This window comes from Nothobranchius furzeri, chromosome 14 (assembly GCF_043380555.1).
Source record: "Nothobranchius furzeri strain GRZ-AD chromosome 14, NfurGRZ-RIMD1, whole genome shotgun sequence".
Taxonomy (NCBI): Eukaryota; Metazoa; Chordata; class Actinopteri; order Cyprinodontiformes; family Nothobranchiidae; genus Nothobranchius; species Nothobranchius furzeri.
In genome coordinates this window covers 61568379-61640467 of record NC_091754.1, presented here as the reverse complement: position 1 = coordinate 61640467, position 72089 = coordinate 61568379, and the positions used below count along the sequence as shown (strand labels likewise).

Sequence of the window (72089 nt, the reverse complement as noted above, 5' to 3'; positions counted from 1 at the left end):
TGATTTCCACGGCACCACTCTTCTCGCTGGTGTTTCACTTAGCTGCTGCTTACTTTAGCAAAACTCACCCAAACCTATGATTTTGTAGCATTTTCATCTGCTAACTGCAGAGAAGTGTTGTTTTGTCATAATGTGACTTGGGATCAGTCATGTGACCCGCGGTAGCACTTTTGGACACTTTAATACTTTTTTTTCTGATATCAGTACCTACTGACTGTTTCCACTCAGTCCCAAAGAGGTCCAGCGTTCTGGCACCCAGCCCTACGCGTCAGTCGACCTTTCTCATGGTCTGCTAAGATGCTCTGCATTTCTCCTCTGCTGGAGGTCTGTGTGGTCTGTGTAATGTTCACAGTTTTGTATCGCTGCTGTAGCGCTGTAGCCAGAGTATTTTGTCCCAAGGCTGCGTTCTCAGTTATTGGTTCCACCACTCTTTATTTATGCTACGTTATTTAATAAAAAAGATTGTGTTTGACAAACAAAACTTAAGAGGACAAATACAGTACGGAGGTTTTACACACGGCACAAGTTTTAAAGAGACAATGTGTAATTTTTACCAGAGGTGGAAAGAGTACGAAAATTTCCTACTTAAGGACAAGTAAAAGTACTTGCCTAAATTTTTACTCAAGTACAAGTAAAAGTACTTGCCTAAATTTTTACTCAAGTACAAGTAAAAGTACTTGCCAAACATTTTACTCAAGTAAAAAGTATCGTAAATAAAATGTAATCAAAGTAAAAGTTACTTGGTTACATTTCTGTCAGCGTAAGGATGGCAACATCTAAGTAGTGCAAAATCACAACGCCGGTTCGCGATTCGCTCGTGCGTGCATACACGTACACACACACACACACACACACACACACACACACACACACACACACACACACTGCAGCATGTTAGAATCTTTTGAATGACTAATTTAACTACAGTGAACTGCTTTTGTAATAATTTAATATCTTATTCTAGAGTAAAATAAAGTAACAAGCTAAATCATCACATATCTGTGGCATCAAGAAGCATTTTGTGAGTTCAAACACAGGGATGGAGCACAATGTTTACACCTGAACAGTATCAGGATCCTTTAACTCACAGAGGCCTGCAGGTCTTCTGTTTTATGAGCAGAGCGCTGATAATCCGCTTGTTATGAGCGCTGAACGTTATTTTGCCGCGTCCGTGCGGAGCGGTAGGAAAACACATTTCAAACACGGAACTGAATCCGGCTACCGAACCGAGCGGAATTCTGATGACGTCACACCGGTGCGCGAAGGTGCGGGATCCAACCCACAGGAGAGGAGGGAGAGAGGAGGTAAACAACGAGTGGATCACAGGGACGTAACTGATGTTTTGGAGAAAAACTGCAGTAAAAATGGTTGATTGTCCTCATTATCAAGTGTACCCCCCCACCCCGGTGTAGACTCGGCGCTCATGCAGGTGTCTCTTTCTGTTCCGACGCTGCAACACGCAATATTTTTAATTTAGTAAGTCTACAATTTATTTTTACTCAGTAATGGATATGATTTAAAATTACAGAATTACAATTCTTTTTAGAAACGTACTCAAGTAAACGTTAACGTACAGATTTTCAAAACTACTTCAAAAGTATGAATACACAAAAAAGCTACTCAATTACAGTAACGTGAGTAAATGTAATTTGTTACTTTCCACCGCTGGTTTTTACCATTCATTTCTGGAAATATCCATTAAAATATTGTTGAAAATGAATGAAATGATGCCCGGTTGCTGAAAAATGTTGGCGGCTTTGTAACATATAACCACAAAAATCAAGTCTAAAATACATGGGAGTGGGTGTAAGTCTCTGGGCGACGCCATATTAGATGCCATGTTTTCCTCTACGGGAGCCCATGAGGACAAAATACATTTACTAATTTGTAACAAATCGTTACAAAACTTTCATCATTCTTAAATGTCGTTGTTTTACATTTTTATCTCTTCACTTGCTGTCAGTGATAAAAGGGATTCTGATGCGCTTGTTATTTTGCTAAAGTTTGCACTCCCCAGGGCTTTTTGACCCTAATGGGCATCCGTCTGTAAGGTCTTACTCCAACACAAAAATACTGCTTGCTTGCGACGATTTAGGTATGTACTGCCCCCTATTGCCGGGAAAAATACACACTGTGACTTTAAGACCCAGTCAGTGGCGGAGCTTGATATGTGCAACATGTGCAGCCGAACAGGGCGGCAGTCTGGAGGAGGCGGCATTTAATTATTATTTTTTTTTATTTTTTTTATTCCATCAACCGATACATCAGCAAAACATAGAAATCACATGTTCTTCATAATAATAATAGTGATGAGTGATGATAATAATAATATTTCTGTAATAAAAGCGCAACAAAGTCATTGTTTGCATTTATATTGTGATTTTATTGCGCCCCCTTGTGTCCGCCGCGCCTCTGTAGTGCACTCTATAGCGCCCTTCATCAGGTGGGGGGCGGAGGGATCTCGGAGAGTGATGATGGAGGGATACAGGTACCGTTTCACATATCACCGCTCACTAACATAATGGAGAAGAAGCGGTCGAAGCCATCTGGTGCCCAATTTCGGAAAAAAAGAAAAGAAGAGGAGGAGAAACGAGGAAAAGATGCAGGTATGCATCTCTTTATTATTTAGTTGGTATTTTTCCTGCCTGTCCCCCAACTTATTGATTAACTAACCTCTCTAATCTGAACGTTTTGCATGGTGCTATGATGATCCCTTCAAATGTCTTTTGCTAGCTTCTTACGTTGCATGTATTTAGAACTACTTCCAACCGCTAGCTTTTTCTTTGTCAAATGAGCTTTTATGAAAAGCTAAGAGTGGGAAAACCGAAAGGCTGATAACCAAACGCTATCAAATTAAAATGAGTCTTTGAGAATTTTGCTGAAATACATTGACAGCGGGCGGCAGGTCTCGCGCCGGCGCCATTTGCCTTTCTTTTTGGACTCGGGAAATGAGCTACGTATTATTTACCCCACGGAAAACGGAGCAGCAGCGGGCCGCTGGAGGTGCCCTGCTAGTAAGATCCCGTTTATACTGTAAACTGCCATAACATAAAAACTATAATAGCTAGAGCGGTCTTTTTTTAGCTGAAAGTTGAGACTGTCTCGCCTTTCAGCACTGTACAAGTCGATGATGTCATCGTGTTGTGTTGTGTGCTGCACACCGCGGCTATGTTAACTCAGAGTGACCTTGAAGCAGCGTGGGAGAGTTGAAGATTTTAACCAGTTAAAATGGATTCATGGATATTTAATCAATAGTTGTGGCTCCTCTGGTCATTTAGTTCTTTGTGTGCCGGAGACATTTGCTGAATAAGGAAATAAAAACTTAAAATGACAAAAAAATTAGGGAAAAACACTTGTTTTGTATTTTATCAATTATTAATGATTAATAGATTGTTGGTATTTTAACTTTTGGTAAAGGAAAACACAATTTCCAGGCAGCCCCAGTCTGGAGAAGTGATGGTGACATCAGCCGTTAAAAATAAATAATACTCTGAGGTTTTTATGAATAATTTGTACTTTTACTTGAGTATTTCTCTAACACCAGTACTTTTACTTGTAAATGAGTAATATTTTAGCAATGTAACAGTACTTGTACTCGAGTACAGAATTCTTTCCACCACTGCTGAAAACTGTAAATGCTCATTGTAACATGTTAATTAAAATGCTAAAGCAACAGACGTGACATGAAGATTGTATTGTTTGTTTTATGCAACATCAGGAGCCCTACGCAGATATTTTGGGATGACATCAGCTGCCACTGAGGACCAGCCATCTACCTCCACTGCTCATACCAGTAGGCCAGTATTTGAACTTGAGGAGGGACAGTCTGCTGGCACCACATCTCCCCAGGAAGACACTTTAGGTGGGTTTTGCACACGTGTGTGTGTCCAGCAAACATTTAGCTATAGACATTTAAATAGTATTTTCACAGAATATGGGAATTGTTCCATATAGCAATGTGGTGAGTTATGCTTCCATTTTCTGTCAATAGAGAGACCTACCAGTATATGTGAACTTGATGAGGGACAGCCAGCTGCCACGTCTCCCCAACAAGATATGTCAGGTAAGTTTTGCACAAGTGTGTGTGTGTGTGTGTGTGTGTGTGTGTGTGTGTGTGTGTGTGTGTGTGTGTGTGTGTCCTGCAAACATTAGAGAAATTTGAATGTCACATATTGTATTTTAATAGAATATGTGAAATGGTCCACATAGCAATGTGTTGAGTTACGCTTCTGTTTTCTGTCAATAGAGAAGCCTGAACGATCAACCAATGGGTCCCATTGAAGGTGATGATGAGCCTCTTTCTTCAGACCCAGCCAAGTGGCCATCACCAATTACCGACAGCATACGCACAGAGCTAGTTCCAAGAGGACCTACCAAGGTGCCAACTACTTTCATATTTCCCAGGAATGAAGGCGATGGCAGGTGTTGTCATCATCACTATTTCAGTAGAACTTTGACAAGTGGTGAGAAGGTGGCCAGGAGCTGGATGTTGTATTCAGTTAGCAAACGTCGTTATATATAATACACTCCACGCCATTTGAAACAAAGTTGTAGGTGTAATTTTTTTTCTTGTGTGTGTGTGTATGTGGGGGTGGGGGTGGGGGTGGGGGGTCACGGGGGATCTCGCACAGGGCGCCATTTAGGCCAGCTCCGCCTCTGGACCCAGTTGTCAAAAATCAATACTTTTTAAAGACTTTTTAAGGTAATTTTTCCAAATTCCTAAACACCAATTGACGTGTCCAAAGAGCCGGCTCTAAGAGCCATTTTCAGTCGCAACCGACACATTTATGCAGTTCATATGCGGAGTGTGAGCATGACGCAAAGCTCTGGAGATGACTTTTTGACCAGTAATAGGTCTAGTAGCTCTGAAGTTAACTGAGCAAGGATGAAATTAGTGGCAATGGAGATGTTCTGCACCAGAATGGTCACACCACCATCTCCAGTTTTCTTTGTTCGTCTCTATTCCAATTAGGGCTGCAACTAACGATTATTTTCATAATCGATTAATCTGTCGATTATTTTTTCGATTAATCGATTAATCGGTTCATTATTGTTTAGCTATTTAACCTATACAAGTGATGGATGCATTTCAGTTAAGAAAAAATATATAAGAAAAGTGTGCAGTTGACTGCAATCTATTTTATTGCACATGAACAGTCAGCAGTATAAAATGAGCTAAACAGTGCAAAATATCAGTCCAGAATAATTTTTTAGCATTAGCTGGAAGCCTGCTCCTTCCACCATGGGTAGTGGCCTCATGTCTTTTACCAGCATGTTTAGAATAGAGTTTGTAAGTGGTATGAATTGCTGGGGGGTGAGTGTCTTGTTCCCCATGTAGTTGTCCATCGTTGCTTGTTTTTTTCTGCATAAGAAACACAAATAGACTGAAATAAGTACACATATAAAATAAAGCAGCACACACACTACAACACTAAATCAATATTATATTATTTGAATTAATTAACAATATACAGTGATCATTCATTTCGAGGGTTACGTTCTACAAAATAGCCCGCAACAGGAGATATTCAGAAAAAAAATAAAAAAATTTTTTACTATTAAAAAGCTCTAAGAAGCTCATGAGGTTTTTACTTTGAGTTGGGAGTGTTTAAATTAGCTAGAAAATGTGAAAAATGTTTATTTTGTGTAATACTGTTTAAGAAACATGATAAAAATGTGTTGTGAGGCGTTTTACAGCGTTAGACAGTAAAACAGCCTTTTAATAGTAAAAAATGACTTTTTCTGAATTTCTCCTGTATTTATAAATTGAAAGCGTACAACTATGCCGCGTTATATTCACCTGGACACAGCTCGTCCGTATATTTTTCTCCGCGGAGTTGTCCTTTTTTGAATGAGGAACATGGTTATGGGTTTGTGCCGTTTTTCTCTTAACGAGAACATTCTTATAAACAGACGTGCTAAATTTGGCAAGCGCATGACACACAACACGGAGGAGATTCACGATTGCATTTAGTCAATCAGAAGTAGAACACCGTAGACTGACGCGGCAAAAAACATGTTTAACATCCACTATAACGAACTCAGCTAAAACACTAAGTCCAGCTTGTTTATTTTCTGTTACTTACCGGGCTGGCTCTTCCAAATGACGGCTCACTTGACCGTGGTGCTCTTCCTATGCTGCATCAGCTCCCACATGTTTTCGTCTCAAATGTTCACTTAGGGACGTCGTGCTTCCGTGCCATGCTAGATGGTTTTTGCATATTTTGCAGGTCACCCGTCTTTTCAAGGCATCTAGAGTGAAGTCCGTGGTTTCTCTTCAGTTTTGTCGCTTCTATTTTTCTTCCGTATTTCTTCTTGTTCCGCCATCTCTCACAGCAAGATGAGCGTCAGTAACGTGATACGTCATGAAAACCGAGGGCACTCATTGGCTCATTTCTTCTTCTACGGCTCCACTGGTAGATCAGTGGCTCATTACTGCCACACACTGGCGGCAAATTTAACAGCTTGTAACCGATGTCAGATTGTGGTAAAAATAGACTTTATGCAGTAAAATATGATTATTAAACAACTAATCGATGACTAAAAAAGTTGTTAACTATTTTAATAATCGATTATAATCGATTAAATCGATTAGTTGTTTCAGCTCTAATTCCAATCCTCACTTATGATCACAATTATGGTCATGAGATCTGACCTCAGGTAAGCAGAAGTAAATGGCTAGATGAAGGATTACTTGTTTGGCAAAATAAACACATCAATAACAATGTGTTGGATGTTGTTGATATAAACACTTACGTTTGACTGACATCCAGCTCTTTGGTGACTCTTTCCCTGAGTGTTCACACTTGTAGAACCCCTCATCTGAGAAGGACACTGCACCAATATGCAGCTGCACTCTGGTGTCATTTTGGATGACTTTGTTATTTTGATAAAAAATCACGGTGGAATCAGAAGTTCTGTTCTTCATTTTGCATCCAAGAGTAACAGCTTGTCCTTCAGTCACTGGTTGAGCTGGGCTAACAAGAATCATTTTTTTTCCTGTAAAAAATTGAGACAAGAAAAAGGGTTTAGTCACGGATTTCAGACTTTTTATCAGACTGTTCTTAACACCATGATGCTCTTCCAACAAATTGTGTTCTTCCAGACATTGATATATCCATCCATCCATCCATCCATCCGCTTATCCGGAGTCGGGTCGCGGGGGCAGCAGCCTAAGGCGAGAGGCCCAGACTTCCCTCTCCCCAGCCACTTGGGCCAGCTCCTCTGGGGGAATCCCAAGGCGTTCCCTGGCCAGCTGAGAGACATAGTCCCTCCACCGTGTCCTGGGTCTACCTTTAGGCACCGTCCCGGTTGGACGTGCCCGGAAAACCTCACCAGGGAGGCGTCCAGGAGGCATCCTGACCAGATGCCCGAGCCACCTCAACTGGCTCCTCTCGATGTGGAGGAACAGCGAATCTACTCCAAGCCACTCCTGAATGACCGAGCTTCTCACCCTATCTGTAAGGGAGAGTCCAGCCACTCTTCGGAGAAAACTCATTTTGGCCGCTTGTATCCGTGATCTCGTTCTTTCGGTCGCTACCCAAAGCTCGTGACCATAGGTGAGGGTAGGAACATAGATCGACCGGTAAATCGAGAGCTTCGCCTTCTGACTCAGCTCTCTCTTCACCACGACAGACCGGTACAACGCCCGCATCACTGCAGATGCAGCACCAATCCATCTATCGATCTCACGCTCCAGCGTTCCCTCACTCGTGAACAAGACCCCGAGATACTTAAACTCCTCCACTTGGGGCAGGACCTCATCCCTGACCCGGAGAAGGCATTCTACCCTTTTCCGAATCAAGACCTTGATAAACTCAGACATTGATATACTAACATATAAATCTTCGTCCACCTCTATTACAACTTCCATTCGGATTTAAATAAATCCCAGGATAGGCTTTGCCAGTGAGGACACACCCACCTGGCCTTGTCTCCTATGAGGAGGCATTTTAATTATCCTTTGAATTTGTACTTTGCTTTCTTGCTTTGCCAACATAATCGTTCTTGAAACACGTATTCAGAAGGATGCAGCCCTGATTTGGACGCAATCAGCGCTAGTTTCTAACACAGCCTAACTCTGCCTCTGAGCCGATAATTCAAACTCTTACTTTTACGACTCATTTGTTACTGGAAACTCATACAAGCTATTCTTCTCCGATTCATTTTCGACAAGCTCTCTCCTACATCCCTGAATACAACGTAACCCTGGCCACAGCAGAGTGTTGGGCTCAAACTTACAGCATGCACTAGGTGGCTGTGTCATTGGGAATAAACACCTTAGAGAGAGGGACACATTGAGAACGGTACAGAGACCACCTCCTTCAACAGCTCTAACTGTGGCTGTGTTGTTCCACAACTAACTAATAAAAGGTGTGAAAATGCTCTAACCCAACTGACACCAAACCTACTGAAGAGACCAACTATAGTAGTTGAGCTTTTACTCCATTCACAGATGACATGGCACTAAAACGGTGTAAGAAAAAAAGAAGTGTACCATTGAACACCTACTTGTCACAGTGATGTTTACTGGATTAGTGAAACCAGATGCAGACTCACACCAGTACATCGCTGTATTGTTGGAGGGCTTTGTGATCAGACAGGTGGATCCAGTCATTGACCCCCATTTGGAACAGCTTGCCAGGCGATCTGCTGCAGTCAGCCTCATCACTGTCCACTCAGAGGAGGTTCCCTCACAGTGCAGGGACACGGACTCTTTGTCGAAGTGCTGCACTTGGTCAGGAACCACTTTGATAGACCCACATGATGAATGAGAACCTGAAAACAATGTCACTGCACTTTTGAGTGTATCCGGTAACTTTTAGGCAAATTTATCAGCCGCAGTCACTGAAACTCAAATTTGACTTGGATCTCGAGCCTTAAAGGTCAACTTTACTCATATCTCTAAAACATTTGCTGTGGTCTCTAGCAGGCCTTTCCCAAGCGTACTACTCAGAGTTACTTGGATTAGTGCAGCTCGGTCCAGCCACCTTTTCCAGCACCACAGTTTGGTATTTTCCTTCTACTTTCCCCCAATGTTTAGGCCCTGCTTCCTTGAGGTCTCAAGTGCCCTGAGTCGGGCCAGAATCGTGACTAGCTCATCACCTCATGTTAGTTTTGTCTCAAGTAAAGATCCTCGCCTTCCTCCCCTGCCCCTACGAGGGGCACACCTACTCACAGAGCTGGCAGGGGAAACCAACTACACTGAGGTGAGCTGAGTTAACCCATGCTGAGTAGTGCCCTTGGAAAAGGCCCATCGTAGAAAAGAATGCCTTGCAAGCTGTACTCAGGGGGAGAAAAGCTCCGGTGCACCTGTTTGGGGATGGAGAATTCAGCTGGAGGAGAAAGTGGCTTCAGACAACAGATTTTAGAGTCTTATTTCCTGATATTTGATACAAGTTGCTTGTCCGGATGGAACTGTTAGGTGGATCAGAAAGGATATTTTCCACGAGATGCTTGAAGTTGTCAGAGGTGGTTTTTAAACCAATCAGTGGTCCAGATATTTTGTATAGGTCCGTCAGCCATATTTTTAAAACATTTGCAGTGGTCTTTAGTAGGAATGAACGCCTTGTACATTGTAATCTGTGGAAAACATGCTCCGGTCTTTCTGTTTCAGAATGGAGATCTAAGCCAGAGGCGAAAGCAGCTTCAGACAGCAGGATACGGAGTCTTAGTTGGACATCCTGCCTCTAACTGGCTAAAGCAACACAGCTCTGCCACTGACTCTGTTCTGCAACGTTGATGTTTTACCTTCACAAATACCTCACGCCTGGGGGAGTTCTGCTGCTAACGCTAACGGTTCATTTCTACTAGCAGAGACGTTCTCTGCTGTTTCCTGGACGTTCAACCTTCCCCGTCGTGAGTCAAGATGGGTGAGTCCATGAATGTTAAGTGACAGAGTGACGTAGATCTGTCAAGATTTTCAAATCCTAGAGTTTCACCATCTACCTAGCTAATGCAGGAGATAGACGTAGGAGACTATTTTCATGTTCAGCATGAATGGAAAACTTGACTATAATCAGAAATAACAATAAAAACATGGCTTCTCAGTGAAGGACTTCTTCAAACATGATCAGTGTCGTTACATGCACAATGACCATCATCTAATCTGATCCAGATCCATCTTGTGGTAATAAGCTGGGAGTCTTTATCCTAGTTTACATGCACATAACAAAAACAGCCTCTCAAACAACGTTTGTTCCACTCCAGTACAGTAGGTGGCGACATGCATCCTTTCATATCTGCATTCTTCCAGTTAGCTTACAGCAACACAAATAGTAAACAGAGGCTGGTGGGTTACACACAATCGCTGAAGGAATGGGCAACAACAATGCTGCAGCACAGATTATTTGGTACATACTGTCCTGTTTTATGGTGTTGGATGTGTTACTGAGTGGTGATGATATTGTAAGAAGACTGCTTCCACGGTCTTACTTCCATAACACAAGCGTCCGATCCTGTTTACATGCAGAATGTAATCGGATTGCTACCGCATTATCTGGGTGCTTCAGCTCGATTAGAACCAGTTCACCTTCAGCAGGACTAACACGTTTACCTGCAATTTAAAAACTGTCTTTTTAGGGAAATACTTTGGTTTTCTGATGTGCATGTAAACAAACTGATGGTAAGCGCTACTTACTAAATAAAATGGGGAAAAAAATAGCTTTTTGAATTTAAAGAGCAAGTCACCCCCAAATCAACTTTTTTTCCTGGAAAACTATATAAATGTGTGTCTAATCGTGCTGCAGACACGTGTCGTCAATACTTTTGCACTTTAGTGCATTTTAGTTAAAATTTTAATGTTCTGCCTAACACTGTCAGTGTTGGGCCGTTGTCAGGTAAAAACTCCGCACTGCATTTGAATTAATCTGCCATCGCTATTGGCTAAGAGGTACCCTAGAACGTTAGCTGGTACCATATGATGTCACAATGTCGCTGTGAGCCCGTGTGTGTGTGTGTATTTGTTAGCAGCTCCGACCTCTCGGTCTGCTAGCAAACAGCATTTGTTGCATTTTTCAAACAGGAAGTGGGAGCGGAGTAATACTCTGGTAGGGGGTGACTTGCTCTTTAACGGCTTAATTTTTCTTTGTAGTTTGTTTTTCTTCTGCATAAGGAGACGGTTTCTTGACGTTTTACTGACAATAAAGATCTTCCTATCTTACTGGTCGAGATGGTTTTAGATCAATCACACATTTTAAAACTTACTAACAGGGCGTATTTCTCTAGAATTAGATTTAAATTGTTTCAGTTCAAAATGTTTTTCTTTTGCCTTTTCATACAAATTTTCTTCATCACAGCGATGCATATTTCTTATATTACTGTGAATTAAACCATTGTTCAATATATTATTCACACCATGAAAGTAAAAAAACAATCTCCTAACTCCAAACTCTGGAGAAATAAACCCAAACTGAAGATAATCTCTAAAACGGTGGATTGGTTCGACACGACTGAAGAACAAACTTACTTCCAGACGGCATGAATATGATGTTGCTGTACTGAGTGTAAAACATAGGGTTTCCTCTCGCTGCTCGGCACACATATCGTGATGCACATCTCTCTGGATCTACAACCAGCAGGCCCTGAGAAGCGTCTTTAGTCAGGCCAGACAGCTGCTCTATACGATAGGTGTTTGACATGTTAACAGCTTTGTACCAGAAGATCATCCATTCTGCTGACAGATCTACGCTACAATTCAGGGTCAGTGATCCAGACGTCAGCCATGAGGACACAGTGAGCTTGGGTTTGGGTTTATCTGTTGGAACAAAAACACATTATAACACCCAGGTGTTTGTTAGTTGCTCAATAAAAAAAAGTGTTTGAGAAAATCATTTGAGAAATGAACAAAAAGGGTTTTCTATCCTTGAGTCAAACATTCCATTTTCTGTTTCTCTTTCTGTCTTTGCCCACAGCCCTGCTCCTGACCAACAGGACAATGATGTCCTGTCTCATTACAAAGTAACTAGAAATAGTAACTAAAAGAGTATACATCATATTGTCATCAGTTTTAACTGTTAAGTCCTAAAAATCCTGATATGGGTCACATGTGAGGAAAAAGACTTGGGCATCGTGTAGCCCGGCCTTAATTGAAGCACCTGTGTTTGTGGTCTTAAATAGAACTGTGGTACATTTCTTCTTTCTCACATTTTGACTCAAAGCAAATCATCACTTCCTGCAGTCTAGCACATTCATGAAGCCTTTAATTGATTTGATCTTAACTCATTCACTGCCATTGACGACTAAAGTCGTCATTTGCATTTTTTTACTGTTTGAGCATTGGAACGAGCCCCCGCGCTGAGAGAACAAACATCTCAGCCCTGAAGCCGATCTTCATCCGCATACGTCACAGATCACATGATCAGGAAGCAGACCATCCATGTGTTTGGAGATCGTTTTGGGCCGTTCCTGTAAAAAAAGTGAGACGCGAACCGGAAAAGCGTCTGCCGATCACAATTCGACAACGGATTATGAAAGAGCGGATAACGCTCGAAACACGCGGCTTCTTGCTGATGTAAGAGGTGAGTCTCCTCTTTGTTTAGGTTGTTTTGGCATCGACATCATGCTAGCGCGCAACGTTCTGTGACTCTTAAAAAAACAGTAAAAACGGTGAGAAACGCTGGCAGCGAAGGCCGTTAGTGATCAGGAAACAACTGGCAGTGAATGAGTTAATGGAAATCCTCTATCCCTAGGGGGCGAGTCACAGACTACGTTTACATGCAGCCAATATCCGGGTTATGATCGGGTTAAGGTCGGTATTCGGGTTTCTGAGTTGATCAGAATAACCTGTTTACAAGCATAAATAGAAAGAGTTACCCCTAACTTGCATAACCCGATTTAAATGCGGACGTTGGGGTAGCGTCAGGACGTATGGACTACGGCCAGACGCAATATGCCTCATTTCCGGTTCTTCTTGTTCCGGTATCCGTGAAAACAACAACACGTTTCCCAGTTCGGAAGAGATAGCGACCGCGTTTGTTTGTGCTTTAGTTTCCTCGTCACTCCAAAAGTGTGGTGCTGTGCCGCGACTCGCCATGTTGCTCCCAACTTGTTTACTTCCGGTGTTCTGGCGCATACAAGACGTCTCGCTACTCAAAAGACCAAGATTCCTTACGAACAGAGCATGCGCAGAACACACGCTTTGATGGGGATATCCCGGTATGCGTTTACACGACCAAACATTCGGGTTAGAAAAGGGTTACCCCAGGTGTAGTAACCGGGTTTTTAAAAACCCGGTTATGAGCATATCCGGGTTTTTGGCGGTGTTTACATGGCCGTGCGGAACCGGGTTATTGTGAATATTCGGGTTTTAAAAGGATTACTGGCTGCATGTAAACGCACTGACAGGTACATGCCTACAAGCAGAAAAATAGGCAAACACCGACATAGACATTCTTTCCCCGGTTTTACAAAAAGTACTCCAAGAATCTTTATAAAGAGGCCAACTCCCTCCTACATTTAATGAAGCGCTGATTTCTTTGATTCCAAAAAAAGACAGGGATAGCACAGATCCGTCAAATCACAGGCCAGTTAGTTTGTTGAACTCAGATTGTACGATACTTACTAAGGTGTTAGCCCAACAGTACTGGGTATCAATCACGCAAGCTTTATCGAAGATTGTTGGAGCAAGTATACCTGTTGAAGCAAAATTGTGTATGTTGGGTATATATCCAAAGAACTGTGACTTTAGCATCAGACAGATAAAGTTAATTGATTTTAGACTCCTGCAAGCGAGGCGCTTAATATCTTTGTATTGGAAGAAAATGGATGTACCCTCAAGCCATATGTGGGTCAAGGAGATGGCATCATGTATTGCATTGGAACGACTTACTTATATTGTCAGGGGAAAGGGGGTAGATTTAGAAGAAATATGGTTACCTCTAATCGAGTTTCTGAGACATTATGAAGTGAATTAATCTGGAAAGTGATACTTGGTGCTGATTATATATATTTTTTTTCCCTTTTCTTTCTTCTGTTGTTTATTATTACTGTTGTTTTTTTTTATTTATAGTTATTTATTTTGGGGACTATGTTCTTTAATATAAATCCCATGTTAACTGTACTATTATTCTTGAGTGTTCTGTATTATAAACTTCAATAAACATAATGTTAAATAAAAGGTGTTAGCCCTGCGCTTACAAGTCCTTCCTAATATCATACACCTGAACCAGACAGCATTTATGACAAACCGTTCTTCAGTGGATAATGTCAGGAAACTGCTGCATTTAATGTGGTTGAGTCAGTCAAAAGATGAGCCTGTAGCCGCCTTCTTCTTAGATGCAGAGAAGGCGTTTGATAAAGCTGAATGGGGTTTTCTTTTTTCTGCTTTATCAAATTTTGGATTTGGGTCTTATGGGGTGCCATTTGTAAAGTCAAACAGTCCTAATCTAACAGCAATATTTTTGGTTATTTAGCATATCATAAGAGAAAAAATTGGGAGTTCACTTTTTCAAAGTCATATTTTCACCATGTTATTCATACATTTACAAATGTTAAAGTTTCCAAATATATATTTAGTTAGCAAGCTAAATATTTAATTTATAGTCAAATATTTATTTTGCAAACTAAATATTTAGGTCTGATCTAAATATTTAGTTTGTAAAATAAATATTTAATTCACTAACTAAATATTTAATTTACTAATTAAATATTTATTTTGGAACTATATATTTTATTTGTAAATTAAATATTTACTTTCCGAAAAAAATATTTAGATCCCAGCTAAATAATTATTTTGGAGCTAAACATTTAGTTAGCAAAATCAGTATTTGGAATATGAATATTTAAGTCTGACCCAAAAATATAAAATATAGTGTGGAGCTAAATAACATCGTGGGAAATAAATATTTAGCTGGTACTTAAACATTTAGCTAATATGCAAATTCGCTTGCCAATAAGCGGAAGTTGTTACCAAAATAAAAGCTGGATCTCGCTAACCTCTTTATAAACTCTTGCTCCGAACTAGAACTTGTTTTATCTCCGGTTCTATTCTTCTTCAGCCAATACGTTGGACATGTTCAGAAGAATAGAACCGGAGATAAATCCAATATACACGATTATAACCAATGGACTTAATTCACCTTTTTAGGTATGTTCTTGCTGTGTATTAGTTCTAATTCGATGCTGTCGTTCTTTTTTTAAAACACAGAAACGGTTTCGTTACCTGTTTTGTCGCTACGTTTCGCCGCCGAACGACAGCATGTTAATTCACCTTTGTTCGGTTTGTCGCGTGGGACCCGACAGGGGTGTTCTCTCAGCCCTCTATTATTCATTATATTTATAGAAACAGTAGCTGTGAGTATTAGGTCAAATAGTGATGTTAAAAGTATAATAACGGGCCAAGTTGAACACAAATTACTTCTTTGTGCAGACGATATTCTAGCAACGATAACTGATCCACTTACATCTTTACCACATTTAATGGACACTCTAGAATCCTATTCAAAAGTTTCTGGATATACAATTATTTGGTCCAAGTCTGAGGCTACGCCATTGTCGGGTCTGTGCTATTCACATATGGTGGAGAAATTTAAATTTAAATGGACAGATGAAGGCATGAAATATATGGGGATTAAGCACAAGCCGGTGTGTTTTCTTTTGTTTTTGTACGTTATAAATAATCTGAAAATGATAAAAACTTTAATTATAAAAAAAAAGGAAAACACATACGTGTCAATTCAATTCAATTCAAAAATACTTTATTACAGTAATCCCTCGCTACTTCGTGGTTTGTTCATCGCGGATTCGCTGCTTTGCGGATTTTTTCTTTGGAGCATTTTTCAGGGGGAATTCGCAGATTTGCGGTATTTTTCACTGATTCGCGGTATTTTTCTATGCGAAATATCAAGAAATTCTTGGTTTTTTTTCATCAATTACATCATAAAATGCACTTTTTGTAATAAAACTAAAAACAACCAAGTAAAAAAAATTTTTTTCTTGAATTTTACCCACAAAAAGAGAATGTGATCATACGATAATTCAATAGGGAGCGTGGTTTCACAGACGCGGAAGTGATAGCGTCGGTGAAACGCCGGCTGATCTAGGAAACCCCCGAGCGTTCGAGCGTCAACGAAGTGACACGGAAATGCCGGGCTTTCCAGAAGTAAGTAAGATAACTTACTATGAGCTGATAGTTCGTTGGATTGATCGGTAGGTTGGAAACTCTGATCATGAATCTGAAGAAACGATGACTGAGTGGTGAGCTGGAAAGGCGACTTCCGTTTATAGCCGCGGTTTGTGACGTAGGTGCGACGTGGAGGGAATCCCCGCGAGGGGCATGCTGGGAGTCCCTACTTTGCGGATTTTCACCTATCGCGGCCAGGTCTGGAACGCATCTACCGCAATAAACGAGGGATTACTGTAATCCCAGAGGGAAATTGATTGGTCACTTACCAAGAAGCACGGTGAGACTGATGCTTTTACCCTCAACAATCGTGCTCCTGTGATACCTGGTGCATTGGTATTCACCACTAGAGCTGCTCATCAGCTGAAAGGAGCAGGACTTTGTGTTCCTGCAGGAGCTGATTAGTTCACCATTATGGCTGAAGTTATGATTCGGATCCAGCTGTGTTTCCTGTTGATCGTCACATGTGAACGTGAGAGTCTCTCCGATGTAGAAAGGGGTCGATTTTGGCGTAAGATTCAGTACAGCTGCTTAAACACACACACATCATTTTCATTAGCGCTGTTTTATTTGTCACGATGACCATCGGTTGAATGTGAGGCAGGGAAACAGAGGAACGGAAACCCACCCTGATGAGCTTGACAGCAGAAGAATTTCAGAACTGAAACAAATATAAAATTTGTCAGAGAAATATTTGCTGTTTTAAAAAGAACACATTTATTTATTAGAGACGTTACTGATGAAGAGCATCTGCTGTCTTCAGTTCACATTTTAACTGTTGACTCTGTGCTGAACATACACATCTGTACATGCGTTTCCACGTGTTACACCGATAAAGTCAAAGATGTACTCACAGAAAAGCAGCATCACACTAACCAAACTCTGTTCCATGTTCACGTCCAGACCACCACTCAGCTTCTGAAAGAAGCGTCCTCCTCCACCCTTGCAGGCAGCTGAGCCAGGTGGAAATAAAACACGACCAGAAGAGGGAACATCTATGAGCTCATGAGCTGTTTTTCCTGTTTTAAATCATCTTTAGAATTCTAACTTCCTCCCGAGAAACCACAGACACTTCTGTCACATCCATGTTGACTTAACACCATGAAATCTCTATTCCTGTCCACCTTTTAGTGTTTAACTCACTGTAGACTGTTGTCATACACGTGTTTAGATTTTAATGTGTAATTAAACAAATGTCAGGGAGTCATATTTGCCACCGTGTTTATATGATTATCTGTGTTTTAGTGTAACTCAGCAGAATGTGTCCAGTAAACATGTGAAAGATTTGAACTATTTTATGTGAAATTGACCAGAAACACTGGATTATTCTTCAAACTTTAACACGAAAACAGCAGAATTATTCCTTTTTGTTTCATTATAGTTGTTTTAAACACACTGTCTGAATTTTCCTTTGATAAAGATTTCAATATTAAGAAAGTAAACTTTTCTAAATGATCAAAAAGGTTTAGTTTTACTTTTTTTTTGTCAGGCTTCAGACCAGAAAACCAAAAGTTTTTCTCCAACCTGTATCAAAGACAAGGTGAATAACATGCTGATATCAGTCAGCCCAGAAAAAGCCCCAAGATGGCGACGTACTTCAGTCGTGCTAACCAGCTTCCTGGTGTCGCAGACCAAAAGGCCAAGTGTTTCATCAAAATGACCAAAAGTTCACTTTTAACTTCTAGGCCCTAACTACTTCTTCATACAGGTCAATCTGACACAGTGGGGCAGATACGACTAGATGAACCGGTGTGCCACATGTTATCCGTCTGGTCTCCAAACCAGGAAAGCACTGCTCAACCACCTTGGTACCGAATAAGGGAGCCATAATAAGTCCTTCTCCTAGCTCCCTTATCTTAGCTGGAAAGCCAAGGTCTCATTCAATTCAATTCAATCCAATTCAAAAATACTTTATTAATCCCAGAGGGAAATTGATTGCTGTAGTAGCTCAGAATAATAATAATAATCAAGTCATCAAAGAGTTGTTGTATATTACAATGGCTGTTGGCAGGAAGGATCTCCAGTAGCGGTCAGTGTTGCAGCCAAACTGAAGAAGCCTCTGACTGAAGACACTCTTCCGTTGTCGGACAGTCTTGTGAAGAGAATGCTCAGGGTTGTCCATCATTTTCTTGATTCTCTGGAGAATCCTTCTTTGCATTATCTCCTCCAGCGGTTCCGAAACTGCCGAAACTCTGGCTGAGTCCTTGAAAGGGCTTGGAGTTCCTCCATCTTGTTGGCCAGTGATCTCACATTGCCCATTATGATCGATGGAAGAGATGGTTTGAATTTCCTCTTTCTCCGTCTCCGTTTTGCTCCCGCTCTGCACCCACGCTTCTTGCGTTTTTAGCTCATTTGGGATTTGTGGCTTTAGTTGAGGTGTTATTTCAGCCTTCCCAATGTTAATCAGCTGCTCCCGATTGTAAACCAGCTTGTTGTCATGGTTACGCATCATAACAAATGCTCAAAAAGTAAAAAAAGCTACAAAAACAGCAGTAAACATCCTCCAAGCTTCACAGCACCAGAAACAGAAAAGTAAAGTGTCCAAAAAATACAGTTTTTCTTGAGAAACTAGAAGAAAAAATGCCCAAGAAAAGGCTAAACTTACATATAGTCAACAGAGCTACTCCAACATGCAGCCACCCAGAGCAGCGCAGTTCTGAAAGAACTCATGTAGAAGATGAGACTTTTACTGTCTGAGTAAAACGTATCTTTCATGTCATGAATAACTTTTTAAAAACTTCATTCTGCTGAACGAATAATTTGTTTAATCAAAAGTGGTTGATCAATAAGTCCTGTACTTTACATTAATATTGTCAGGTTTTGCGGCTGAGCTGAAGCGTAGCGGAGATGGTTTGTGGCGTAACTGTGTGACCCAGACGCGGAGTGGCTAGCATTGGGTTAGACAGAGCACGCAGCTTTAATCTGGGAACGGCGACACAGCGCTCGGAGAGAGCCAAGACTGAGTAGCAGTTCCGGAAGGATAAGGAAGCTGGCTTACTGGCAGTAGACAGCGTGGATAGATCCTTTTGCTGGGTTTGAGGGCTGGTAAGCCTGAGAACTCGATTCAAAGTCTGGTAGGAACGATGACTGAGTGATGAATGAGCGCCGGTGCTTCCGTAAATAGTGTCGGCAAGCCACGTTGGTGGCGCGACTGTTGGGAAGTGGTGGCGAGAATGCTGGGAAGTGTAGTTAACCGGAGGAGTTCGTGACAAATATATGATGGGTTAACATGAATATTGTTACTGTAATGATTCATTTCAGATCTTAAATTACACCAGATCAGTAATTGTTGACTCCAGTAATTTAATATATCTGTCTGAACACAATGACATCACTATATGATTATTATTAATGTTTAACAATTTTGCTCCCCTTGACTGTTATAACATTTTCACTTCACACTAGCAGTTAACCACTAAGTATCTTAGTGTGGGAGTGACCTCCCGAGGTATTTAGGTAACGCCTTTAAATTTGTCAAATTCTATTTTGTCTAAATTTGTCAACAACATTTAATAAATACAAGGATCCCTTCCTGATCTAGTCAGTTCTTCGCCAGCTTCCCGATTAGGCCGATCACAGTTGCTCTGCAACGCTTGCCAGTGATATTAGACAGTACTACACCTCAGATGTGGAACGTCTAACCTGCAGACCCTGGTTGCATCTCATGGCCGGTGAAATCTGAATTCAAAGGGAACTGCGATTCTGGGATTCCTGTAAATCACCACTCTGGCTGCCTTTCCTCCGGATCGCTGAGGAGCAACCATCACACAAGGGTATCGTAGACTCTGCACGATAGTGTCGGATGGTTTAATGAATAATCTCTAGCTTATTAAACAATACAGCCAAAGTGATTTTACAACCCCGACATCACAAGATCTCTCAGATACTTACAAGCCTCTGCTAAAACAAAGACCAACCAGGTTGATATGTCATATTTATGTGGAATTTCAATCTGATTGATAATTTTATAAATGTAGCTAATCCTCACATCTACAATGGTGTAACGTGATGAAATATGGGTTTTCTGTGCCAAAGGTCATTTGACTCGGCTGGGTCAAGAGCTGGGTCGCTGAGAACTTTCACCCACAGATTAAGACCTGAACGCCAGCGAGTTTGGGAGAAACCATAACATCTGAACACCTGCAAAGCCAGAAGATGTGTTCCCATGGAAAAGCTAGTCATAATAGAGTCTTACGCTTCCTTTGTTTATTAATGCTAAATAATCATTTTACCATTTTACTCATTATAAATGTGTTTTAATCAAATGAATGATTATTATGCTTTGGGTAATCATAATAACTAATGAATCAATGCTTAATTAAATAATGTTTGAAGATGTTATAATGACCTTCACACACACACACTCTCTCACAGTAAACTCCAAACACATTTGCTGACGCACAAGTTTTGCTTTGAGAAGAGAACTGGGTTTGGTAAGTTTCAGTCTTATGATTCAGTTCGAGTTTGTCAACGAGAGAGTTCGGACGTGTTGAACACGCACCCGGGGAAGGGAGCCTGTGGCTCCTGCCCCCCCCTCTCACGCTGTTCCTGCCAAGACAGACAGGAATAGCTGAATTACAATCGCTAACGCAGACTCGCCCAGAGTCTTTGATTTTCTGAGTAATTAAACTTAAGAAAGCGCATCTGCAAACGCTTTATCATCAACGTGTACCAGGGGGCATCTCTGGACCGGACCGGTGGACACCTCCGTCTTCTCTGCCAGCCGAGGTGACCTGGATGAAACATCGTCCGTTGACGTTACGGATCTGAATAAGGGTCCTCGTAGGGTGAGGCAGTCCACGATAGATAGCGTTGATGCATCTTTTCCAACAAAACCTAAGTTTATTCAAACCATCACTTTTCACTCAGACACCTGTTTCTTCCTGAAGCAAAATCAGACGCACACACGCATTCATCTCACCTAATTCTCAATTTTCACTACATTTTGCACACACGCATCCATAATCACATCACTCTCAATCTTCAACACATTCAACACAAGGTCTATTTGAGCAAGTTTACAACATCAACTGTTAAAGATTGTTCAACAAAGTTGTCAATGTTGATTGTGGTTTCCTATGCTTGTCATTTCAAAATCATTAGTTTAATTTGAAGAATTAAATCTTTTAACTTTCAAACTTGTCTCTTCATTGAACTGAAACACAGACCCACGGATATTATCAACAGTTTATCGATGAAAACAACCTTTGAGTCTTCTTAAAACTATAATATTTGGTTATTAATTTATTAAAATTAACATCTCAAATTAATATGTAGAATGGTTCCTCTTTCATAAAAGAGCCTAAACCATATCACTACATTTTGACCAGCCAAGCCACAGTTTTACATTTTGGCGAGCTAATCCAGACTTCTATATCTGCGATATATCCAGTTATTCCATCTAAAAGCTAATTTTTAACAAAATTACGCGTTTTCTCTGTGTTTCACTTTGATGTCTTATTTTGAAAAACTGGAAGTTGTTCTGCACTAAACTCATTCCTCTTGGAGACGTCCGGGGGAAGATTTTTCTGTAGAATCTCCGATCACAAATTAACCACAAATTTAGCAAATCCTGTGAGTTTTCCCATCTTCGCCCTTCGGTGAGAGGCTGGGTGAGTGGGGTCTTTCACTATATTCTGTCCATTTTGACGGGACATCGCGTCTCTGAACTCTTCAGGTCGGAAATTTAACTTTCCGCTCTGATTCCTCTGGTGAGCTAACAGCTAGCCGCTTGATTCAAGTAACTTTCCCTTTGCCTAAAAGTGAGACCTTCATCGCGGTGTTTTGGACACCGTGTGCGAGCAATTCTAAAATCGGAGATAACTTCATCCCTGTCGGAATATTATTCCGTTCGGCAAGCATCTGATCCACGTCTTGTTTTTTTTCCGGTGAACCTCGCGTGCAGTAATAGTTTGCTTAACTTGCGGATATTAATCTCACTGTAAGACGAAACACGCTGGAGAGCGTATCTGCACCCCAGAGTGGGAACGCTTAAGACCCTAAACATTACCTCATCGCTAAGGGACGTTTGGCTAATTGGGCAATTTTGGTTCTGATTGCTCCAGACACTCACAGACTTAGCCGAAGAGCTAAGTAGCCACTCCGGTTTACGCTCGGGTTACGCGTCCCGATAAGCTGTTAAACCGTCCTGTCGCAGTGCTTCTGCGTCCTAAAATCCGCTTTAGCGGCGGTTCTTGTAAATCACTCCGGTGTGTAGAATCGACATTTTGCTACGTGGCCTTCCGTCGGAGTAAAACGTGAAGTTTTATCCGTAAAATACCATCTCGACCGCGTAGGTTTGCTCTCTATTTGGGCCGGTGAAAAGATCCAGGCTTCAGGGCCTCCGTTCTGCCGGTTCCATGACTTTTTCTTCCATCTTGTGGTGAAGTTGTGTTACATTCATATCTCTATCAACAATTCCTTGTTTTACCCTGTGCCGTAAAGTTAAGTTTTCGCCACGGGCAGTCATTAATTGTGAGATGGATTAAGGGGCTGAACCGGGTGTTATACGTGGGCTCAGAAGGTAAAAAACGCGATTTGCTCTGTATTTAGTGAGAAATGGACGAGACACGACAAAATCTTTCTTGTACTGTTACACCTGATGTAAGGTTCTCTGACGATCTGCTTACGGAACACACCAAGACACAGGAGACTGTTTACTGGCCGGACCACGCTGGTCCCGCCGCGTACGCGGACGGCCAACCCGCATTAGCCGGGAGCCGCCGGTCTGGCGCGGTGGGGGAACGGACTTTGGAGCCCAAAGGTCCGGACCTGGGGACGGGTGACGGCGATTCGGTACCAGCTACACTGGGTCGGAGGTGGTTCTGCTTTGTACGTTCTGAAGGGAACTCACACACTCAGAGGTTTTCAGCCATAATGCTATTTCTTTGCCTTTATTTCTTAAGGGGGGTCAAAACCCCACCATTGACAACACGGTTTGAAATAAACAACACTTTCTCTGCTAATTTAATTCTAAATAAATCTCTTGAACCTATGGTTAACCATTCTGACAAACAGCTTGTGTTTAAACCTGTGGTTCCTGATGCTTTTTCTCTTTCCACCATGTTAGGTGATGACCATCTCTCCAGCATGGGTGTGAATTCTTCCAGCTGTGACCCACCGCTTCAGTCAGAGGTCTGCTTCAATCATCAGTCCGCATCATACACAAACCGGCGCGTTTCTCGGGGCGAGATGGGAACATCAGCCGCCGGGAAGCACTTGTGGCCTCCAGACGGGGCCATCTTACCATTTGAAGGGTTTGTGCCCGGACATCTTGACATTTCTGTGAATGACCTTGTCATTTCTCAGTTCGTGACCTCTGCTAATACGGTGGTCAACTCTTTTCTTCTTTCACAGGGGTGTGACTCTGTCCCTGGCCCCTGTGCTCTCTTTACTGTGACTTCTCTTTCAGGTGACCACGACGGCACAGAAAATCCTGCGGTTTCCAGTAGTCCTGTGGTCAGTGGCGATATTGAGGGAGTCTCGGTGGTTGCTGCGATCACCTCTCTAACGGGCACGGGGTGGCCTCCCGGCCCGGGAGTAGTAGGTGCGTGCAGTGATGCTCTGCTCAGGGCCCCGCCTGACAAAGGGGGGGTGCTGAGTGGCACTGAGTTTTCGGTTGCAGACTTCAACCTGTTCGGGGAACGCCTCCTCCGAGTGGGCGGGTCATTGCAGGAATCGACACTGACCTTCCACCACTTCAGCTGACAACTTTGACCTCCGACCCGGAGATAGGTGGTACACCTTCTAAGGGGCGGAACTTTAGTCAGTCTGTAAATACTCTGGTTAAACCGGGTTTTTCTGTTCCTGTGTGGGATCCTCCATCATTCTTGGGAATAAAGTATTCTTGGCTTCAGTTTTCAGGACAGAACATGTTCCTAAAGCTAGCGACATGTCTGTATCTGATTCTACACATGGCTAGGTTTGCTTTGACACCCGTGACACAACCATCCTTGGATCACTCCTTTTCAGAACCTCCAAGTCCAACACCTCCAGGTCTTTGGACATCTGAACACCTGCTCTTGCAGCACGATCCTGGTGACAATGTGCCTGTCTTTGGTGAACAGGCTCTTGGGAGCCTAAGAACTGTTGTTTGTTATGCTTCTCCTGTCTCACAGACACAGCATAAGTTTGAGAAACAAAAGGGGGGTGGGGAGCCTCCTCCTGTTCTGCGAGCATCATTTTCGCGTCTCCAGTTCACTCCAATCTCTGATCACAACAACGTCGCCTCCGTTAAGCTGATAAACATCCATGAACAGGTAAAATCAGGTTCTGATCTAACAACTAAACCATCCGCTTCGCTCCAGTTCCAAACGGGTCCCTCAGGTAAATTCAAACAAGTTTCCCTGTGGGTTCGTAACACCAGATACAAACCACATGATGACCAAATCTATTATGACACGGCTCCCACAGATAAATTCAAACTTGTTTCTCTGTGGGTTCGCAACACCAGATTCAAACTGCTTACTGAACGTATCGATTCTGACCGGACACTTTTCCACTGCCTGGTGGAACGTTACAAATTCACTCTTTGTTGGATGAATTTTTAACAAATGTGATATCCTTTGAGTTTGTTTTTTTTTCAGGTTACCTGCCTCCAGCCAGGGTCCTGTTACTAACTCACATTTTAGGGATTACTAACCTACTGATTTACATTTTTAGAACTGATTTACACCTCTATCTTTTAATAGTGCTTTGTGTGGAGTGATTATATTTGATTGCAGATTTTAACTTGTTAAAATTTCCCTTAAAGGGCTACAAGCCACTTTGCCCTTCATTTTCATTTTTTTATATATGCCTTTAATCAGGGCAGCCTGCTGATTTTCACATATCAGTTAGGATTTTATTTCTTTTATTTGTGTTTTCTCTGCATCACCTTTTTACATGACATGTAGAACAGGGTGCAGAACATTTCTTCTTTAGATAATTCACAAAATGTCTTCACATTTTCCCAGAGGTACCCATAGGTAGGTTTTTGATCATTTCTTTGATTTGCATCAAGCGCGATCTATCGTTTGGGCTGTCTCACTTTGTCTCCTTCTCCGAGCTCGCCCGGCCTTCGATGTCTGCTTCCATTCCATGGGGGTCTCCGCCAGGTCGTCTTCACCTTACTCCACCTGGGTTCCTGTCGCATGGGGCTTCGGTCGTGGTCCGAGAGGAATCGAGGTCGTCACTGGACTTCGCCTGGACTACGCCCGAGGATTACATCACCTGCCCAGCTCCGTGTGGACACACGGGCTACCTTATCCTTTGAATATACCTTTGCATTATTGCTGATGAAAATTAACTGCTATTGAAGTAGCTCTGCTTTCAAGATTTCCTAAGTGGATTACTTTACAATGATTTGCAACAGTTTTGGGTCTTAATCATCTGATCAGGATATACTCCTTTCTACACGAGACCTGTGGAGACGCTTCATCGCTCCTGCCTTCATCTTTATCAAAATGCAAGTTTCTACTTACTTGACGTTCTGGAGCATTAAAAAACGACCTGATGGCTGCCGTTTTTCGTTTCCCTGCCATTTCAACTGACCTGGTCTGCTGACAGTTGGACAGCAACACACACACAGAAGGGATATTGTCATTAGAACGGAGCTGGAGGATATTGATCAACAACAATATCTTGCCAATTTTGTACATCTCCATAAGCATCCTTTCTTTTTGTTTTCATTTCAATAACAAGACTGTGGCCTTAAATGGAATAAGCAATTCAGAATAAAGATTTAAAAGTAGATCGTTAATAGTTGAAGCAACATGTCCTGTAATGACGCGGCTATTAGCTGACCAACAGCTACACGTGTGGACGGATGCAAAGCATTAATTTTAAGTACTAAAACATATCTAACTTTTTCACAACAAAGAGAGAGAACATAAAATATCAAATTAAAATTTTATTAAATCACATAACATGAAAGCTACTAAAATCCAAATAGTTCCATATTGATTTTAATATATTTGAAATTTTCCTTCTAAATATGTTTAGAAAAAATAACAAACTTCAAATCAGCTTTCACAAGTCAAGTATCAGAATGACTGAAATCTCTTTAATAAATCATAGAAATGTTTGTAGGCTATTAGAGAATAACTGTAATATTTAATAATTTTATCTAAGTCCTACTGAATGAAAAGACCAACCTGGGGGTGAAGTTGGATGTGGAGCTCACACTGGACACCCAGGTCAATGGAACTATCAGATCCTGCTATTTCCATCTCAGGAGAATAGCTAGGATTAAGCCGCTGCTATCACGTAAACATCTGGAAACTGTCATCCACGCCTTCATTACTACCAGACTGGACTACTGTAACTCGCTTTATGCAGGCATCAAGCAGGCCTCCACAGCGAAACTGCAGAAGGTCCAAAACGCGGCAGCCAGGTTACTGACTGGTACCAGGAGATCTGAACACATCACGCCCGTCTTGGCATCCCTACACTGGCTTCCAGTCTCCTTTAGAGTTTCATTTAAAGTTCTGGTGTTTGTTTTTAAATGTTTACATGAGTTGGCTCCACGTTATCTATCAGATCTGATCCATCCTTATGTTCCCGCAAGGAACCTTCGGTCAGCACAGCAAGGACTGCTGGTCGTTCCTAAACACAGACTGGAATCCCGAGGGGGTCGTGCTTTCTCAGTGCTGGGGCCGAGGCTCTGGAATGAGCTACCTGCATGGGTTAAACAGGCCACCACGCTCGGCAAGTTTAAGAGCCGTCTGAAAACACACTTTTATTCTTTAGCCTTTACTCAGGAAGAGTCTCGTTAACGGATGGCTTTGCACTTTTTGCTGCCCCACCTAGATTTTGGCCCTGTCCACACGTAGCCGGGGATCTGCCAAAACGTAGATATTTTTCTACGTTTTGGCCTGTCATCCACACGAAAACGGAGTTTTTTCACACGAAAACGGATCTTTTTAAAAACTCCGGCCAAAGTGAAGATCTGCATTTTCTCCGTTTTGGGTGTCTGCGTGTGGACGGACAAAACCGGAGTTTTAAGGTCCGCAACGTCACTTTCCGCGACAAAAAAATGCTGACATCACGTGTGCGACCTGTGTTTACACTAGCCGGCATCATGGATGCCCTCAGAGCTGCGCTCTGTCACTACCCGATCCATCAATTGTCCAAGCGCTTTCTGCTTGTTTGTGTTTGCAAGCGGAATTACTGCTCCTTGTGGAAGACCACAGACGAAGGACGAGGTTAAGAACGGGGGAAGTACTGCCGCCTACAGGTCTGGCATGTCCTTAACACGTATTTATCCGGGTACGTGTGGACAGAGTTTGTTTTTAAAACGCGGTGGTGTGGATGCAAGTTTTTGGAGGGGCGGATATCCATTTTTAAAAAACCCCGGCTACGTGTGGACTAGGCCTTTATCTGCATGTTTTGGTTGGTTTTAACTGGTTTTATATGTTTTTGATGTTTATTTCTGCTGTGCAGCGCTTCATTTGGTCCTTGGGCCGTGTGAAGGCGCTATATAAATAAAGTTTAGTAGTAGTTTAGTAAAACATATCTAGCAGCTAGCTATGTGATGTTTTTATATAGAATACACACCGTAACAATAACATATCATGAAAATGTGAATAAAAGTTTTCTAGCAGGATGGATGATTGCTGCTCAGCAATTATCCACTTTAATCACCAGAACAAAAAGGTCCTTTTGGATTTATTTTGCTATCATCCACTAGTTCTGCATCCATAAAACTTCTGGCTGTTCATGGAAGCGCGGGCCGTGTCATATTTTGTTTTAGCTCTAAAACACTTCCAGACCTCACATAGGGGGACTGATGCACAAGTACTCTGAATGCTCTAAATAGATGTGAACTGATAGGAAAATAAATTTAATGTATTAAAATGAAAAAAAAAAGGATGTGGGAAATTCAAAAGGCTAAAACAGTTTTCAGTCGGCACCATGGCAACAGCTACACAAAAATAAAGGTTGCATTTACCAGGAAGTGCAGAAATTTGCATAGAAAATAAAAAAACAAGCAACATGAAAGAACCGCTGCAAACATGAACGATTAAAGGAACCACAGAGCTGGAACTAACAAATAAGTGTGTCAGGTATTTATTTTTCAGGAGAAGCCAGGAACTGGATATTAGTGAGATATTCAGGAAACTTGTTTATTTGATGGATTCAAGTTCTTTACAACCGACCCGTCTGTTGAATCCCAAACATAGCACGGTTGATAAATGCAACAAAAGCTCTGTCTGTCGTATCTAGTGGACATTCCCCATGCTCAGATTACTGAAATCAATATGCTAAAATGTTGAGTGCTGATATAAATAAATTCATTAAAGTCTTCAGAAAGCTTATTTTCAAGCAAATGTCTCAAAAAAGACAGCTACTATACTAAATGTTATAGTCAAATTTTAGCTGTGAAAGGATGATCTCCTGCTTTCCTCTGGCAAATGATGAGCAGCAACAACCCCTTTGTAGTTTTTCTATAGGTTCAGCTTTTCATTTATTTAGTCTCTTTTAGTGTTTTTTTTTCCACCGGTTTTTTAGTTCTCCTTCTTCCTTAGATCATTAGTTATTTATCTTGCTCTTCTTGTCTTTAGGTTTTGTTTTTATTCTTAGGTGATGTTGTTTTCCCTCCTCAGCTCACTTTCCTCTCCCTGATTGGTTAATTGATTTCACCAGGTTTCTCTCCCCACGCACCTGCAGCTCATCTCCCACTCATCCTGCCCCAGTGTATTTAACCCTGTCTGCGTCCAGTGTGGTGTTGGTTCGTTGTTTTGTGTCAGGGTTGCTTTGCTCTTCAGTGACTTCATGTTTTCCTACAAATGTATTGAAATAGTGACACTAAAATTATACAAATGATTCCTTATGACAGGAATCAAATTAGAGTGTGGCACAGACAGACTTACTACATGCTGCAGCTGTTTTTGTAAGCTAGCTGCTGCTGAATTTGGGGAGTTATTCTGTACATGTCCAGATAAGATGCTTGTTTACAGAAAATAATGCAAGTCAGTCATTTCCAAACAGACTAAACAAGTAAAACATCAAATAAATCTCTCTGCTGTCATCAGATGAAGGGATTCAGGGGGTGAGGTGTTCTTAATGATGAGGGTGGCCGAGGAGTAGGGCTAAAGTGTCATCACTCACTTTGGTCTGGTCCAGACGCCGTCTCTTTACTGGTGGGTCTCCTTCCTTAGTAGGTGACATGAAGCTCTAACATCTGAGCGTTCTGTGTTCCTCAAAGGAGAAGAAAAGTAAAATTAGCAAGCTGGCTACATTTTTTTTTACTAGCATCTCAAGGCCTTGGAGAACCAGATATGATCTCTCTTTTTAATTCTCATCAGAACTCTAGCTGCAGCATTTTGGACAAGCTGAAGACTTTTAACTACATTCTGTGGACTTCCTGATCGTAGTGAATTACAGTAATCCAGTCTTGATGTAATAAACACATGAACTAGTTTTTCAGCATCACTCCTGGAAAGGATGCTTGTAATCTTAGCAATATTCCGAAGGTGGAAGAAAAAAAAATCCTACAAACCTGTTTAATGCGGGATATGAAGGACATGTCCTGGTCATAGATAACACCAAGGTTCCTTACTTTGTTCTTGGAGATTAATTTAATGCCGTTCAGGTCAGGTGACCAAGTGAGTTCCTTTTTAAGACTCCAGTTCTTATTATTTATTTTCTGTTGTTGTTTTATAGCTCAGTGTTAGGGCTAGGGAGTGTGTGACTGTGTCTGTGTGTGGCTGCATATGTCAGGTGGGGTCTTGGACTCCTCCCATCTCCTGTGACTTCTTGTGCTACTACACATCTTCGCCTGCCATCCCCCTGCCACATTTGGTGTGGAGTGTGGTGTCTTGGTCTGCTTGGGTGTTTGTGGCTCCTGGGTCAGGGGGTTTAAGATTTTTGGCATTCGTCTGATAGATCCCAGTGAATGCCTGGTGGGATCTGAGTCCCTGGGCTCTGTTGGGTCCCGGGCGGGGCAGGTCGCCCCAGGGTCCCGGGTCGCTGGGTTCCGGGCTCGGCCAGCTTGGGGGTGGGAGACTGCAGGTGGGCCTGGGTGCTTGCCGCTGATATCTCCCGGGACTCTGCCGGCTGCTGGTTGTGGCCCCGTGGGGCAATCCTCTGCGCCTCTCGAGATGGGGCTGGGGCTTTTCTGATTATAGTCTCCCTGGGGTCCCTGCACTCTGGCACAGCTCCTGTATCTCAGAGCTTCCTCCATCCTCTATGCATTCTCTATTGGTCACTCCTATAGAGAAACCTTACATTTACAAGCGTGGGTACGCACACAGGTGCTCACTTGGTGCTCTCATAAATATGGATTTGGGCATTTTCAACACGTCTTAAGGCTGTGGTTGGCACTAAATGCACTGTGATTTATTATTGCGAGATTGTTCAGTGAAACAATATTTATTTTATATTTCCTCATCAGGTTGATGCCATGATAGCTTGCTCTTGTTGTATTGCTGTGTCCCTTTTTAATTTTTAAATGTTTTTTTTTTACTCTTTCTGTCAGGGCTGGTATGAAGGACTGGACCCAAATGCAGAGTTCGTCAAAACAAGGCTTTTATTTAGGCAACGACTTATTAAACTAAGGATCAAAAAATGATAATAAAAAAACAGAACTTAGTCAAAGGACCCAGAGATAAGTAGCTTAATGCCTGGCTGGAACAAGAGAATGAAAACATATGAACTGGCAACTGAAAGAGAATAGAAGCTGGTTAAATACACACAAGAACAGCTGGGAGAAATCAGAGTGATGAGGAACAGGAACCAGAACTGAAACAAGAGAGGTGACACCAAAATAAAACAGGAAGTGGGTTGGATGAACAGGTCTCACAGCAGGGCATGACTGCCCCCCCCCCCCCACCCCCCACCCCCACCCAATGACCGGCCCCTGACGGGCACAAGGCGGCAGCATGGCAGGCATTGAAGTCACCGATCAGAGAGGGATCCAGGACGTCGCTAGCAGCCACCCAAGAATGTTCCTTGGGACCGTAACCCTCCCAGTCCACCAGGAACTGTTGGCCTGTTGGTCACGCTGGAAGCCCAGTCACAAAATCCAGAGATATGTGAGACCAGGGGTAGTGCGGCACGGGCACGGGTAGCGGGCGTAAAAGTCCAGGGGGACGACTCGAGGAGGTATTGTTTCTGGAACAGACGGGGAAGGCTGCCACATACTCCCGAACCTCCTTCTCCAGGGTGGGCCACCAGAAGCGGCATAGAACCAGGTGTAATGTCCGGCAATGTTCAGTTTAGGTACAGTTTGACCATTCAATATCAAGTCAAAAAGGAGACATGAGACTGCACGTGTTCCCTTTAAATCAGCCTGCCTTCCTCACACCAGCTGGAGCTCAGAGCCTGCATCTCTGACAGAGATAACAAAACGATAACAATAACATTCTCTCCTTCCAAGGTCCCTCACAGAGCACCCTTCTTATCTAAGACTCCTTGCCTCACAGAAGAACAGAAGAAAGAAGATTTTTAAAATTAAATATGAACTTCTAAAATTTACAAGCTAGATAATCATTAAATAAACGTTTTTTTATTGCTACTTATAATAATTATAAAATAATGAAATGTTCCTTAATCTGTGCTCAATGGCATATGTTTCAGCATGTTTACTTGACAAGGTCAAAAACATTTTCACTCACACAAGAACAAAGTAAGGTAAAGTTAAATCCATGACACATAATTAGCCTTGGCCCCAGATCAGAGCCTCTGGATCAAAGAAGGTGTGTTTCTGAGATTCTTGGTAATATCCTCAAACTTGTCAACCTCTGGTTGGCTACACAATCATAACATGAGAACATTAAAACCAGATTACTCTGGTGATTCTTCAGTTCTAGAGAAGCTTCAGACCGGCCACCTGAAGCAAAACCCTCTTTAACCCACCAAGGCTTTTGACACGTCGTCAAAACCTTTTTTGCACCTGCTAAGCTGATACAACAAAACCTGGAGATGACTCTGGACTGACCTGGTCGTACTGCAAGTTAATCTACGGACTTCGGTACCTGGGGTCTCCGACACCCCCCCCCCCCCCCCCCCCCCCCCCCGACATCTCGGATCCAAAAAGGGCATCTCCACTTGGGTACGTAGAACACAGTGACATTATGTCTGGATGTGTTTTGTGATAATAATCAACTTCGTAGCTTAACACAAACCAAATTCTTTTGCATCCAGAACTCAGCTCTCCTAGATACGGAAGTTCTGACTAACATCGCATTCACACATAGGTTTCATACATCACATCTAGTTCCATCCATCACAGTACATGCTTAGTAACTTGTCATGTTTTAATTGTTGGTAAAATAAATTCTTACTTTTATAAACCTGACTGTACACACTTCGTTTTGATTCAGAAAACAATCTTCTGATTAAAGCACAATTAAGACCAGGCAGGGTGATATTCTATATTTAGATAGAGTATCACAGCTTATTGGTCATAAGTAGAGGTAATATATGTATTGAGCTCTTAAAGCACTCAATTTACCAAACCCTACACAGGAACGAGGTCCGTCGAGCCCCGGGGTGACAGGCAAACTTGGAAGCGTGACCCCAATGGATAACTTGAGAGTGCAGGTGCGGGGGAACAAAAAGCAGGTCCTGGGGACATCCGGCCGTGGGTTGGACACTGGTGGTGGCCTACCTGACGTTCTCCTCCACTTCCCAGGAAACGGCCCCGACAACACAGGAGGAAGAATGCTCCTCGGCGGGTCTGGGGTCAGGGGAGAGGAGCAGTCTAAACGGGAAAGGGCATCGGGTTTACCGTTTCTCGATCCTGGGTGATAGGAGACAGAGGAATCAAAGCATGCAAAAAACAAGGCCCACCTGGCCTGACGTGGTTTAAGCCTCTTTGCCCCCTTGAGGTATTCAAGGTTTTTAGTCTGTCCAGATGATAAACGGCTGCTGAGACCCCTTGAGCCAATGGAGCCACTCCTCCAAAGCCACCTTGATGGCCAAAAGTTCCCAGTCCCCCACGTCGTAGTTCCTCTCTGTGGGCGACAGTTTATGGGACAGAAAGGCACATGGGTGGATGTGGTTGTCGACAACTGACCACTGGGACAAGACCGCCCCAACACCTGAGGCTGAAGCATCCACCTCTGGCACAAACTGAAGCACAGGGTCAGGAATGGTGAGTATAGGAGCCGAGACAAAGATATCCTTCAACCTGCAAAAGGCTGCATTAGCTCGGGGAGACCACACCAACCTGGATGACAGAAGTCAGGGCATGCAAGGGGGCCGCGATAGTGCTGAAGCCTCTGATGAACTTCCCATAGAAGTTGGCAAACCCCAGAAACCGCTGCACATCTCTCCTGGAAGTCAGAACCGGCCAGTCGCTAACCGCCACCACCTTGTCAGGGTCCATCTGGATCCTGCTCTGCCCCACAATGGCACTAAGAAAACAGAGCAAACATGGAGCTCGCACTTCTCTGCCTTAACAAAAAGGCCACGATGGAGAAGGCGCTGGAGAACCCAACCAACATGGTCAGTGTGCGACTGTAAATCGGGAGAGAAGACAAGAATGTCATCCAAATAAACAAAAACAAAGGTTTTGACCATGTCTCTAAGGACTTCATTTATCAGTGACTGAAAGACAGCGGGAGCATTAGTGAGGCCGAATAGCATTACGAAGTATTCGTAATGTCCACTAGGGTGTTAAAAGCGGTCTTCCATTTATCCCCCTCCCGCATTCTCGCAGTTTAACACACCCCTCTGCAATTTCTGTACTGTTACCCACCCACTACCCTGCTGAGACAGTGTCCTGCCCACAACCAAAATCAGACAGATTAAATATCAGGCTTAATAAAGCAAACCATGGAAATCTCATAAATATTAGAACAAATTCAACTGAGCAGAAAACTAGAAAAATTAAATGTGGGTTATTGAACATTAGATCTATTTATTCTAAGACTTTGTTAGTTAATGACTTGATTTGTGATAATCAGATCTCTTTGCTCTCTCACAGAATCCTGGCTGCAGCAAGAGGACTATGCTAGTTTAAATGAGTTGACTCCTTCTAAATATTTAAATCGTCATATTGCTCGAAGTACAGGGCGAGGAGGAGTAGCAACCATTTTTCATTCAGACCTATTAATCAATCCCTTACTAATTAATAGTTACAGTTCTTTTGAACATCTTATTCTTAGTTTTCCTAATCCAGATAGCAAACTGTAAAACCACTCTTGTTTGTAGTTTTGTATCGTCCACCAGGCCCTTACTCTGAGTTTTTGGATCAGATCTCTGATTTTTTTAATCAGATTTGGTGCTAAATACTGATAAGGTCATTGTAGTGGGGGATTTTAATATTCATGTGGACACTGAAAATGATAGCCTCAATGTAGCCTTTAGTAATATCTTAGACTCAATTGGTTATCCCCAAAGAATACATAGCTCCACCCACTCCTGCCATCATACATTAGACCTTGTGCTGACTTCTGGCATAGAGTGTGGGGAAATAATGACATTTCCACATTATCCAGTCCTCTCGGACCACTTTTTTTTTTGATAACCTTGTTGCATCTTTTAAATCAACTGTTCTATCTTTACTATCTTCAGCATCTCAGAGGAACGTAGCAGAGGGCAATATTTTCATTTCTAGCCCCTCACAAATTGATGCTTTAGTTCACAATGTTACTTCCTCTTTACGTGTGGCATTAGATGATGTTGCCCCTTTAAAAAAAAGATGATAAGGGATAGGAAGTTGGCTCCCTGGTTTAATTCTCATTTACAAACTTTAAAACAAAACTCTAGAAAATTGGAGAGAATATGGCACTCTACCCACCAGGAGAAGTCCTACTTATCCTGGAAAAATAGTCTTGTGCTTTTTAAAAATAAGCTTCAACAAGCTAGAACTGCTTATTTTTCCATCGTTAATTGAAGAGAATAAGAATAATCCAAAATTTATTTTCAGTACAGTTGCCAAACTTACACAGAATCATGGCTCAGAACCATCTATTCCCTTAGCCCTCTGCAGCAACGACTTTATGGGATTTTTCACAAGTAAAATGAATTCTATTAGAAACAAAATCTTAAGCATCCTCCCTAATGCGATTTCTTCTTCCTCAGTAAGTGAGGCAGCATCAGAGGTAACTGTAGAATGTCATCTGTGTTTGAACCGTTTTGATCCAGTTGAGCTTTCAGAGTTATCAAAAATATTAGCTTCATCTAAACCTTCAACTTGCATTTTAGATCCAATCCCAAACAAATTTTTTGAAGAAGCATTTCGTTTGATTATATTTAGAATGGGGGCAGTAACCAATCTATCCTTAGTAAATGGATATGTACCACAAGATTTTAAGGTTGCTGTAATCAAACCTTCACTTAAGAAGCCTTCTCTGGATCCAGATGACCCAATGAATTACAGACCAATATCCAACCTTCCATTTTTATGCAAAGTCCTTGAGAAAATAATGGCCATCCAACATAAAAAAAACACAAAAAATTGGATGTCTCAAAACTTTTTGCTTTTAAATCAAGACAAGATGGAAGTTCTCATCTTTGGACCAGAAATTCAGAAAAGGAAATTGCTTAGTCAATCACCTGACCTGAATGGCATTACATTAAACTCCGAGAACAAACTAAGGAACCTTGGTGTTATCTTTGACCAGGACATGCCATTCAAATCCCAGGTTTAACAGGTTTGTAGGATTTTCTTTTTTCCACCTTTGGAATATTTCTAAGATTACAAGCATCCTTTCCAGGAGTGATGCTGAAAAACTAGTTCATGTATTTATTACATCAAGACTGGATTACTGTAATTCATTACGATCAGGAAGTCCACAGAATGTAGTTAAAAGTCTTCAGCTTGTCTAAAATGCTGCAGCTGGAGTTCTGATGAGAATTAAAAAGAGAGATCATATCTCTCCTGTCTTAGCTGCCCTACATTGGCAGCCTGTTAAATTCAGAATAGACTCTAAGATCCTCTTTCTCACATATAAAGCTCTTAACAATCAAGCTCCATCATACATCAGTGACCTGATTGTTCCGTATGTTCCTAACCAAGCACTTCGCTCTCAGACTGCAGGTCTACTGGTGGTTCCTACAATATCTATAATTAGCATGGGAGGCAGGTCTTTTCGTTATCAGGCTCCTCTCCTGTGGAACCAGCTCCCAGCTTTAGTCCGTGAGGCAGACACCTTGTCTACTTTTAAGACTAGGCTTAAAACATTTTTATTTGATAGGGCCTATGGTTAAAATCTGATGTTAGCCCAGATCTGGACAAGTGGGGGAGTACAGGGAGGTGGAGTATACAGTCCGTAAAGACGGCTCTCCCTTGCCCTGCCTCCATCTCAAAGGCTAGGTTATCCAGAGTTATCTCTGTAGTTATGCTGCTATAGGCTTAGACTGCTAGAAGATAGACTGACCAATTTAAACACTCTACTACTTTCTTCTACAATCTTCGTCTTCGTCTTCCTCCGCTTATCCGGGTCCGGGTCGCGGGGGCAGCATCCCAATTAGGGAGCTCCAGGCCGTCCTCTCCCCGGCCTTGTCCACCAGCTCCTCCGGCAGGACCCCAAGGCGTTCCCGGACCAGATTGGAGATGTAACCTCTCCAACGTGTCCTGGGTCGACCCGGGGGCCTCCTGCCGGCAGGACATGCCCGAAACACCTCCCCGGGGAGGCGTCCAGGAGGCATCCTGACCAGATGCCCAAACCACCTCAACTGGCTCCTTTCGATCCGGAGGAGCAGCGGTTCTACTCCGAGTCCCTCCCGAATGTCCGAGCTCCTCACCCTATCTCTAAGGCTGAGCCCGGCCACCCTACGGAGGAAACTCATTTCGGCCGCTTGTATCCGCGATCTCGTTCTTTCGGTCATTACCCAAAGCTCATGACCATAGGTGAGGATTGGGACGTAGATCGACCGGTAAATCGAGAGCCTGGCTTTCTGGCTCAGCTCCCTCTTCCCCACGACAGATTGGCTCAGCGTCCGCATCACTGCAGACGCCGAACCAATCCGCCTGTCGATCTCCCGATCCCTCCTACCCTCACTCTTGAACAAGACCCCGAGATACTTAAACTCCTCCACTTGAGGTAGGACCTCTCCCCCGACCCGGAGGTGGCAAGCCACCCTTTTCCGGTCGAGAACCATGGTCTCAGATTTGGAGGTGCTGATTCTCATCCCAGCGGCTTCACATTCGGCCGCGAACCTACCCAGCAAGAGCTGAAGGTCAGAGCTGGATGAAGCTAGGAGGACCACATCATCCGCAAAAAGCAGAGACGAGATTCTCCTGCCACCAAACTCGACACACTCCACACCACGGCTGCGTCTAGAAATTCTGTCCATAAAAGTGATGAACAGAACCGGTGACAAAGGGCAGCCCTGGCGGAGTCCAACCCTCACTGGGAACAGGTCCGACTTACTACCGGCTATGCGGACCAAACTCACGCTCCTCTGGTAAAGGGACTGAATGGCCCTTAACAGAAAGCCACCCACCCCATACTCCTGGAGCGTCCCCCACAGGGTGCCCCTGGGGACACGGTCATAAGCCTTCTCCAAATCCACAAAGCACATGTGGATTGGTTGGGCAAACTCCCATGCCCCCTCCATCACCCTTGCAAGGGTATAGAGCTGGTCCACAGTTCCACGGCCAGGACGAAAACCACATTGCTCCTCCTCTATCTGAGATTCAACTATCGATCGGACCCTCCTCTCCAGTACCTTGGAGTAGACCTTTCCAGGGAGGCTGAGGAGTGTGATCCCCCTATAGTTGGAACACACCCTCAGGTCACCCTTCTTAAAGATGGGGACCACCACCCCGGTCTGCCACTCCCTAGGAACTGCCCCCGATGACCACGCAATGTTGTAGAGACGTGTCAACCATGACAGCCCTACAACATCCATAGCCTTGAGATACCCAGGACGAACCTCATCCGCCCCCGGGGCTCCGCCGCTGTGTAGTTGTTTGACTACCTCAGCAACTTCTGCCCCCGAGATCGGACAGTCCATCCCCAGGCCTCCCAGCTCTGGTACCTCCTCGGAATGCGCATTGGTGGGATTGAGGAGCTCCTCAAAGTATTCCTTCCACCGTCCGACTATAGCCTCAGTTGACGTCAGCAGCTCCCCATCCCCACTGTAAACAGTGTGAGCGAGTTGCTGCCTTCCTCTCCTGAGGCGCCGGACAGTTTGCCAGAACCTCTTTGGAGCCGCTCGATAGTCTTTCTCCATGGCCTCACCAAACTCCTCCCACGCCCGAGATTTTGCCTCTGCAACTGCCACTGCTGCACCCCGCTTGGCTATCCGGTACCTGTCTGCTGCCTCCGGAGACCCACAGACCAGCCACGCCCTGTAGGCCTCCTTCTTCAGCCTGACGGCTCCCCGAACCTCTGGTGTCCACCAGCGGGTACGGGGGTTGCCACCACGACTGGCACCGGCCACCTTACGACCACAGCTAGCAACAGCCGCCTCGACAATCGCAGAGTGGAACAAGGCCCACTCGGACTCAATGTCCCCCACTGCTCTCGGGACGTGTTCAAAGCTCTGCCGGAGGTGGGAGTTGAAGACCGTCTTGACAGGTTCTTCTGCCAGGCGTTCCCAGCAGACCCTCACTATGCGTTTGGGTCTGCCAGGTCTACGCGGCATGTTCCCTTGCAATCTGATCCAACTCACCACCAGGTGGTGATCAGTTGACAGCTCCGCCCCTCTCTTCACTCGGGTGTCCAAAACATACGGCCGCAGGTCAGATGATACGACTACAAAATCTATCATTGACCTGTGACCTAGGCTTCCCTGGTACCAAGTGTAACGGTGGGCATCCTTATGTTCGAACATGGTGTTCGTTATGGCCAAACTGCGGCTTGCACAGAAGTCCAATAACAAAACACCGCTCGAGTTCAGATTAGGTGGGCCGTTCCTCCCAATCACACCCCTCCAGGTCAAGCTGTCATTGCCCACGTGAGCATTGAAGTCCCCCAGCAGGACAATGGAGTCCCCTGATGGAGCACTATCTAGCACTCGTCCCAGGGACTCCAAAATGGGTGGGTACTCTGAACTGATATTTGGCCCATAAGCACAAACAACAGTCAGGACCCGTTCCCCGACCCGAAGGCGCAAGGAAGCTACCCTCTTGTCCCCCAGGGTAAACCCCAACACACAGGCAGAGAGTCTCGGGGCTAACAAAAAGCCAACCCCAGCCCTCCGCCTCTCACCCGGAGCAACTCCAGCAAAGTAGAGTGTCCAACCCCTCTCCAGGTCTCGGGTTCCAGAGCCAATGCAATGTGTCGAGGTGAGTCCGACTATATCTAGCCGGTACCGCTCAACCTCTGCCACAAGCTCCGGCTCCTTCCCCGCCAGCGAGGTGACGTTCCATGTCCCAAAAACTAGTTTTCTTGTCTGGGGATTGGACCGCCAAGGCTCCCGCCTTGGTCTGCCACCCGATTCGCATTGCACTGGACCCTTCATGTTCCTCCTGGCGGGTGGTGGGTCCACAGTTGGACGAGCCCATGTATCCGGTTCGGGCTGGGCCCGGCCGGGCCCCATGGGCGAAAGCCCGGCCACCAGGCGCTCGCTCACGGGCCCCAACCCCAGGCCTGGCTCCAGGGTGGGACCCCGGTAACCCTCCGGGCCGGGTACTCCGACTCTTCGTTTTAACCGCCATGAAAGATCCTTCGAACCCTTCTTTGTCTCACCCTTCACCTAAGACCAATTTGTCATGGGAGACCCTACCAGGGGCACTAAGTGCCCCAGACAACATAGCTCCTAGGATCATTAGGGCACTCAAACTCCTCCACCACGATAAGGTGACGGTTCAAGGAGGAGTCTTCTACAATCTGCTCTTTAAATGTATTATTTCCTGGTATGTCAGAGAAAAAAATAAAGTTAACAGCTAAGTGTTTTTCTCCTCAGAAGAAGCTACAATGATGTTCTGCTGAGCTGTGTTAGCCTCATGGAGAGGGCCATCGTCTTGAACACTGTTGCTAACCATTTATTCATTCTCCCTCTCCTGATAATAGCACTTTACTTTCCTTGACATTGAGCCTCGTCCTTCGTCTGTGGTCTTCCGCAAGGAGCAGTAATTCCGCTTGCAACAACAAACGAGCAAAAAGCGCTTGGACAATTGATAAAGCGAGCGCAGCTCTGAGGGCTTCCATGATGCCGGCTAGTGTAAACACAGGTCGCACACGTGATGTCAGCATTATTTGTCGCGGAAAGTGACGTTGCGGATCTTAAAACTCCGGTTTTGTCTGTCCACACGCAAACACCCAAAACGGAGAAAACGCAGATCTTCACTTTGGCCGGAGTTTTTAAAAAGATCCGTTTTCGTGTGAAAAAACTCCGTTTTCGTGTGGATGACAGGCCAAAACGTAGAAAAATATCTACGTTTTGGCAGATCCCCGGCTACGTGTGGACAGGGCCTCAGAGTGAATTCGAAGTTGTTATCTAATCCCTGCAATAAGAAGTTCCAATCTTCGTGTTTAAATAACTTCACAGATCCGTAAGGTGGATTTCATATTTCCTATGGAATCCCACGCCTTATGGCTTATTAAATAACACATAATCTAATTTATTACACATGATTTAATCAACTGTGTTAAAAGTACAGCTTAAACCTGTAAAGTGACTTACAGATCTCCGTATTTTCAAAAAGAACTGGCAAGAATTGTAGTTTTTACAATATTTTAATGTGATCTTGTCAAAATTTGTTCTGTTACAAGTATTACAGTATTTTTCTGTATTGATTAACGCTGTTTGTTGTTTTAACAAATAAATGTGTTTTTTCACATAATGTTAATGTAGATATTACATAAAACATATTGCTTTGGATTTTTAAGCATTTGCAACAGAAAAAAAAGTTTTTCAGTTTACAGGACCTTTCTGTTGTGTATTCACACTGTTTTTATGTAAATTTCACAGTCAGTTTTTTACTGTGCACACACATACACAATGAAAATGATACAGTAGCAGTAAAGTTTGATTCCACATTAAGCCACAGAATGACCCAAGAAAGTCTTTAAAAGGCTTATTTCCAAAAAGTTTTTGGTTGTTAACAGGTAATAAAACAGATTCCAGTAAGTCTTTATTTATTAATCCATCATTCTTTGTTTTCTCCAAGCTAATGACAAACACTGTTCTCATTCCAGTTCTGACACCCTTCTTTTCCTGTCCCAGCTCATTTCCAGATGATACCAGTTTATCTCACAGCACAGCCCTGACTCCTCTTGTGGTACAGTTGGCCCAAAATATCCGTACGATATTGTTGTGTTGGTCAGTGTGTGTAGGTGTGTGTGTTGTGTATGCTCCACACATCTCCATTCAGTGCATTGGCAGCTCCCTGCAGCGTCCAGGTGAACAGAGCCAGCTGTCGTCTGAAATGACTCTCATCAAACCGTACAGGGTCAGAAGTCAGCAGAGCCAAGTGTTTAGTGAGGGCACTTAGTGTGTGGTTGCCACGGCCATGGATCACGTGACGAAATGGTGTCTCCATAGCAGACACGTATTGAGACAGGAAGTAGTATTCCACCTGAAACCAAGACCCAAGAAGAGTTTAAAACATTTCCGCCCATCCTGACCAGATGCTTAAATCACCTGAATAGACTCTTTTAATGTGGAGGAGCAGCTGCTTAATGGGCTCGACACACGGGAGGCGACAAACGACCGCGATCAGCAAAATTTGTCACTGTCACTTTATTACCTGACACGAGAGGCGACCCGCGGCAGCAGCCAGCGGCAACGCCGTCGACGTGTTCTGTTCCATGGCGAAATCGAATCTTCCGTTTTTTTGATTGGCTGTGTCAGGTTGGAGGGAATCAAGGTTATTTAAGCAGTTCAGAGTTTAAAAAGCGGTAGTTATGATGTTTCAGACGGTGCTGCTAGAGTTAGGTGAAATCTTACTTCTGATTTTACAATTTAAAAAAAAAAACCCGAGGATGGGTTCATCCCATATTACAAACCATATTACAAGAAATCTCCTTGGTCGTCGTCCGAGCGACCGCGATGATAAGTTGAAAATATTTCAACTTTCTGGGATCGCGTAGCTGGGTCGCCTGTGCGCGGCACGTGCACGAGCGCAAAATTTCACACGCACGTTTTTCGTGTTTCGCTTAGTAGGAGGGAGACTCGCTATTATGGCTTTGTTTTGCATGTCTCATTGAAAATGAATGGAGGAGAGGCGATGTCGCCTCCCGTGTATAGAGCCCATTCCTCTGCGCTCCTCTTGGAAAGCTCCTCACGTCTAAGGGTGAATCCAGTCAGTGTGTGGAGCAAGCTTATCTGAGCCACTTCTAGTAAGCTGGGTGTACACTGTGCCATTTTTGGACCATCTTAAACCAATTTTCCTGAAATCTTTGAGGTTGGGGCAAGTTTTGTGTCATGTAGTTTACAGGGGGTTACCAGAGGTGATTAACATCTCATGAGTGTTAGCACAAATATCAAACACGTTTGATATTTTGCTCGACCCTCACTGTTCAGGGTATCACTGTTGAAGCAGCGCTCCGACCCAAAAGTACCAACATCCCAGCTATTTTCGTATAACCGCGAGTCGTTTGTTTTTATCTTTAAACTTTTCTCCTCACACAAAGACTGAGGCTTGTCAAGAAAGCGTGTTTGTTGTATTTATCAACAAATAACCCCCAAAGATTCACGATGTTGATGTAGTGATGCTTGAGCACCTGTAGTACTCATACCTTCATGATGCGGGTGTTGTAAAGGCGTGCAGCGGCGGGGTCGTGTAGGTCGCTGTAATCAGTGCCTCTCTGCAGCATCTCAGCAGCACGACTGTAGTCTCCTCTGGCACTGAACAGCCACTGAGGAGAAATACCTCTGGACTGAAGATAATCAAAAGACATTATCACCCCTGGTTGGATGTAAAATCACACCACCTGAACATCTGTGTTAGGTAAAGTAGTGCAACCTGCAGCTCAGCTGAGTGTTTGTTGAGCTGAGCGCTGAACTGCAGCACCGTCTGTGCGTAAGAAGTGATGCGTAGAGGTAGTATGTGATCGTGGAGCAATCGCAGTGCCATTTCTCCCACCAGCTCCCCTACGCTCCTCCCAGTAACCCCCAAACGACCTCCCAGGACTTCCTGCAGACGCGCAACACTGTCCAACGGCGTGTTGATGAAAGGGAAAGCTCGCTCCTGAATACACACACGTCTTGTTAAAAAAATAATGACGCCTTGTGATGTGATACAATGGTGTTACATTTTAAGACATTGGATATTAAATTTAAACTTAAAACGACTCGCACCCACTATACAAGATTCACTGATAGTCCCTAGCAAATTTGGTGCTGTTTGTTTAACACAGTGAACCATACCTCAGTGAACCTGAGCTCCATGGCTGGAACTCCAGCAAAGGCAGTGAAACTATAGGCTCCACTGTTCAGATATAAAGGCTTCATTCTACAGAGAAACACCTCATTGGTCATAAACATCACATTTGGGTTTTGCATGATGAAAAAATCACACGTGTGTTTGCGTGCTCACATCCTCCAGCTGCCTCCGTCCCCCTCAGCTTGGCTGTAGATGGTCTGACCTGCATGTTTAGGATGCTCCACCTGCAACACCAAAACATAACTTCACCTTGGTGAGACCGTATACATCTACAAACAGAGCTACAGTATACCGGTGACATTCAGAATGAGGTAGAAGTGTGTGTGAAGCATTGCATTTGTGAATCAAGTCTAGCTCGTATTAGTAAGTGATGGTAGCACAGGCACAGCAAAAAAATAAAGGTCCAAGTACTAATGCCTTTACCTAATTATTACACTTGGCATCTGAAAATGTTTATGTTTATGTGTTTAGCAGACGCTTTTGTCCAAAGCGACTTACAAGGGATAATCGGCATGTTGCCCTTGAGGCTAACAACAACAATAACAACAACAACTTGACATCAGTCATGGAGAGGAGGGAACAAGGAGTGGACAGTAGAGAGGGGGGGCGGGTGCAGGGAGGGTGCTAGTTTAGAAGATGCTCTCTGAAGAGCAGGGTCTTCAGGAGTTTCTTGAAAATTGAAAAGGAAGCTCCTGTTCTGGTAGTGCTTGGAAGGTCATTCCACGTTTGTGGAACGATGCATGAGAAGAGTCTGGATTGTCCTGAGCGTGGTGTAGGCACTGCTAGCCGACCATCCTGTGATGACCGGAGCGGCCGGGCCGAGACGTAAGCCTTTGCAAGAGGATTCAGGTAGATGGGAGCCGTACCATCTCGGACTTTGTATGCTAGTGTTAGCAGTTTGAATTTGATGCGTGCTGCTAGCGGTAGCCAGTGGAGCTCAATGAACAGAGGGTTGATGTGTGCTTTTTTTTGGCTGATTGAAGACCAGACGCGCCGCTGCGTTCTGGACCATTTGAAGAGGTCTCACAGTACAGCCTGGAAGACCAGTTAGAAGGGCGTTGCAGTAATCGAGGTGGGAGATGACAGTAGATTGCACCAGGAGCTGGGTGGCATCTTGTGTTAGGTATGGTCTGATCTTTCATATGTTATACAGCGCAAAGCGGCATGAACGAGCAACAGAGGCAACATGATCTTTAAAGGTCAGGTGTTCATCAATCACAACACCCAGATTTCGAACTGCCTTTAAAAATGCTAAGAAAACCGCGCTGTGAAAACACAAGGCTGGTTAATTGTTCACCTGTTTGATGGCAGCATCCAGCAGGTCGACCAGTAACGGACTGGTGTAGGCTGACAAGATGTCATCACCTGTTGGTGGAAAGGCAGACCAGCAAGTTTTCACTCTTTGATTGGCTGGCAGCGTAAATGTGTGTGTTTATTGGCTGAGAGCTGAGTTTTACCCATGACAGCCTGGTCTAGACTGAAGTAGGCCACAGCTTTCAGGTGGAGCATGGTCAGGTAACCCTGAGAATCGCAGGTTCAAGTCAGTTGTTGATTTAACAAGTCAGAATCTGAGTTTGTGTGATGATTTAAATAACCTCAAGCCATTCAGTCGCTCCAACATTCCCAAAATCTCCTGCATCCCAACTGACGAATAACAAACTGCGTCTGGGACTAAAACCTGAAAAAGTACAACCCTTCTTAGGAGACGTTACACAAATGGTCTTATGCTCTTCTGTTTCAAAAGACAAGCACTTGTGTTCAGGTAACTCTTACCATTTTTGACCATGACTGAGAAGGTTCGCGCTAACTCCAACAGAATCGCTGTTCCAACTCCAGATTTCACAGCTCCTGGGCCCAATGAGTCCCTCTGCGCTCCCAGTATGATGTACTGGTCTGATAGGTAGGTCAATGGTTTATAGCTGCTACAAAGACACTCACCTGTCTGGGTTGTGATGTCAGAGCATACCTGGCTCAACGCGACCCACCAACGAGGAAAAGATGTTGTTGAGCAAGATGGGCATCATCACGTTGTGGACCGTCATCTGGAGTCTACGTCCAGAGCTGAGGTTCGGACCGAGTAGGCAGTGGACATATGGCAGACGTCCTTTCCAAGATGGAGGACAGGCTGGACCAGACAGTTGGCTAAGACACAAATTTGTGATGTCAGGTGAGCTCTTCTTCCCACTGCTGAATTTTGACACAATCCCGCCTTCCGACCATCTTAAGTACATGCCTGATTACTGAAAATGCTCTAAGATAATCTTATCAGATATCCCTGCCATGTGGGGTGTGTTAGGAGTGCTCTGGTCTACTTGAAAGGAAATTGGGACCACTTCAATCATAAATCGGGGATATCATATGTGTTGGACTATCTTGGTTCAATTTAGAGGACATACAAGGGGGCTTCCTTTTGACTGTGGCTTAAGTAGCCAATCAGAAAGTGAGGTGATGGAAATGGGCTGCACTGTTCCCCTCCATCATGTTTTCTAACACCAAAGTCCCGTTTGATCTCACACGATTACACATGGGACAGGGGAAGGGTTGGTGCATGTGTTCATGTGTAGCGTCTCTCTTATTTGGAAATGTGGCCGAGTTAAGCCATTCACCTGCACTTCACCGGAACCAAACAGAGAAGAGGGAAGGGGGGTCACCTTAGCAGCTTGGCAGCCACATTGGCAGTGATTGGCAAGGCTGGGATCGTTGGCAGGCCAGAGGATGGGATAGGTGGGAACTTCGAGTGATTGAAGGAGGGAAAGCCGGGTGTGAAGGGGTCACCTGACCCAAGGTGAACCTGTAGAGGGATCAAATGTTTGGTCTGGAACTCGGATGTGGTTTAGGTTTGTTTACATGAGCATTTGTGCATTACGTGTTCTAACACGGCAGTGTGTGGGTTCAGTCCCAGCCGGCGAGGGTCCTGCGGCAGGTCAGCAGGGTCCGGATAGATTAGAACGCCGCCCGCTCCATTCCTCTCAGCCAACCACACCTTCTCAGCAAAACTGACTCCACCTCCAACACGCATCACCACCACACAGCCGGCTGCAGATACGCCCACACTCTTCAGCCAATTAAAATCCTCTGGGCGCCCATAATTAGCATAGACAACACCCCCCTGCAGAAAGATGGGTCAAAATAACTGGAGGCGTACGTAACGAAAGGACAAACACTTATTGTCATTCTTCCTCACTGTGTAGTTTCCAGCTGCGCTGTATGGACAATAATCCAATGGGTTCAGAGGAATCTGTTCAGACACCCGGCCTGCAGAGTCCACAAGCTTCAGGGAGGTCTTCTGAGCTCTGTGAGAAACACGGACCACCCAAAAAAAATAAAAAATAAAAATAGCAAACAGATGAGCATCACCTGGTGGTTTGATTGGTATGCTGGTAAAAAATATGTAACTGAGTCCAAAAAAGTTTTCAGGTGTGTGTTTATGTCGAGAGCTAAAACTTCTGACTCATGTGAAATCAAATGTCTAATGAGACGTTTATTCACAGATGCCCTCTGCCTTGCTGTACTCACTCACTCTTCTGCTGCTGCTGCGGGGTGTACCCATGGACATAGTTTAGCCCCCCCCCCCCCCCCCCCCCACCACCACCACCCCCCCACCACCACCACCACCCACCCACCCACCCCCCCAGCACTTTTCACCGTCCAAAAACAATCTTATGTTATATTAGACACTGGTGGAGCACTTGGACCGAGCGGAAAACAACCACTTGTGTTGAAGCCTGTTTCCTATCAGAACCGTCCATAAGCTCATCTATTGGCTCTGACGATGCTTGCTAATGTGTGATTGGTCATTCCTGCCACCTGTGCACTTGACAGTTCTGCATTCCTGACAGTGCATAAAAGGGCCTCTGGGCCGTAGTTTTATACATAATTTTTTGTATACTTCCTATAAAGATCCCCCTTTCCGGTCCTCATTCCGGTCGTGTCCCCTCCGCTTCTCAAGTCAAAGCTACGTCTATGGGTGTACCATCAGATCGCTACATCTGCCGACTCCTCCCATCCAAGGCATCCATGCCAACACATTCTCACACCCAAAGCGTCAAAATATGACACGTGTGACCAAGCCTCAATATATGACGATTCGGGATGCCCCAGAGCGTCAGGAGATGACGATCAGGGACACGCTGGGACACGTGGCTCGGCTGGCATCAGTGTTTGACGCCCGCGGTCACACGGACATTATTCGACTATTTAACCTTCCCCCCACCCCAATCCTAACCTTAAGGTCCATAAACTGTGACCTTAAGGTTAGGATTGCGGTGAGGGGAAGGTTAAGTAGTTCACAAGTAGTTCTAATGTCTGTCTCACCACCGGCGTCGGATACCGACGCTCTGGGACGGTGCGCCATCAGCGTGTCCCTGATCGTCGTCTCCTGACGCGCTGGGGCGTCCCGAATCGTCATATATTGAGGCTTGGTCACACGCGTCATATTTTGATGCTTTGGGTGTGAGAATGTGTTGTCCTGTCCATGCATGCAATGTTTGTTGCTTCTGCTGAACTCACAGCGGTCATCTTATCATTCGCATAACTCAGCCTTTATAGCTAGTTAACGTGCCCCACTTTGAGTCCATGCTGCTCCGGACCTCTTGTCTCTGTTTCTTTCTCCTGTTGAGAACGTACACCCTGGCGCCCTCTGCTGTTACGGTCGTGTAATGGTTAGACCCTGATTATAAGACAACTCCACATGTTAAAATTGTTTTCAATGAAAAAAACTCGTCCTATATTCAGGTCAATACGATATTTCCACTCAAATATTATGAAATTCCTGCTGAACTTGAACGCTGACATCACCAGTCCATGTTCTGACCAGAGGTGTTTCAGACCTGAATTATTCAGGCTGATATCAACAAGACAGGACGTATTTAAGAGGTTTCACACGTTGACACATGCCAGCATGGCTAAATTAAATGTTCTATGCAAAAGAATGAAAATTACGTGAATAAAAGATGCTTGAATGACATAATTCAGGATAATTAAATATCAGTTTAAAACCTTAAAGAAAAAAATGTCAACAAGTAAAATCAGAGCTGTTAGTTCATAATTAAGGTTTGAAAACCCAGAATGTGCTTAGAACCTCCTAACGCTCCTGTAACGAATACTTTATTTTATTTTCTAAGTCGGTAATTCCATCTGTGTGTGTGTGTGTGTGTGTGTGTGTGTGTGTGTGTGTGTGTGTGTGTGTGTTTGCGTGTGTGTGCATGCATGCTTGAGTGTGTGACCTGTAACTGCGACCCCTACCTGTTGGGAAACTGCAGCGTGGCGTACAGAGACTCGGTCCATGTGTGATCCATCTGCAACTTCCTGAAGCGACGCAGTATCTCCGATGCCAAAGCCGTTCCCTCTGAGGAGCCTGGAGGATGAGGAGCTCTGCTGATCTGGCTGACAGGCAAACACACCTGAGAGTCTAACTCCAATCATCATGTTTCATAACAGCTTCACCGTTTGTAAACCAAAAACAGCCCTTTACACGCTGCTCTCATTCCCACTGTCAGACTTTTTGCCAACAGCTCCAAAATATAAGTAGATTTATTTCTAGCTAAACAAGTTAGAACACTGTTATGGTCTGCGTCTGCGTCTCCCTCATGTGTCTCCTTGTGTTCTTCATCCCCCTCTAGTATCCCCTGAAGCTTGGTTTATGCTTGACGCATTCACTTTCGGCTTGGTGATGCGGCTCGCGGAGGGAATGCACTTCACAACTCGCAGCGTTTATGGTTCATGCGGCTTGTCTCTGCGGTGAGCCAATATTCTCCCAAACTGTAGGGGGCAGCATGGAGCTCTACAGCATGCATCCAACACTACACCATAGTAGAATTAAAAACTACTGTTGTTTACAACATGGGATTCCAGCATTTTTAACAGTGTCCTCGTCTTTTCCGACAGCGCGAGCTATTTCTCTCCAGGAATTATTAACAACATGTTGATCACGGTGATCTCTGAGAGCTGAATCATACAAATGTCTGTATTTACGAACCGCTGCCATACTAGTTCTTGCCGGTCCGCCATGTTTTTCCGCGTCCGACCGTCCGCGTAGTTAGAAAATTTCCTAGGTGCGCGGTGCAGAAATTTTGGGCGGTGCAGAGGCGCGGTGGAGGGGCGTGGTGGTTAAAATGATGCAACTTTTCCGCGCGGAGCCGTGTGGACCTCGCGGACGCCTCAAGCATAAACCAACCATTATACAAACTCGGTCTCCCGGGGGTGTTTTTTTAACTATTATTTCATTTCTATAAACTTTATAATTCATATATTTATATATTGTTTATTACTTGTATACACTTGCATAGGTCCTACTGCACTTCAGCAGGTTTTTCAACTGAAGCTGTGTTATTTGGTCTAAGTCCGGTAAATTAATCCTACAGCTGGTCAAACGTTGGGTGTTACAAGTATCTGAACTTTTAATAAATGTCTGAAATGTGTTTTTAAAGTATTTTAAAGCTGAGACTTTACTTGAGTTGAAGTACTTAGTTACTTTCTGGTACCTGACAGTATTGTGGATATCTTCATCCTGCAGTAGCTTCCTCATCATCTCTCTCAGCTCTCCCAGGTAAAGCCCCGCCCCTGCAGGTGCAGTAGCCCCACCTCCCTGCTGTTTGCCCTCTTCTTCCACGTCATCCACCTGGAAGCAGTGGTACCGCCCACTAAACACAGCGAAGGCCAATAGGAACGCTTTCACAGATAAACACAATAATCATATAATTATCAGGGTGATGGAGCGATTGGTCACTTAAGTGTTTTTACCTGCAGCAAATATGACGACTCCACAGATGCTCAGCAGCATGCAACCCTTCCTGTTACTATGACAATAGCTCTTCCCCAAAGTATTGAGGTTACAAATAGGCTCCTCCCCTTCCTCATTTTCCAGTGTCACAAATTTTAGCTCCACGTCTTGAGCGCCACACACTTCCTCCTCTTCATCAGACACACGGTGGATGGACACTGAAGAAGACTATAAAAACAAAGTGCGTAACCATGGCAACACACTGTAACCATGAATAAGTTCACTGAACTCAAAATTTATGAGGAAACTGATTACGTAACAATTTTTAAGTTAACTTATCTAAAAACTAAGTTTACCATGACTGAATTAAATTAAAGCATTTAACTACCTTCAACCTATAACTTGGCACTTAAACAGCTTACAAAGTTTCATTTCACAAATCTTGCATATTTTATTTTATTTTAACTTTATTACACGTTTTTACTTAAATAATATAACTTAAAAGAACTCTAAATGGACCTATTAAACCCTAACCAAATAAGTTGAATTAACTTAAAAATGGCAATGTGGCAGGCTGGTGAAGGCACTAACGCCAGATCATGGCTCACACACCCCTAGATGCTAACAGCCAATGAAAGTGGAACACTCAAAGTCAAGTCAAGAGTATCTGGTGTGAACAACCACAGTATTAATAACAATGGGACGGCACAGCCATTCAGCATTACTTTGACCAACCTCCTCACTTATGGGGCCAACACCACATCTGCAACACTGAATGAAATAATAACTGAGAACAACAATCATCCACAATAAACATGCATAAACACCCCAAAATAGAGCTAAATAACTGAAAATATGACTACCCACAATGCACTGCTAGTTCATGGTTGTTTTTCCTATAAATCCACAATTTAAAAAAAAAAGATACAAGTATTTTTATCAGACACACTTTAGGGTTGAAGTAAAGATGAATGGAATAATATAGAAACATAAAATAATAAATTATTTTTTGTTAATATTACTCATTAAAGTTGTCTTTATTGATTAGCTTAAGTTACGGTTACTTAAAAAAAGAAATAGTTCAGATTAGTGAAAACATTTGAGTTCTATGTACTTAAAACAAGGAAAAGTTTGAACAAGCTCAACACATTTGAGTTCTAAAATATTTTTTTAAACTTATGAATTTTATCTACTCAATATATTTGATTATTTTGAACTTTTGGGTTTACAGTGTTTAAACTCACCTGTGTGAGGTGACTTGTCGGGGTATCCATGCTGCTTTGCAGAAGAAGCGAGACACTGTTTTGATGTGAAGAAAATAAAATAGGTCAACGCATGGTGAAAGGATTATTTTTGTCATGTAACCATGATGGGATGAGTCAGTCTTCTCTACATCACACACTCCTCATGTGTACAGCTAAACCTATCACAGATTAACCCAACAGAGCTTGTACAGAAGACAAAAGCCTTCAGCTTCACTCTCCATACCTGATCAGCTTTCTTTAACCTCCATCAGTTGGATGTTCATCCAGAGATCTTAAACAAGTCACTGCTACTAAAAGACTCAACCTTATTAGGTGAATTAGGTCATATTAAAAGGTTCCTAAGTGGTACTGGGATAAGGCCTTGTCAAAATGACAACAAAATAGGTTTCTTGATGCAATCATGCAACTATTTAAATGTTTAGAATTATAATTTAAAGTTGTGGTACATTGAAAGCCCAGTAGTCACTTTTCATTGTTGCCCTGGGTGTTGTTTTGGGGGGCTACACAGGGACGTGCCCTCAGAGGCGACACACGGCGATAGGTAAGGCAGCTATTTGCTTGGGGCCCCCAGAGGACCAGAAAGGTTGAACCAAGTCAGAACCACAGTGAGTCAGTGAAAAGTTGTCATTTGACAGCAATGTTGGCGGTCTCAAACACTAATGAGTTGCAAAACTAAATGTGTTAAATAAACATTCCTACATGTTAACTGATTACCCTCCAGACATAGATATGAAAGTGGGAAAATTAGAATTTGGTGCAAAAGTTTATTTATGTCATTAATTCTGCTAAAAGGTGAATCTAATCTGAGATAGGCTAATTCCATTCAAGGCCAGATAATTGCTATAATTGTGATAATTATGGGGAGAGGGGTCGGAGGAGAGGTCCTACCTCAAGTGGAGGAGTTTAAGTATCTCGGGGTCTTGTTCACGAGTGAGGGTAGGAGGGATCGGGAGATCGACAGGCGGATTGGTTCGGCGTCTGCAGTGATGCGGACGCTGAGCCGATCTGTCATGGTGAAGAGGGAGCTGAGCCAGAAAGCCAGGCTCTCGATTTACCGGTCGATCTACGTCCCAATCCTCACCTATGGTCATGAGCTTTGGGTAATGACCGAAAGAACGAGATCGTGGATACAAGCGGCCGAAATGAGTTTCCTCCGTAGGGTGGCTGGGCTCAGCCTTAGAGATAGGGTGAGGAGCTCGGACATTCGGGAGGGACTCGGAGTAGAACCGCTGCTCCTCCGGATCGAAAGGAGTCAGCTGAGGTGGTTTGGGCATCTGGTCAGGATGCCTCCTGGACGCCTCCCTGGGGAGGTGTTTCGTGCATGTCCTGTTGGCAGGAGGCCCCCGGGTCGACCCAGGACACGTTGGAGAGGTTACATCTCCAATCTGGTCCGGGAACGCCTTGGGGTCCTGCTGGAGGAGCTGGTGGAGGTGGCCGGGGAGAGGACGGTCTGGAGCTCCCTTGTTGGGATGCTCCCCCCGCGACTCGGACCCGGATAAGCGGAGGAAGACGACGAGCATATGAAAACCCAAAGTTAAAAATCTCAGACTATTAGAATATTGAGAAAATGTTAAATATTCTAGGCTCAAAGTGTCACATTTTAATCCGCTAATTAATCCAAAACACCTGCTAAGGGTTCCTGGGTCTTTAGATGGTCTCTCAGTTTAAGATAAATTGACTTTTGCACAATATCCTAATTATTCAAGTTTCACCTGTTTTTATTCTTTGATAGGTGGTGTTAGTTTTATTTGCACTAAAGTAGGAAGTAAAACCAGAAGCAAAAGGTCTGATTACCTTGTGTTTGCAGAGAGTTTAGCAACCAAATGGATGCTTTTGGTTTGTGTGTCTTGCTAACCTTTGTCAAATTGTCATTAGGAACATTCATTTATTCACTTACACTGTTTCCTCTGTGTGCAGATTCAGAAATAATAAATTTACAAAAAAAATATGGTTTTATTTTTTCTTTAGATTATTAAATGTGGTGGTTGAAAAACAACCAGGAAAATTCAACCAGCAAAAGAAAAGAAAATGAATGAAGTTGTGATGCTCGCATCCTCGTCTCCTGTGTCCCTTCATGGTTCCCCTCCTTATTAGATCATTAGTTTATTTATCTTGAGTTTCTCCTGTGTCTTTATTTTATAGGTTAATTTATGTTCAGTAGCTTTTGTGTTACAGGTTTTAGGTCTGGTTTCCTCCCCTTCTTGGTTCTGCTTCTCCTCTGCTTATTAGTCCCACCTGTGCCCAATTCCCGTAATCACCAGTCCTGTTTCAGCCCTGGTCTTGTCTTCTGTGTTTGTCCTTGTCAGCGTTACTTGTTGCCTCCTGTGCTCTCGAGTAGACTCGGTAATTTTTTTCTGGATCTCTAGTTTGCTTCCTGTGTTTTTTCCTGAGTATTTTGGATTTTGCCTTTTCTGACCCGCTCAGCTCCTCCAAAATAAAAGATTCTTATTTTTGCGACCACTCCTCACTGTGTTGTCCTGGCTTCCTGCATTTGGGTCCAAACCTCCTTCGTCAGCGTGACAGAAGTTGTCTAAATTCCTCTGCTGGATGGCGAGCCTGATTTCAGCCAGAGAGTAACTCACCAGTATGATATAATAAAGTAGACACGCTGGTAAAATCCTGAAGCATCTTTATTAAATGTCAGTTGTTTATTTAAAGTACAGAAATGGTCAGTTACTTTATTTGTGTTCATCAGCATTTAAATAACATTTTGAGCTTTTTTTCTTTATAATTGCTATAATTGTGATTTTGTAAATGTTTACATATCAAATAAAAAATAAGAAATCTGTTCTTTAAAACAATATTTTCGGACTACAACAAATCAACCAAACAAAAGCGTAACGGCAGCTTCAATAGTAGGCTCGTGCACGAGGCGCGCTTGCTGTACGTGCACACTCCTTAACGAAAATAACAGCTGAGACAGTCCCGTGTGTGTGTGTGTGTGTGTGTGTGTGTGTGTGTGTGTGTGTGTGTGTGTGTGTGTGTGTGTGTGTGTGTGTGTGTGTGTGGCACAGAGGACAGGAGAACACGCAGCTAATTATTTAAATAATGTGGTTCTGTAGCTTTCTCTTCAGCACAGCCGACAAAGGTTTATGATGGGTCAGTCCTCCTGCATGCTCAGATCATTCCCTTCCCTTGCTTGAAAAATTGTTCCAAAATGAAAGTTGAACCCACATCTTTTTTATCTGTGAATTCAATGCCGTTCGGCGAGTCTCAAATAAAAATTTGGGCATCTTACTGTAAAAAAAAATACCATTAATGTAAAAAAGAAACTCCAAATAATGTTCACACCTGGAATCAAAGCCAGGTCTTTTGTATGAAAGTCAGACGTCTTACTAGGTGAGCTCAAACACCAGTGATATTCTATGTATCTGTAACATTTATATCCTTGATGACAGCTGAAACAACGTTCAAAGAATGGTTCAGAGTGAAAATGGCTATTTTGTTGCTAATTAGCAGGAAATATCTAGAAGAAAGTTCTACAGAAAGTAGCTAAGGGTCCTCAGAAATGTAGCTAGCTTTGTCACTAGGCGTTAGGAACAGCGACAAAGTGGCACTGCCTCTCTCTCTGCTGCTAAAGCTACGGATAGCAAATGCTACGGGCGATGCCTGAGCGTGAACGCGCATGAAGCAGCCTGCTCGACCCGAGCATCTCTCTTTTTCTGTGATTTTTACAGAAAAACAGGCAATCACAGTAAAAATGCCAGGGCTCGTTCTACAGGACCAGGGCATTGCAGGAGAATGTATGAAGAAGACATTTATTATTTCTATACATGTTTTGGCTGTCACACTTCCATAATGCACCTTTAAACATCTCCACATAAATGTAACTAAGTGACAGAAGTGCTAACTAACAAACAAATTCTCTCTCTCTCTCTCGCTCTCTCTCTCTCTCGCTCTCTCGCTCTCTCTCTCTCTCGCTCTCTCTCTCTCTCGCTCTCTCGCTCTCTCTCTCTCTCGCTCTCTCTCTCTCTCGCTCTCTCGCTCTCTCTCTCTCTCGCTCTCTCGCTCTCTCTCTCTCTCGCTCTCTCTCTCTCTCACTCTCTCGCTCTCTCTCTCGCTCTCTCTCTCTCGAAGTGTTCTAGGTTTGGATGCACACGTCACATCTCTTTGGATATAATAATATATGACAATCTTGTGTTCTGCTTTCAGATGAATCAAATGTTCTTTTCCTATTTCTCTCATTATCTTCATCAACAATTAACTTCCATTTTAATTGGCATTTGTTCACTAATAGCAGGCTGCAGAGTTACCATAGTATTGATTATGTAGTCTTTTAGGCCTCCTGTCCTGAGCAGAAAACAGCACTCAGCGTCCTGATGTTCCTCCTCCTAGCCTAAATCGGTCATTTCTGACCTCCAAATCTGATCCCCAATCAGCTCAAAAACACATAAATGCCTCACCTTCTGTTTAGGCCTCAGTTCAGCACCAGATCTGCGTTTTGGATCCTCAGCGTGACTCACGCTTGACTAGTTTTTTACTTTGCCTGCCTTTAGTGGCCAGCTGCTCAAAGGGGTCAGAGGTCAGCTGTGTGTTTGATCTGGGTAACTTTATTAACAGAGGAGCAAACAGAGTGCTGCCACTTTAACTGTAGAGTTAGTTTCAGTGCGGTTGTGTTTTAACATTAACGCAACTTTCTGATATTTATTGGTTTTAGTGAAGGGTTTATTATATGAATTTACACGGGATTAAAAACCCAACAAAAGACTAATTTTAACTCCGTGTGGACTGTTACTTTTTTTTACCTGTAAAGTAAAACTTTATTTATAATATCTGTGATTGAGAAGCAGTGAGAAGCAGTGTGGGATGATACCTGTGTCTGGATGGGAGGAACAGATGTCATGGTAATGCTTAGTGCACATAATAATATGTTAGCCCTCCTTTGGTCTGGTCTTTCATGGGCGTGTCAGATTTCCTTTTGAACATCTTTTGCACATTCGTTCTGTGCAGTCCATCAAATTTCATGGTTTAGTTCTTTTTTAGCTGTGCTCTGAGGATAGCTGAAGTGGGCAGGGCAAAAGACGTGCAGAAAACTCTGTGGTGTCTCCCTTAAATGACGGCCGTGCAGCTCAAGGTGCGGAAACGCTGTGTGTGTGTGTGTGTGTGTGTGTGTGTGTGTGTGTGTGTGTGTGTGTGTGTGTGTGTGTGTGTGTGTGTGTGTGTGTGTGTGTGTGTGTGTGTGTGTGTGTGTGTGTGTGTGTGTGTGTGTGTGTGTGTGTGTGTGTGTGTGTGTGTGTGTGTGTGTGTGTGTGTGTGTGTGTGTGTGTGTGTGTGTGTGTGTGTGTGTGTACTTCTCACTGCAGTGCGCAGAGACGCAGCTTCAGTCAGAGGCCACGTTGACTTCTCAACATTCAACATTATAACTAACTTGTTCACTGTCATTTGCATTTTTCTCTGTGTGGGTGTCGGACGAGCCCCCGCACCGAGAGAACAAACAGCTCAGCTATGAAGCCGATCTTCATCTGCATACGTCACACGTCACATGATCAGAAAGCAGAAAATCCACGTGTTAGATCATTTTGGGCCGTTCCTGTAAAAGAAAAAAAAGAGGCGCGAACCGGAAAAGCTTCTGCCGATCACAGTTCGGCAATGGGTTACGAAAGAACGGATAACGCTCGAAATGCGCAGATTCTTCCTGATGTAAGAGGTGAGTCTCCGCTTTGTTTTGGCGTCGACATCATCCTAGCGTGCAACGTTCGGTGACTCAAAAAACAGTAAAAACAGCGAGAAACGCTGGCAGCGAAGGGCTTTACCGATCAGGAAACGGCTGGCAGCCAATGAGTTAAATGCACACGCGGAGAGCTCCCACTGCTTGATTCTATCCGCCAATCGGAGGCTTCCTCTAAAGGTAGGTGTGTATTTGAGCCAGCCAATCAGTTGGCAGAGGGTGTGTTGGACCTGAAAAATACAAGGCTACCTAGATATGAACACTTTAAATGCTACCCAGTCCGGTCTGTGCTGGCCCAGATGTGAAAGCGCCATAAAAGTGGTTTTCCAGAAACACTCGGAGCAACTCGAACCGATGCCGCTCGGCCCAACCACTGTTCCCAAGGGCATGGTTCGGTTTTCTCCCCCTACTTTCTCCCTAGTTTTAGTCCTTGCTCCCTTCAGGTACCTGGCAAAGCTGAGTCGGCCGGCATCGGGATTCTGGCCCCTGATTGGCTAGGGGTCGGAGTCACTGGTAGCTCTGGGGTCTTTTGCTTCCTGTTTCACTGCCTGCAGCCATTTCCTGGAGTCTGACAAAAAGCCATAAAAATGTCCAGCAACACCAACATTTTTCAGCTGAGTTGGGTTTCTGTTGACCGTGCAAGATACCTTACACTGTTTACTGATCCCCTCATGTTATTTAGTCTCGTAAAAACGGCACCCACAGGACAGGGTTTAGTGGAGATAGCTGGCTAGTCGGTGTTATTCATCAGCTAGGCTCTCTGGCTGTTTAAACATTTATTAGGCAGACTGGTTCTGATCCAATCTGTTGTTGTTAGAGAAAATTAATGTTCCAGATAAACACAATAGCTAAACTGAACTCTTACTTTAAACACATAATTCAACTCTTACTAGTAAAATGTCGTATTTTAAATAGATGCGATGAAAAAATAAACGTCCAGCTATTATGGGGTGCCATTTGTAAAGTCAGTCATAATGTAACAGCAATATTTTTGGTTATTTAGCATATCATAAGAGAAAAAATTGGGAGTTCACTTTTTCAAAGTCATATTTTCACCATGTAATTCATACATTTATAAATGTTAAAGTTTCCAAATAAATATTTAGTTAGTAAGCTAAATATTTAATTAGTAGTTAAATATTTATTTTGCAAACTAAGTATTTAGGTCTGATCTAAATATTTAGTTTGTAAAATAAATATTTAATTCACTAACTAAATATTTAATTTACTAATTAAATATTTATTTTGGAACTAAATATTTAATTTGTAAATTAAATATTTATTTCCAAAAAAAATATTTAGATCCCAGCTAAATATTTATTTGGGAGCTAAACATTTAGTTTGCAAAATCAGTATTTGGGAAATAAATATTTAAGTCTGACCCCAAAATATACTATATAAATATGTTTCCCAAATACTGATGTTGCAAACTAAATGTTTAGCTCCAAAATAAATATTTAGCTGGGATCTAAATATTTATCTCGGAAAATAAATATTTAATTTACAAATTTAATATTTAGTTCCAAAATAAATATTTAATTAGTAAATTAAATATTTAGTTAGTGAATTAAATATTTATTTTACAAACTAAATATTTAGATCAGACCTAAATATTTAGTTTGCAAAATAAATATTTAACTACAAATTAAATATTTAGCTTGCTAACTAAATATTTATTTGGAAACTTTAACATTTATAAATGTATGAATAACATGATGAAAATATGACTTTGAAAAAGTGAACTCCCAATTTTTTATCTTATATATGCTAAATAACCAAAAATATTGCTGTTAGATCATGACTGTTTGACTTTACAAATGGCACCCCATAAGCTATCAGTTATTTTATTTTAATGTCTGAACTTACATTTAAACTAGAACTATTTTCAATTCAGACAGGCAAAACGTAAGTCTTGTGCTGCAAACCAAAGTGTTCAGTGTGGATATTAAGAATGTTATCATAGATATCTGGAATACACATCTAACCTGCCTAATAAATGTTGCTTAGGTTTTTTTATTATGTGGTTTGTCTCGAATTTGTGCAGTTGTTGGATGTCCTTGCATACAATTTCTACTACTAACAAAACACCTGTTAATATCTGTATTTTCAATTTGACTAATAATACTATTTTGACTTGGGATAAATCGTTGCTTTGTAAAAGAGGGACACAACAAAGAGGTGTGGTTTTTAATTAAATGTTAAAATGGTTCATTAAATTCAAGTCCAGTCCATCACCACCTGTTGGTGAATTCCTATTATCAACAAGAATAAAATAAACACAAAATCAACATTTTATTGGAAGTTTCTATTTCTTTGTGTTTTAATATTTTCTGCATTACTTGACTCTAACTTTATTTATATAGCGCCTTATAGACTCTTACATGCCACCAAAGTGCTTCACAGACACAGATAAAAAAACACATAAAATCCACTAAAAATTTATGAAACCCAACCAAATCAAAACATTCAAAACGAGACTATCAGATCAACAAAGTCAGTCACTCAGACAGATTTAAAAGCCAGTTCATAAAAGTGGGTTTTCAGCTTGGATTTTAAAACTGGTACAGAAAAGAACTGCCGACTGTGTCATGGAAACTCATTCCATAGTTTTGGAGCTGCAACTGAAAAGGCTCTGTCACCCCACATCTTCAGCCGTGACCAGGGGACCACGAGCAAGGACAAGTCCTCTGAATGAAGTTCCCAAAAGGGAACATACAATTGCAGTGTGTCTGCCAGATATGCTGAGGCCAAACCATTTAAAGCTTTAAAACCCAGTAAAATTACTTTAAACCGAATCCTAAAAGAAACAGGTAGCCAATGTAGAGCTGCCAATATGGGCATAGCATGGGCTAACTTCCGTTTGCCCTCCAAAAATCTCCCAGCAGTATTTTGGACAGGTTGCAAATGGGCTAAGGCACCATGGCTCACTCCAAGCAGGATGGAGTTGCAATAGTCCAGGCATGAAGTTATGAACGCATGCACTACAGTTTCAAGATTGCGTCTGGACAAAAAAGGTTTTAACCTTGGCCAAGCATCTTAAATTGTCAAAGGAGGAAGCTACCACCCCGTTTATATGACCCCTAAAACAGAAGTCTTCATCTATCTCACTCCCAAATAACATAGTCCTTCAAGTGGGGGGTTGATTCACCCCAGTTCACCACGGAGTTATCAGTTTGGCGGCTGGGACCGAAGATCACTGCTTCTGTCTTCCTCACACTGAGGCATAGAAAATGTTTTGCCATCCACACTTTGACCTCACACAAACAATCTAAAACCTTCAAGACTGGTCGACCACCAGCCTCATCCAAAGGCAAGTACAGTTGGCAGTCATCAGCATATTGGTAAAAATCAACACTGTTTCCATAGGATATCACCCAAAGGCAGAATATACACACAAAATAGCAGGGGGCCCGGTATTGAACCCTGCGGAACAACCCAGGGGAGATGGGAGAATTCAGACGAGACCATGTAATGGTCGAGATGATGCAACAACACCTCGTGGTCCTCTGTGTCAAAGGCTGCTGTCAAATCCGGCAAAAACAAGTAACACAGACCTTCCGTCATCAGTTGCAAGAAGAATGTCTTTCAGGACCTTCGGCAAGCTGTCTCAGTGCTATGTAATGGTTTAAAACTGGATTTTTTTCACTTAAGAAGTCCAGCAACTGGCCGCTGACACACCTTTCCATCACCTTACATTAAAAGGGGTGCCTAGAGATTGACCTATAATTAGATGGCACAGATGCATCTAGCCTAACGGGGGATAAATGACCACTCTTTTCGTAAGAAGCATTTCAAGGTCCTGCAGTGGCTTAGCCACTCTCCAGATCTCAACCCCATAGAAAATCTTTGGAGAGAGATCAAAGTCCATGTTGCCCAGCGACAACGCCAAAACATCACTGCTCTAGAGATCTGCTTAGAGGAATGGGCCAAAATACCAGCAACAGTGTATTAAATCCTTGTGAAGGCCTTCAGAAAACCTTTGCCTCTGTCACTGCCAACAAATGGTATGTAACAAAGTATTGAGATGGAATTTTGTTTTGACCAAACACTTCTTTTCCACCACCATTTGCAAAGAAAGTCTTTAAAACTCAGTCTTTGTGATTTTTTGGATTTTATTCTCATGTTATTTTTCAGAGTTGCGGTAAACCTATGGTGAAAATTACAGGGGGAGAACATGTACAATTGGAGTAATTGGACTTCATGCAGTTTGGATATTTGTTCCATGAACAGTTGAAGTTCAAACATAACAAAGACTTAAGAACAAAGGTGATCTTCTGGCACAGTACTCTAAAACTTAGAACAAATGAAATTAAACTCCTCTGTTTCATTCCTCTTGACCCACTGATGTTGTCCATCTGTCTGCATGGCTCCAGACATGCCACAGTCATTCTCTGGTCCACCCGAGACCCAGTTGTCATAACAGACAATCTGATCACTGACCCAGAACCAGGAGTTCTGAATGAAGCAGTAGTACAGTCCAATCCAGACAAAAGTAGTCGAGGCGTTCTTGACTTTCTCCTGAATCAACCTCTGATCATCAGTGTTGGTGATGGTGACCAGGTCATGGTGGTGATCTCTGCAGTAGAATAAGGCCTCCTCCCAGGTTTTACTCTCATTAATCAGGATCACGTTATCTGTCAAGGAAATGAATAAAATGAACAAAATGTCAAACCTACATCTTTAAAAGTCGTTTTTATAGGCATAAAAACTCCTGAATGGACTTACACTTCATATTCTTAGTGTCTACTTCAGCCTTTCATGAAAAGGTGATGCTGAAGCTTAGGTGGTCAGGCAGTGTGGCTGCACCTGAAGCTGCAGAATCAGCTGCTGTCTAACACGAACTGTTTATAAAACTCTTCTTAATACCCCAATATTATCATTGGCTCTAAACACCGATGGATGTGATTCGCTCGTGTTCTTTGCTACTTTTAGTTTACTGATGTATTTATTTTCAGATGTTTGCCATGTTGTTGTTTTCCCTGTGCAACACTTTAGTTGATGCTGTTGTGTAGACGGCGCTTCACTAATAAAGCTGATTGGATTGGACTCCTGCAACACTGTGTTGTTCCTCTCAGCTGGATTTTTGCCTCAGTTATGCATCAGAGATCTCTGCTGATCTCCCACAATGGATCCAGAATACAAATGCTGGATTGGTGCGAACAGGTGTGATCACATCTGTCTAGTTTTAGCCTTTTATTAGCTTTGATTTGACTCAAATCTATTTCAGTCTATTTGTTCTAATGAATGTCTTATCAGTTCTACTTTATCTTCCTGAAATGCAGCGTCCGTGTTGTTCTTCTCGTTCACTGTGATCTGTGGATCAGATGTTTGTGATAAATCCAAAAGTTCATTGATGTTCTGGGATTAAACACACTTTTATTCCCTGAACTTAAGCTGAAATAGATAAAATCAAATCAAATCAACGTTATTTTATATAGCACTTTTCATACAAAAACATTAATGCAACTCAAAGTGCTTCACAGATTAAAATGGCCCCATAGATCCCATATTCCCATCCCATTCCCCCTCCCCAAGTATAAAACAATTGACAATTGCATTTCCCCTCCCGCAACCTATTTACAAGGTGGACATACACTCACCCACACACACTCGCACACACACACACACACACACACACACACACACACACACACACACACAAACACGCGCACATACGCGAACAACAGAGTAAACAATAGGCTGAGTTCAGATGGGTCAGGTAATGGACGACACATCATCAGCGGAGCCATCTGCCCTGACAGCAACAGATCCACGGCAGCAGCCAAGACAACGGCCCATGACGCCCAGGGGGGGAGGGCGGAGACTCCCCACCACTGCCCGGGCATTACCCGAGGAGCGCCCTGGTCGCCGGCGCCGACCAAGGCAGAGGGCTCCGCAGAGGATTAAAATATATAACATGTAAAATAACTGTAAGGTTATGAAGTTCGTTATTTTCAACTCCACACAGCTGCCCCCTGTGCACAATAACACCCGTGTAGAAAAACCAAGGTCGGGTGTTCCTCAGACTGTTCACATTCCAGGAGAAGAGTCCGAAGGAGAAGAAGAAGCTTTACTTAATCAAAGTACTTTATTTGTGATTAAAATTATTAAGCAAAACAGATGTTGATCAACAATAATCAAGTGAATGATCTGTGAAATAAATATGTCATGAGTTATGTTTAATGAAAACAGGACTACTGCACAGACATACTGATCCTCATCTCCATAGAAACGCATGACACATTGTTCCAACCAATCAGAGCTTTCGGCTGCCGCAGGAGAATCTGGTGTTGACTTAAAGTGTCCAATCCACTTTACTACAACTTATCAACAATTCAGAGATAAAAAACAAGGCAACGCCATTTTAAGTTCAGTTCCATTTTTGACTTCAGTTCTAGTCACCGTCATCATAAAGAAAAGCACAGACTGGCCAGATGTGTTTTCTTCTTTAAACTAAGAACTGAAGTCGGAGATTTTCGTCGTTTAACAACCAGACGACGTCCTTTCAAAATAAGAGCACCTGCTGACGCCGCCGAACGGTACCGGGGTCGACCCTCCAGACGGGCTTTGAAACGTTGCGACCGCTGCACCGACAGCTCCAGCGTACATCCGAGGTTCTTGGACCTGGCATTTCCTGATCTACCTGGGAGGCCCCCCACTGGGTACGTACACGGCAAAATAGCGGCTCATGTCATCACTTTATAAGCCTCGTGATATCTAGTCATAACAAAGACTACCAGATTCAATTACGTCATCCTAAAGAGTGTGAACCAACCACACACACACACACACACACACACACGCACCAACACAACATCCAAATCCATTTTCATCCATCACAGAGTTAGTCCTGGTAGATTGTTTAGAATTTATAATTACGAAATTAAAGATTCTCAAACGATCCCATCTCTCTCTTTTCTTGTCTCAAAGTCAATACAGAGTGTTTAATTAAACTCCCTGATGATAAAAACAGCCTATTCTTCTGTTTATAAAAAGTGATCTACTTACAGTGTATTAAAATACAACTCTACATAGTTACATCACTTCAATTCCGTTATATAACTAAAGCTAATATGGATAGAAAGTAACTGATAAAAAGTGATTATAAAGATAGTAAACGAAAACATAATCGTGTAAAAACACTAAGATGTAGATAAAATAATAAAATTAAGTAAAAGAGATAAATATATATATATATATATATATATATATATATATATATATATATATATATATATATATATATATATATATAAACAAATATGACAACTAATGCAGTTAAACAGACTAGATAAATAGTAATCAGTTAAAAGCTAAGCAGGTGGGTCTTGAGCCTATTCTTAAAAGCCTGGACGTTCCCTTCGGCCCTGAGGTCCCCCGGCAGCCCGTTCCAAAGGCAAGGGCCGTAATACTTGAAGGACGCCTCACCGTGGGTGTGTGTCTTAATTTTAGGGATAACTAGGAGACAGCTGCCAGAGGAGCGCAGAGACTGCAAGGGTTTATATAGTTAAAGCAGTTCTGAAAGATAAGAAGGCCCGAGACCAATAAGACACTTAAAAACCATTAAAAGAACCTTAAATTGATCCTGAAACATACGGGGAGCCAGTGCAGTGATTCTAGAACCGGAGTGATGTGCTCCCGCTTCCTGGTCTTCATCATCTATCTTCCGGTCGGTAACAAGATGGCGCCTGTGCTTGGCTTAGCTGCAGTCACCGGCCACTATTTCAAACTTTTCTCCACTAACCTCCTCTTTTCCTCCTTGCTCCTGTCTGCGATCCTCTTCAGTGGTGTCCCTGCTACCATCTCCTATGATCGCCAGACTCTTTTGTCCTTCCGTTCGTTCACGATCGCCCAAGATGCACCGGGGACGTACCTCCCTGTTTGTTTACCTGAGTGGCACACTGGCCCGGAGCAAAACGATGATTCCAATCATGGCGTTTCCAGCAATGTTTATCCGGTCCCGGGAAAACGTTGCTTCCTGGTCTTCATCAGGACACGTGCTGCTGAGTTTTGTAAAAGTTGTAAACCTGAGATGCTCTTTTTGGGAAGACCAGAAAGCAGGGCATTGCAGTAATCAATTCTACTGGTTATAATAATAATAATAATAAGAATAAGAAGAAGCATTTATTGTTATTTCTACCACATGTGCAAGACATACAGAGAAACGAAACAGAGTTTCAGTACACACAATTCAGCAACCTGTCTGCATTCCTTCCTTCGTGGGGGATGATTATTTGCAGCTCCAAGGCTGCCTTGGTGTCAGATTAGGATAACAAGACTGTGTTTGGGTCAGGAAGAGATAATTTTCCCCTCTGCCTTCAGTCTGTAACTGGTCATTCCAGTCCTTCAGTGAAGCCAATTCGGGTTATTAAAATCTCCACACCGTCCGGTGACCCTCTCCGAGATGACATCCAATTTGCGCACTAACACCGGTAACGCAGCTAAGACATTGTCCAGCTTACGGTTCACCTCGAGTAACGTCCCGGTCTGTGAGGTCTCTACCCGGACGGTGCTGTCCATGGGTGCGGGTCGCCCTCCAATCGCTCCCGTCTTCCCAATTTTTCAAAAAACCAGATATCCTCCCATTCCAATCAGAAGAAATCCAGTGATCATCAGGCCAAATATCCACATATCTTCGACATCCTCAATGGACAGCTGAGAGAGACAGACGACCTTCCACTCCTTCCAGGAATCGAGCGTATATCCCGCTGCGTGTGTCCCGTGAGGTCAAGTGGGAGCCCCCTCCTCTGTTCTCATCGTAGAAAAAATCTTATCAATCGCGTTGAATGACCAATTAATTAAATCCATTTCTGAAAAATAGTGATTTCCAGAGGAAATGCAGAGAAGCGCTCTGTAGGCAGACAAGACAAAAAAGAGCCTTGGGGAAAAAAAAGATAAGGGAGCAAAGCAGAAGCGTCTGTGCTCTATGAGTGCCAGGAGAAGCACGCATCAGCGTCTCCGTATTGGCCCGAGAGAATAGGGCGGTCTCTGGCGATATTCTTAAGATGGTAAAAACCTATTTTTGTGATGTTTTTAATGTGGGGAATAAAAGTCAGCTCAGAATCGAAAATAACACCCAGATTCTTCACTTGCAGTGATGGATAAAAAGACATTGATTGTAGTTTAGGTAAAAGTTTCTTTCTCTGGGTCTCAGGACCGATGACTAAAACTTCAGTTTTGCCCTGGTTGAGCTGGAGAAAGTTTTCAGTCATCCATGATTTAATATCTAAAATGCAGTTAAAAAGTGTTTCCATTGGCTGTGCGTCATCAGGAGACACGGAGATGTACAACTGTGGATCATCAGCGTAAGTGTGGAAATTCACCCCATGTCTCTTGATGATGCTGCCCAGAGGGAGCATATAGAGGTTAAAAAGCGCTGGGCCTAGAATTGAACCCTGAGGCACACCGCATGGGATGCTGTGGGCCCCAGAGGAACAGGTATCCAAACTCACCATAAAAGTCCTGTCTGTGAGGTAGGAAGTGAACCAACTGTGAACAGCACCAGAGACGCCGATCTGTTTTAAACGGGTTAAAAGAATAGTGTGGTCTACTGTATCAAAGGCAGCGCTTAGATCCAGCAGAACCAACACTGTTGCCCTCCGGGCATCATAATTAGTTCTAAAATCATTTAAAGATGCCCCCAGCCGTTCACTCTTCTGCCTTTAAGCCTTTACTACAGTGAGCTTGTGCGTGTTTGTGCTTTTAGTATTAGTGTGTAGTACAGAGCTATCGGTTGTGTTTAAGGAGCTTTATAAATGATGTTTCTCTGGATCAGAGACTCACCGTCATAACAGACGAAGGGTCTGCTTACAGAACAGTTATCACTCTTCCATCTGCCTCCATCGTCAAACACAGCCATGGCACATTGACCAGTGTTGTATTTATCCATGTTAAACTGTAGATTCCAGAGTCTGAAAGAAGACCTGCTTCCATCTGACCACCTCCAGGTGTCTCTGAACAGACCAGCATAAACTCTTTCTTCTGTTAAAGAGGCCAGTGCTGTGGTGAGTTCTGGATCATGCGTCTGGTGCCATCCACTGACCAGGTCTGTGTGGTTCTCGCTGCAGTATCTCTGAGCTTCCGGCCATTTCAGTTTGAAGCTGATAGGAACGAATTTAGTTGTGTTTTTTTCTGTGGAGAAAACAGATAAACTATCATCACCGTTCAGGTCTTTTTAGATTACATTAAATTAGATTAAATTAGCATAACAAGCAGAAACCCATAATAACAGAGTCAAATTGATTTTATTTTAAAATGTACTGATTTTGAGATGTTTGTCTTGTTGACAAACTTGTCATTAATGTTGTCTGAAACCACGTCATTCACACTGTAATAAATATTTGTTATTTAGGAGTTTTTTAGTAACATTTTTATGAACTGAGTTAAATCTTTATTGTGCTGCAATCTCCATCTGAAGTTATTTAGTGTTAAACTTACTATTTTGTTTAAAAAATACATCCTACATATTTTAGTTTTTCAGGTTTTCTATAAACTCACCATCATAACACACAAATGTTTTGGACCACTTATCACAGGTGTGATCACTCCAGGTGAGATCTTTATATATAACTCCACAGCTCTGAACTGGTCCTGTTTGTCTTTCTGTTGGTGCTCCTGAGCGCCAGTTTGTCTGACTGTCATTGAACTCCACTCCATGCAGAGACCAGTGCCATGTCCTGTTGGCATCTGTTTGGTCTCTCAGACCAATCCAAGCTTCATTCCTGTTCCCTGATGATTCACGGATGAGTCTCTTCATGTCTGCCATGTTAGACACTGTAGCCAGGTCAGTGTGTCTGTCTCTGCAGTATCGCTGAGCTTCAGACCAGCTTTTATTCTCTCCAACATAGAGATACTCATGAAGCTGACACGTGATGACACAACTCTGAGCTGGAAACAAAGACAGATGGGTGTGATCTCTCCATATGAATGTGTACTGTAACTGTAACTAGTAACTGCAATTGTGATTTAGATCCACTCACCCATCAGAACCAGCAGAATCAGACTCCACTGCATCTTTGCTCTGTCACATGGAATTATCTGTCTCCAGCACTTTGTCTCTGTTGGATGAAGGACACATTTAAACACTTCCTGTCCAGGTTTGAGACGCTGTAGCCTCCCTCCTCTGGACAGAGACACTTAACCCAACCAGAGTAAACACAGCCGACTGAAAAGAAAGAGCTGAAGAGCTGGAACCTGCAACAACTCTGATGTCATTAACGTTCTAAATAACAAGTGTTGGCGTTTTTAGTGTTATAATAATATATAATAAAAAACCATATTTGTACTTGTTTATCTTCATATGTTACACTGCTGTTCTGGTTAAAACTGATCTCAGTAACAGGATGTGTTCTCACAGGTCTTAAATGTCACTGTCATGGTCTGTGTCTGCGTCTTTCCCCATGTGTCTCCTGATGTTTCTCCATCCCTCTTTAGATTCCCCTTTTGTGTCTCTTAGCGCCCTCATGTGTCCTTTGTCTGCGTCTTATTTATGTGCCTTCTGTGTGTAGCCTTTCAGGTCATCCCCAGCCCCTCCAGTTGTAGCTCCAGCCTCTTTGTCCCCAGCTTGGTGTGTGTGTGTGTCATTCCCCAGCTTAGTGTGTGTGTGTGTGTGTGTGTGTGTGTGTGTGTGTGTGTGTGTGTGTGTGTGTGTGTGTGTGTGTGTGTGTCCTTCCCCAGTCAGGTCCGGTGTCCTCCCCTGCTCCTTCCTGCTCCTCCTCCCTGATTAGTTATTGCTTTCACCTGGTTCTCTCCCCATACACCTGCAGCTCATCTGCCTCCCATTATGCCCCAGTCTATAAAGCCCTGTCTGTTTCTCCTTGTGTTGTTGGTTCATTGTTGTTTGTCAGCGTTAATTATTCTGTCAGTCTGCCCATTCCTCTGGTGTTTTTGGATCTCCTGATCATTTCCTGATTTTTGGATTTTGGCTCCCTGCCTTTTGGATTTATTTTTATTTTTGGACTCATCCTACAATAAAAGGATTTTCTTTATATCAACTCCTGCCTCGTGTCATCCTGGGTATATGCATTTTGGGTCCAAACAGTCCTCTCACCGTGACAGTCACCTCCCAGGTATAGTTTGAATATTCAAAAAGGGCGAAGGTACCGCTCTCTGATGCAAAAGCATTTTTATGTCATGCAGTCATATTGTCATTTGTTGTGATGGCTGCTGAGAACCCAGCGGGACTACTTCTGAACATGCAGTGAAAAGGCCAGAGAGGAAGTAACAGCCATAGCATTGCCAAAAAAATAAAGTGCTACAACCTCCCAAGGTGCTTTACAACACAACCAGTCATTCACCCATTCACACACACACACCTTCTCTGGGGCACACTGAACCACAGAGGTGGGTCTTATACTACATTTCTACAAGCAGCACTCTGTGTTTGTGCTGAAGTGAGTTGCTGTTCTTAACACTCATATTTACTAGTTTTTATATTCAACACAACATGGGCGGCACCAGGCGGTAGCTAGGGGTTGCTAAACAACCCCAAGATTGGGCTAAGCAACTGCTCAGCAACCCCAAATCTTGAACGCACCCCCACCACCACCACCCCACACCTCGCGTGCGCACCGTGCCAACATGCGCTGGCCTGGAGAGTAGCATGACCAGCTCTGTCTCGCATTTAAGACAGTCTCCCGTTTCGTGTTGAAATCTTCCATAAACTGCGAGGATAAAGCCGGAGCTGGCATCAAACCAGGAGGCCGTACATGTCAACTTTTCACTCTCTGTCCGGAGGGGTGGGGGGGTTGGTTCTTGTATTCATGATAATGTCCGGTGTTTCATCCAGAAGCAGGGATCAAATTATGGGGGAGCGCTCCAGGCAGCTGCGTTCTGCGCACGGCACATTCTCAAAGTGGCGCAACCAAAAAACTATAATTAACACATGACCGTTCATGTCCGTTTATATCCTCTGGAACTGTCGTTTAATCGTGCCTGACGCACTCGCTCATCATGTGCTGTGCTGATTTCACCTCACTGACGCAGCATCGAAACGTGCGCTCCGCTTTGCGGTCAGGAGATCCCTTTGATCTGCTCAAAAGTAACTTATAAGGTTAAAAAGTAAGAATCCAAGCAGCAGTTTTTCTGGAGAGTTTAGAGAACATACAGGAAGATGAGAGACAGACAGGGCAGGAAAATTGTTAAATAAAAACAAGAAAACAAAGAAAAATGTTTGATGTTTCACGTTTGATAAAAATGTTCACCTTTTTCTGTACTTCATTTTGTTGCCCTGGAATTTCATGTTGTAGCAACCCCCCCCCCCCCCCCCCCCCCCTTCAATAAGCGCCGACAGGGGACAGCAACCCCAAACACTGACCGAGCAACTGTACAGCAACTGCTGGTAAAATTTCCTGGAGCTGCCCATGCAACAGAAAGAGATTTGCTTAAAGTTTCCAGTGACATCATGATGGCTGCAGACAACGGGGAGTTCACAGTGTTAGTGTTGTTAGATGTTTCTGCAGCTTTTGACACTGTTCATCACAGCACCTTAATTAACAGACTTGGTGACTCGGTGGGGATCTCTGGAACAGTTCTAGACTGGTTTAGATCGTGCCTTTCTAACAGAAGTTACAGTGTCTGTAGAAACCACATCGCGTCAGATTCTACTGATCTGTTCTGTGGGCTAGGGTGATTACCGTAACACACTTTTCACGTTTTAACAAAAAAGCCCTTGACTGCCTTCAGTTGGTCCAGAACTCTGCAGCGAGGCTCCTAACTGGAGCAAACAGAAGAGCACACATCACTCCTGTTCTGACGTCTCTGCACTGGTTACCCGTTAACTTTAGAGTTCATTTTAGAATCCTGTCTAGAACTTTCAATGCTCTACATGGTCAAGCTCCTCCCTATATTACTGAACTGTTAAAGCGTTATGCTCCAACCAGAGCTGTCAGGTCCACACACCAGAACCTTCCAGAAGTTCCAGAGATTAGATATAAAAGTGGAGGTGATCGCTCCTTCCAGACTGTTGCGCCCCGACTCTGGGATGATCTCCCTTTATCCTTACGCAGCGCTGACAGTCTGGACACTTAAAGAAAACAGCTAAAGACCCTTTTTATCTAAAGCTGCTTTTACCTAAACCTTTTTTCTCATTTTTAACTCAAATTTTTAATCTTTCATCTGTTCATGAAAATTTATAATTTTATGACTTTATTTTTTTCTGATGTTAATCTGATTGTGCTTTGAGATCATTTAATGATGTTAATCTATTTATGATTTTATGACTTTGTTTTATTTTGTTTTAATCTATGTGAAGCAGTTTGTGATTCTATGTCTGTGATAAGTGCTATATAAATAACATTTACTTACTTACTGTATTAAACTTGAAATCTGATCATTTGAGTGTTGCAGGTTGAGCTGGAAAAGCATGTTTTCCTAACTGCAGCTCTTCTTTATCATCCAAAGTGCTGCAGGTTATATTATTTAACAAAAAAAGGTCGTATGTTTTAACCCTCATGTGCCTGGTTAAAGAAAAGAAACAAAAAAACTAAATCAATTAATTATTTAATAAATAAAGGGAATGTTTAAAAGTCCCATAGTCATCATCACACACCGGTTGAAATTACATCTCTGTATTTGACACTAACCCGTGGGGAGCGGTGAGCTGAGATCAGGAACTATTTGGTGGTTTAACCCACCATTCCAACCCCTTAAAGCTGAGTGTCAAACATGGAGGCATCGGGTCCCATTGACGAGGTCTTTGGTATGACCCGAACAAGACTTGAACCCCATCTCCCAATCCCAGGGCAGATGCTCTACCTCTAGGCCACTGAGAACATGTCTGCAAAAGTTAAAAGATGACTTGAATGAAAGCTCAGTTCTTACTTTTTGGCCGTCTGTCTTTAAATGTGATGATCCCTCTTGATGTTCTGTTGAAAACCCGTCTCAGTATGATGTTCTAACAGGTACAAACTGTGACTGTTTGGAGTCGCAGTTTGAATATTCAAACAAGAGGAAGTGTGTGTGTGTGTGTGTGTGTGTGTGTGTGTGTGTGTGTGTGTGTGTGTGTGTGTGTGTGTGTGTGTGTGTGTGTGTGTGTGTGTGTGTGTGTGTGTGTGTGTGTGTGTGTGTGTGTGTGTGTGTGTGTGTGTGTGTGTGTGTGTGTGTGT

The 72089-nt window shown here is 43.2% G+C and overlaps 3 protein-coding genes across 3 annotated transcripts; all 3 read right to left on the bottom strand.

Annotated features, from left to right (window-relative positions):
- Positions 1-4968: 4968 nt before the first annotated feature.
- Positions 4969-8647, bottom strand: LOC129165428 (uncharacterized; the record flags this gene model as incomplete). Its single annotated transcript, XM_070544408.1, has 6 exons — positions 4969-5362; positions 6087-6999; positions 7976-8036; positions 8132-8279; positions 8392-8407; positions 8512-8647. Coding segments are annotated over 5 exons (645 nt in total), but the record flags the coding sequence as incomplete, so codon positions are not given.
- A 32014-nt stretch (positions 8648-40661) lies between these two features.
- Positions 40662-55846, bottom strand: tfr2 (transferrin receptor 2). The gene is made up of 18 exons (XM_015946587.3): positions 55721-55846; positions 51297-51351; positions 50073-50280; positions 49814-50000; positions 48576-48716; positions 46516-46624; positions 46198-46440; positions 45983-46122; positions 45298-45473; positions 45105-45224; positions 44927-45009; positions 44789-44852; positions 44629-44696; positions 43485-43555; positions 43316-43400; positions 42912-43136; positions 42685-42825; positions 40662-41522 (listed from the first exon to the last, which is right to left on the bottom strand). The coding sequence occupies exons 2-18, from the start codon at positions 51324-51326 to the stop codon at positions 41268-41270; spliced, it is 2346 nt and encodes a 781-aa protein (XP_015802073.3). The 5' UTR covers positions 51327-51351; positions 55721-55846; the 3' UTR covers positions 40662-41267.
- Positions 55847-61272: 5426 nt separating this feature from the next.
- LOC139062744 (C-type lectin lectoxin-Phi1-like) lies at positions 61273-61717 on the bottom strand. Its single transcript, XM_070544407.1, has 2 exons — positions 61711-61717; positions 61273-61619 (listed from the first exon to the last, which is right to left on the bottom strand). Exons 1-2 carry the CDS (start codon positions 61715-61717, stop codon positions 61273-61275), a joined length of 354 nt encoding a protein of 117 aa, XP_070400508.1.
- Positions 61718-72089: the final 10372 nt, after the last annotated feature.

Coding starts and splice junctions, on each gene's coding strand:
- tfr2 (XM_015946587.3), bottom strand. CDS start 51,326: ATGGATACCCCGACAAGTCACCTCACACAG. Junction 46,441..46,515: donor GCGCAGCTGGAAACTACACA/GTGAGGAAGAAT, acceptor ATCTTTCTGCAG/GGGGGTGTTGTCTATGCTAA. Junction 44,853..44,926: donor GAGCGACTGAATGGCTTGAG/GTTATTTAAATC, acceptor TGCGATTCTCAG/GGTTACCTGACCATGCTCCA.